This window comes from Muscardinus avellanarius, assembly GCF_963383645.1.
Source record: "Muscardinus avellanarius genome assembly, chromosome: 1".
Classification (NCBI taxonomy): domain Eukaryota; kingdom Metazoa; phylum Chordata; class Mammalia; order Rodentia; family Gliridae; genus Muscardinus; species Muscardinus avellanarius.
The window spans coordinates 135,611,889-135,683,977 of record NC_137786.1 but is presented as its reverse complement, the minus strand read 5'-3'; positions in this window follow the sequence as shown (position 1 = coordinate 135,683,977).

Sequence of the window (72,089 nt, the reverse complement as noted above, 5' to 3'; positions counted from 1 at the left end):
TAAAGTTGTGCCTTTAACTCAAATGTGTACTAAATTAGTTTAAAATGAATGGCAAACCTTAATGTAAGAGCTGGAACAATAAAACTCTTAGCAAATCGATTGGTCTTAATCTTCATGGTCTTAGAGCAGGTAGAGGGATTTTAGATATGACTCCTGAACCACAGGCAAGGCAAGGAAAATATAGATAAGCTGAACTTTATTAAAATTCAAACATTTTATGCTTCAAAGACATTATCAAGAAAGCAAAAACTCAGTGCTGGCAGTGTAGTCAGTGGTAGAGCTCTTGTCTAGTATTCATGAGGAGAGAGAGGAAGAGAGAGAGAGAGGGGAGGGAGGGAGAGAGAGAAAAAGAAGAAGAAGAAGAAGAAGAAGAAGAAGAAGAAGAAGAAGAAGAAGAAGAAGAAGAAGAAGAAGAAGGAGGAGGAGGAGGAGGAGGAGGAGGAGGAGGAGGAGGAGGAGGAGGAGGAGAAGGAGGGGGAGGAGGAAGAAGAGGAGAAGGAGGAGGGGAGGAGGAGGAGGAGAATAAAAAGGAGGAGGAGGAAGAAATAAAAGAAAGAGAAAGAAAGAAAGAAAAGAAGGAAGGAAAGAAGAGGAAAAGGGGAGGAGGGAAGGAAGAAAGTAATCATACAATACAGATTTGAAAAACACTTGAAAATCATATATCTGATAAGGAATTCATATCCAGATGATATAAAAAGTTTATAATTTGGTAATAAAAAGCAAAAATGACAAATAATTTTAAAAGGCATTTATCCATAGAAAATAAACAAATGGTCAATAAGCAGATGCTTGACATTGTTAGAGAAATGCAAACAAAAACTACAATAAATTACCACTTCATATCCACTAGGTATAATAAAATATATGGACCATTTAAATGCTGACAAAAAGAAATTAGAAAAATTAAACCTCTTCTATATTGCCAGTAGGAATATAAAATGATCCCATACTCTGGGAAATGTTTTGACAGTGTTTCAAGATGTTAAACATACAGCTACCATGTGATCTAGCAATGTTACTCTTAGGTATATGCATATATGTAAAAGAAAAATGAAAACATACTCCCCTTCAAAAATGTGTCCTGTAGTGTTTATAAAATCACATCCTAATAGCTGGGCGTGGTGGCACATGCTTGTAATCCCAGCATTTGGGAGGATGAGACCGGAGGATCACAGTTTGTAGACAGCCTCAGCTACTTAGTGAGGCCCTTTGCAACACAGTGAGACCCTGTTTTAAAATAAATTAAAAAAAAATAGGACAGGGGGTGTAGCTTGGAGGTCAAATGCCCCTGGATTGCATCCCCAGATATGTAAAAAAAAAAAAAATCACATCATGATAGCTAAGAAGAACCAGGTGTGATGGTAGAAATTTGTAATCCCAGTACTTAGAAGGCTGAGACAGTAGGATCACAGGTTCTAGAACAACTTCAGTAAGTAGTGAGACTCTCAACAACTTAGGAAGACTTTGTTTCAAAATAAAAATAAAATTTGGCTTGAGGTGTGGCTCAAAGGTAGAATACCCCTTGGCTCAATCCCTAGTACCACAAAATAATAATAATAATAATAATAATAATAATAATAATAATAGCAAAGAAGTAGAAATAATGTAAATACCCACCAACTGAGGAATGAACAAAATATGGTTTATTCATACACTAAAATATTATTCAGCAATATAACTAAGAGAGGTACAGACACAATACTACAAAATATATATGCCATGAAAGCATAATGCAAAGAGAAAGAAGTCAGTCACAAAGAATACACATTGTGTGACCTATTTATATAAAGTCTTTGAATTAGGTAACTCAATACCGATGGGAAGCAATTTAATGGTCCCCAGAGGTTGGCAGAGAGAAGCTGCCGGAGGGTGGGGAGGAGACAAATGCTCATGGACAGGACTTTCTTTGAGAGATGATAAAAATATTCTAGAATTAGTTATGGATATTTGCATAACCGTAAATGTACTAAGAAAAATTGATTTGTTTATTTTCAATGTGTGAATTTGGTGATGAGGGTGTAGCTCAGCAGTAGAGCTTGTACTTAGTGTATATGAGGCCCGGGTTCAATCTCTAACATTAAAAAAGTGCAAATTTTATGGTAGTGAATAATATCTATAATACTGTTAAAATTTTATATGGAAATGCAAAGCAATCTTGCAAAATAAAAACAAAGATGAAGATCTTTTATTCCCTTATTTTTAGACATAATAAACTTATAGTAATCAAGACAGTATGGTAATGATCAATAAGACAGAATAGTCAAGGATAGACATACTGTCAGTTGATTTTCACAAAGGTGATTGCATAATCTAATGGGTATAGATAAGTCATGTCTACAAATGGCTCTATAAAATTAGATATTTATTTTCAAAAATAAGCAGGAAGCCAAACATTTACCTTAATCTCACAACACTCACAAAAAATAAGTCTTAAATTATGAGGCATAGACTTAACTGTAAATGCTAATCTTATAAAACTTCTAAGTGAGAAGTAGAGAAGACTATTTTTATGTTTGGTTAGGCCAAGATTTCTCAAATATAACATAAAAATTTGAACCAAAAGTAAAAATGCTTATGAAGTAGACTTTATAAGAATGAAAACTGTAATTCTTCAAAATATATTTTTAAGCTGGGCATGGTGGCGCATACTTGTAACCCCAGCATTTGGGAGGCTGAGACTGGAGGATCACAGTTTACAGACAGCCTCGGCTACTTAGCAAGGTCCTTTGCAACTTGGTGAGAGCCTGTTTCAAAAAATAAAAAGGCTAAAAAATAGGGCTGGGGGTGTAGCTCAGAAGTACAATGGGTATCATCCCAGTACCACACACACACACACACACACACACACACACACACACACACACACACATAGATAGTGTTAAGGAAAAAAACAGTAAATAATTGATTGGGAGAAAATATTTGCAAAACACATGCTTGATTTCAGAATATCCAAAACATTCTTACAGCACAAAAATAAGAATACAAATAACATAATAAAATGGAAAAATATCTTATCTGTATCAATGAAAATATACTAGTGACAATGATGTTCAACATCATTAGTCTTTAGGCAAACATAAATTAAGACCATAATAAGAAACCTTAAAATGAACTAAAATGGTCAAAGACAATGCCAGGTTTTGTACTGGATGTAGAGTGATTAGAACTTTCATACATTACTCATGGGACTACAGAATGGTACAAGCACTTGAAAAACCTTTGGCCTTACAGAAAAGTTTCTGTAAGGTTGTGTTTATATTTACCATATGATCCAGCAACCCTACTCCCATATATTTATCAAAAAAATTACAACATATGTCCACTCAAATATTTATATCAGAAGTAGAAGTAAATACTTCTACTAGAAGTATTCACAGCAGTTCTATTTATAATAGCCCAATTTTTCAAAAAAACAATATAAATAAATAAATTGTTGTACATCCAAATAATGAAATACTACCCAGTAAAAGAATGAATAGTTGATGCCTGCTACATGGATGGATGAATCCCCAAAACATCATGTTCAACTAGACACACAAAGGGTTGGACACCACACTTGCATTGTGCAGTCCTTTGTGTGCCTTTAGTCCATGTACTTGTGCACCTTGTTCTTCTTTGGAAGAAAAGAAGCTTTTTGATAATAAGGGAGTAAGAGCAGTAGAATAGTGGAAGGAGATTGGGACAGGGAAGAAGGAAGGGGGAAAGAAGGCTTGGGAAGGAAACAGACCAAATACCATTATGCCCAGGGACAGGGAAAAGAACTGCTGAGGTAGGTAACTAGGGAGATAACCTGTATTTTTATTGTGGTGATAATATGCTAGTATGCTCGTCTATATGTCAGAAATCATCTAATTACACACTTAAAATTGGTAACTTGCCGGGCGTGGTGGTGCACGCTTGTAATCCCCGCGCTTGGGAGGTGGAGACAGGAGAATCACGCAGGTTCGAAGCCAGCTGCACTGGCTATTTCCAAATAAAAATATAAAAATAGGTCTGGGAGTGTAACCCGGAGGTAGAAGGGTTTCCAGGAACCCCAGTACCACCAAAAAAAAATTGGTAACTCATACTGAACACTTATGCCTTGATAAAGCTAATTTACATCAGCAGCATCTAAACAGTCAACATCATGGGCAAGGAGAGCATTGGGAGGGAGGTTTGACCATACACTAAAACAGAACAAAACAATATGCCCTTCATTCACAGAGATCAGAACTAAGCAATGCCACTGCAAACAGTCACAGAAAGAATTGCAATTATATTTAAGAAATCACTCAGCCATTCTCTTCCTGACCCTGGAATTAGAAATGGAGTATGAGCTTTCTAGTTCGGGGTAACAGACATTCTGTGTCTGTGGGCCTGAGGCAGAACTTGGTATAATGTCTTCTTACTTACAGCACCAACCTTAACCAATGGAAAATGGTCTCTCCAGTGTGACTCTGTATCCCATAAGCAGCACAGGACATAAAACATGAGGCTGTGACCTTCAAGAGCTGCACCATCAGGTCTAGAATGTGGCCATTCATGTCTCTGACACAACATCAGGGGTTGGGCTTGACCACAAGATTCAGACACTGGATTCTCCTTTATTTTAAATTATGATTCAGTTTCTAAGCCTGACATAGATAGAAAAAGCATAGATTTTTGGAGGTATTAATAATTTTTTATAATTATTGTAAGCCATCTGCAGAACACCATGATGTACAAGGCAAAAATTTTGACTCCCACTTCTGGCTTTAAAACTCTTTCCTGCTCTCAGCTCTATTCTATCCTCAAGGATACTAAATTATAGCTTCTAACCTCTGGAGTAGCAGGACAGATAACACGCACATACACCTGAGTGTTATGTTGGGTTGTTTCATCAATTTATTCTAGAGAAAATGAAATAACCCATCTATTTTCGCTTCTCTTGTGAAGTGCATGTTAGCTTTGGAGTAAATACCACTTTCTGGCTTATTTCAGCTGGTGAAGGGCTTTCCCTGCTTCTCATATTGGAAGGCCGTTACTGCTCTCTGCAGTGGCTGGCTAATGAGAAATCCTTTTAGTAGTTGAAAGAAATCTGAAATGAAGAGAGAACACTCCTAGAAGGCGTAAAGAGAGGTAAGAAGTGCTTCCTCACCTCAGGGGTACATTTTAAGGTTTCGAGCTTCTAGCTTTCAATTAACAGATCCACAACTCAATTCCCCAGCCATGTTTTGCTCTGGCCAGGTCAAGCAGAATTATTAAAAGTGTTGAGATAAATTGTTCTACAGTCTTGAGACAGGGGAATTATTCCTCCTGATGAAGCAATGAGCTCCTGGTGGCGGGGAGGCACCAGAAATGGGTGCTCCATTTTCAATGCAAGGCTTATTAAAGGGGGCCCACCTTGCTCTGGACAGGTGTGTTTATTTACTAACAATTCTCTGTCTAGAGATGAAATGAGAAGCCATCAAGGCCAGCTGTATTTGGGGAATGAACTCTAGCTAGGCTTCTGCAAATCCAGGAACGATAGGTCCAAAAGCAGAAAAAAAAAAAACTATTTAGAATAGCTTTAGAAATTAAATATAACTATTTCTCCTAAATGAAGGAGCACATATGCATAATCAAGTTCACTCAGAAACACAATAGGGTCATCAAAAACATGAACTTCTCACCAATTACTCTGCACCAAACAGTAGGCAAGATGTGTCACCCCGCTTGGTTTCTGTATCTACACAATCTGTGTCTCCACACTAGGACACGCTGTGCGTGCACTCCCAGCAAATGAGTGTGCCTCATGTAAGCAAGTTCCTACATGCTCACTCTGCACTTCAGTCGTGTGTGTGCACTCACACATATGTACAGTGAGCAAACTTTGACACCTCCATACACATTTATGTACATGGCTTCAGCCCTATGGGTGTGTGCTCAAACACACAGTGACTAGCAGATGGGTGGATATGGGTGCACACAGGATCAGCCACAGCCCTAAAGGCTCACAGAGCCCCTATCTTGTCATTCTCTGGAAAGCAGATGCACAGCTGGCTGCACCCCAGCTTTTCTAGCACCTGAGTCCCACTCCCTGACCAACTCCTAGCACCTCCCTTCAGTGCAGAACCCCTGCTTGCTGGGGGAGCCTGAGCATCCTCTTCACTCTGCACAGCTGTCTTCCCACCACAGACATGCCCTCTCTAACCTTTCCCCATGGCAAAGAGGCCTGGCCAGAGCTCCAGGAAACAACTGTCAATCATCTCTATTACTTTAGTTCACCGCTGCTGCCTCAGCCTGCCCTCAGCCCTTCCCACACTGCTGGTTCAGTGAGCCACCTTGTACCCCAAAACCACAGCATGCCCTGGAGGCTACAGAGCCTCTTCATCTTCCCAGAAGATCATGCTCACTCAATTAGCCTGCCTCCACCTGACTAGCTCCTTCTTGGTCTTCAGAATCCAGCTCCAACTTCAAACCTTTTGTAAGCAGATCAGCAGAGCACTGCTGCCTTCTCTGTACCCCCACCCTCACACCCAGGTTCTTTGCTACCTGGAAGCCCTGCTTGTGTTGCATTGAGAGGATTCCCCCAGGAGAACCCCATAGCCTGCTGTATGCTAACCCATATGGCCCTGAGGGTCTCCCACCTCATTTTCCACAATTCTCCACTCACATCAGCCCCTACTCTGCATTTCAGAAGCCAAACATTTTCCTGCCTTGGTGTCTTTGCACCTCCTTTCCCCTCTGTCACCTCCCCTATTTGCATTACTACTTTCTTCTCATCCTTGAAGTCTTAGTTCAAATTCTCCCCCTTCAAAAAGGTCTTCCCCCATGCCTATCTAATAGATGTCTACAGCTTTCTTTTCTCAGCATTTAACTAGACAGAAGTGATAAGACCCCTAGATATCATCCTTTTAAAAGGTAAATCTCTGTGCCTCTTCTGCAAGATAATAAAGCTTGGAAGCATTGAAACATGTTTGTACACATGCAAGCACACATAAATGCATGTGTATACACATATGCATACATATATGAACACACCTACAAGTGTTCATACACTTAAACACCTGCAACATATGCACACATCCAAATACACAGATACATGTACACACCTGTATGTGTTCTCTCTCTTGGGCCCCTTCCTGGCACCACCACAGCCCTGAGCTGCACTGATGAGCTCTCTGAGGCACGTGCCCTCTGTCTAACTCTTGGCTTCCTTGGATGAAGGAGAAGGAGCATTCAGCTATGTTTGCCTGGAAGGAAGATCAACCACCTGGAAAGAATAAGCCCTGAGACCTGGTATGCCTGTGCTGAGGCTGGGCAGATGGGAGGCAGGGAGCAGGAAGGTGTCATGAAGACTGGGAGCCTCGTAGAAGGAAAAGGTATAGAGCACTCCCAGAGGAATCCTTCATCTGCCTGAGTCAGATGGTGTCACTTGGAGGACCAAAGGCCACCCCAGGATAAGCAACACAAATTCAGTGAGAACTAAGGAGTAACTTAAAGTATGAACCACCAAGTTGACTTCTCAAAGTTGCAGAGCTCAGAGATTTCAAAGACTCCAGGAAGGCAGAGAAGCAGTTCTATGGGCCCGCCACATGCCACAATCACTGGGGCACTGTTGAGGCTGGAGCGTTAGAGTCGAGGCTGAACAGAAATAGCTCTTGCCAGGTGTGGACCAGGAGCTGCAAAAGGAAACATGCTGATATACAAGGAATGGTAGAAAAATATGAGAGGGGGGGGAGGGAGGGAGGGAGGGAGGGAGAGAGAAATGACAATGCAAAAGAAATTCTGCAGACTTTAATGAGAAATTTGTTATATGTAGTGGGTAAACTCAGCAAGATGCAAAGAGCTAATATTTATGGACACACCTGATTTACCTTGGGATCCACTAAGGAACCAATGGAGCCAGGCATGATGGCATAAACCTCTAATAAGAGTACTTGGGAGGCTGAGACAGGAGGATCATAGTTTTGAGGCCAGTCTAGAAACTTTATGAATGTACTCCGCTACTTGGCAAGATGCTGTTTCAAAATTTAAAAGAAATTAAGTTGAACTAGGGTGTAGCTCTGAATTCAAATGCCCCTGGAGTCAATCTCCAGTACCACAAAGGAATTAAAAAAAAAAAAAAAAAGAAAAAAATGTGGGAAATGAGGAAGGAGGGCCTCCAGGTCCAGGAACATTCTAGCTTTATATCGCTTTCCTCTGAGGACTGTAGCTGTGCCAGGGAGGAGGGACACTGTCATTCTCAGTCCTCCTGATCCAGCTCACTGGGTGTCACTGAAATTTCCTCTCCTAAAGACTCTCTACCAAATGAGCCGCAAAGCAAAGAAAGAAGGGATGAGCAGATTCAGAGGCCTGATCCTCTTTGCTTTACTCTGTGACCTGGAATTAAGATTGTTTTATATGTAAATTTCACAATTAAAAAAAGCATATTTCCAGTCATTGATTGTCAAGAACAAATTTCTAGTCATTTTTCGCTCTGGTTCTTAATTATATCAGAGAAGCAAGGACACAAGTTATAAAGGGCAGCTGATTCTCTAAAGAGCGTGTGTGTATGTGTGTTCGTGTGCTTGCTTACTCAATTAGGTAATTAATTTCTCTCCATTTCTTAAGCAGATAATAGGAATGAGTTCATGTCTCCTGAGCCTTCTGGAGAGGCCAGCTTGGGCGGGCAGAAGCAGATGCCGCGGGCTTCTTTTCTCGTGCAAGGGGACAGAGGTGAGGGTCTGAGGCCAGGCAGCTCTTACTCAGTCTCACACACTAGACACAGAAACTGCATTCAGATCTGCCATGAGAAACAGAGCATCATGGTCTCCTCAGAGACCTTCAAAGAGGAAGAACCTGGGCCACATCAAACCCCATGAGGTTGAGTGACGACGTCTACATCCAGCATGAACTGTGGCACAGAAAACTCAACAGCTGGCCCTACTGGCCAGTCTTCCCACGGCTATGCTGCTAGTAACCAAAAATCCAGTGCTACTGACATAACTATAAGCATGGTCACCATCCCAGATGCCATCCAGGAGAGGAGGCAGGGAGTGTCCAGGTTGATGGAGCAGTGGATGGTGGCACCAGAGACCTCCCCTCACTACACACACACACACACACACACACACACACACACACACCACTCCATCGGTACTCCGCTGACATTGGGGATTAAAGGCAGTTCTGTCTGTGTTTCCTGAAGTCATCCCTACTTCAAAACATAGACATGGCCATGACCAGAAACACAGAAGAGGGCATCTTCTTCCCTACAGTGGTCCCCCTAAGGAGAAAACTTTCTTGTCTGACTTTTCCTATGGTTCTCCTTGAAGTTGGGTCATGACCCCATGACCTGGTCAAAAAAGAAAGTAGAAATGTGAATATTTGACAGTCTTGCTGTGGGTGATAGAGGGTGATTTTGAGAAAGCGGGCAGGTGTCTAGTGCTACGCACCAACACTAGAGCGTCTCAGTTTCTGTGGCTTGGCACATGCTGTTTTGTCTGCCCTTGCTCCATCCCCACCCCACCTTTTCTTTACTCGAAAAACTCCTGCTCAAGCTAGAAAACTCACTCCCACATTTGTGAATTTTGTAGACTCAACATAGAAATTTGCTTTCATCAGATTCAACTCTGTATAACATACTTCGTTAACTTTCCATTCTGCGGATGAAATAAGAACCCTAATTTCTGTGTCAGTGCTTTTATTCTCATATGTTCCCACCTTGGCCCACACTGAATAAAACTATGGAGCGCAGGCTGTGCCTTTGAGGAATGAATGAGTGTGGCTCAAATACAACTGACATTGTACTTACATCACCACAGTTTAGGAGAGGAGCAGAAAAAGTCCACAGGACAGTGACTGTCATTGTTCTGTTCCTTGTTTGGGGAAGAGATGGCAAAGACAGGGGGCTTCCTCAGTGGGTCCAGCCTGACCTTCATGTTAATACATGTAGAAAAGGTGGTTCTCAACATCCATTAAGAAACTATCATGGCACATATGTGTCGCTATCCATTTGTCCAACCCATAGACTGTGTGACACCAAGAGTAAGCCTTTAATGTAACTGTCCACTCTGGGTGATAATGTGTCAGTGCAGCTTTATTACTTGTAACACATACAGCACTCCAGGACAAGGGGCAGGGCACATAGCCGGGTTTCTGCGCCTTCTTCTCAGTTTTGCTGGGAACCTAAGCCTGCTCTAAGAAATACAGTTTATTAAAATTAATAAATACAGAAATAAACTCTTGGACAAACCTAGCGTATCAGCCTCCAGTTGCTACTATGCTTGAATGGAAGGATAGGAGAGGAAGAAAGCTGAGGTTGTTCAATGGAGGAGCTACATACGAATATGTGTAATAGCATAAATACAACATGATTAACCTGGTCACTCTCTATTGGTGGGGAGGGAAAGGAAGGGGGAAGGGCATGAAGCACAATCTAAATATAAACCACTTTCAATATGTTTCACTTATAAAAAATAAAAATTAAAAAAAAGAAATTATCACCTAGGGAGTAGCTTAAAACTAAGAATGTATGCTGGGCATGGTGGCGCACCCTTGTAATTTCAGTACTTAAGAGACTGAGACAGGAGGATTGCAGGTTTGTAGCCATCCTCCGCTACTTAGTGAGGCCCTCCACAACTTAGTGAGACCCTGTTTCAAAAATAAAGAATAAAGAGTAGGGATGGGAGTGTAGCTTGGAGGTAGAATGCCCCTGAAAAGAAAAGAAAGAAAAGAAAAAAAAAAAAAAAGAAAAACTAAGAATGTAATACTGTTTCACAGCTGACTAGAACAAGAGTCTTACACAGGTCTGGGGGCTCCAGGGCTTTAGACTGCATTCCTTTCTGGAGGTGTGGGGACAAGCCTGTTCCTTGCCTTCTGGAGGCTGCCTGCTTGCTCTTCTCCATCTTCAGAGTCAGCCAGCACTGTGTTGGCAGGTGAAGCTGTCACCTCTCACGGCCAGAGGCAAGGCTCTCCCCCTCCTCATCCTTCACAAATACTCAGAGCCCGATTAGCAAGAAAATAGATTTTATTCAAATCCATCTTTGAACAAAGACAGAATACTTTAATGCTTCAAATCGCCATCTTCAGGAGAACTCAAGGGCAAAGGAAGCTTTTTACAAGAGGCTACAAAATGGACAAAGGAAAAGAAATATACATATGCAGATGTAGAGAGCCAGGTCTCTGTCAGGTCTCCGCTTCCTTGACATCCATCAGCAGTCACTCTCAGCATGAAGAAAAGCAGAAAAAGAAGTTCAGAAGCTAAAATAATTTAGAGCTTGCAATCTCAGTGTGAGGAAGTTGTCCTGAATTTCAGCAGAGGTCTGTTTCAATGGCAGATCATTTAGAACATTCTCATGTCACATCTTGGACCCTCCTTCCATTGTCCAATGGAACCTTCTAGCCACAGCTGGAAACGTTTCTCTTATTTCAAAGAGTTATGTGATCAGATGGTTCTAGTGAGATAATCCAGAGTCATCTCCCCACACACCCACCACCTTACTGCCGTCTGTCATGCCCCTTTGCTCTATGTAAGACGCACAATCGCAGGTTTCTGAGATTAGGATTTAAGATGTGAACATCATTGGGGGCCCTTATTCTGCCCACCCACCCCACCATATGTGTGAAAGACTCACTGAGGGACTTGGGTGGGGGATCTACTCCTGCAGAAATTGAAAACCAGGGTATGTGGTTCAGAGGTGGCCTGAGGAGTATGGTGGGGTGCACTTGTAATCCCAGCATTCGGGAGGCTGGGACAGAAGGATTGGGATTCGCAGACAGCCTCAGCTACTTAGTGAGGCCATTTGCAATCAGGGAGACCCTGTTTCAAAATAAAGAATAAAAAATAGGGCTGGGAGTGTAGCTCAGAGGTAGAATGTTCCATCTCCAGTACCACACACACACACACACAAAGATGTTGCCACTTGATGCTCACAGTATCTTTTGGAAACAGAAGAGGGGATGCTTATGCCCCCCTTACAAATAGACAGTGATATTTAGATTGGAACAGGGTCCAGGGTCAGGACTCAAATCCTCAAGCACCAAGTTGAGAGCTCCTGGGACCCTCCCTGCGGTGAAGTGTTAACAAACAAAATGACAACAGGGCCCATGTCCTACCCCAGGGACCAACAGCAAGTAACATTGAGGAGGAAGGTCATGGCTGCCCTGGAGGCCTCTCTGCATTTGTGCAGGAGAAAGTGACCCCCTCCCTCAAGGCCCCATGGCCTGCATCTGTCACACTAGGCTGGCACAAAGGCCGCCTTCAGAGCCAGCTCCCACCCTGAATGCCCTTTCCCAAGTCAGCTTCAGGAGCTTGCTCTGCAGGGAGGAGCTGGTGCTGGGGCTCTGCAAACCCACTCCCCTTGCAGGCATGCACATCTGCGTGTGCCGTCCTGCTTTCTGATCTGCTTGCAATGTTAAAGTAGTGGGATATGAAATACTAATGGAAAATTGGGAGGCTTAGCCTCTGAAGCCTGGGGAGAATGAGTGTGCCTATCTGGATAATAGGAAAGGGATTGTATTTTCTAGATCATTAATTTATCATCATGAAGGCTCCAGATACAGCACCCTCTGAGTCAGCACCAGGAATCTGCTTCACTGGTTCCCTTTACCTCTGCCTGACATCTCCAGCTCTTGAATGAACAAGATTTGATTTGGTGCAATCCCACCCCTACCCTGTCAAGGATTATCCATCTCTTTTACTTTCAGAATGGGTGATTTTAGTGAGACCTTCACAATTATCTCTGTGGAGTATGGAATATTACACCCAGGGGTAGGCACACGGGCATGAACTATTCTGTGGGGGACAGGGGTGCAGCAACCTCACTGTCCCACTTCCTCTCACCAGGTGCAGCACCCAACCAGATCCCAGATAGCTGAGACTGGACTGACCCCAGGCAAGGATGGAACTGGCATTGGGAAACAGGTAGCCTCCTTGAGATGTGGGTGACGGATGAGAACAGATTCCTCACTAAGAGGAACACCATCAGACAGAATGAGGAGTCCATATTTCCCTTCCTTCCCTCTTTCCCTTCCTCCTTCCTTCCCTTGATCCAGGCCTTTCCCTGAGGCAAACCCCACTCCATCAGTGCCCAGGTCAGACTTTACCTCTGGCTCACCAGCAGCAGGTGGTAGCAGCATCCTAAAGGACAGTCACACTGTCACGCACAGAGACATGCACTTTCAGGCCCAGCACCCGGACACACAGAAAGGCATGTTAGATCCTCCAGACTCAATTCCTCTTTCTGCCATCTCTGCAGACAAGATCTCCACAAACACGTGTTCTAGAATTTACATACACAAGGAATGGATATTTTTGTGTGTATGGTACAAGGGATGGAACCCAGGGACATTCTACCTCCGAGCTACGCCCCTAGCCCTATTTTTTATTCTTTATTTTGAAGTAACTGAGGTGGACTATGAAGCACGATCCTCCTGTCTCAGCCAACCAAATGCTGGGATTACAAGCTTGTGCCACCATGCTCAGATCATAAAGAATGAATTTGTATGGCATTGGGCCATTAAGACTTTGGAGTGCAGCTGTTCCAAAACCTAGCATTACCTGAACATACACTCCTCCAACCAGAGAGAAAGCTCTGCAAGGCATAGCCAGCGCCCCCTCCTTCCTTCCACGGCCAGCACCTGGGGCACAAGTTAGAGTGGGTAAATGAGTGAATGAACAAACAAATAAATGGATGATGTCCATGGATACTTCCACTGACTCATCTTTGCCTACCTCCCCAGAAAAGACACCATTTCTCTCTAGCAGAGATGTCACTACCCCTAGGCTGCCCCAGCCCCACCCCCAGGCCTGTGTAAGGTGGGTTCATTCTCTCTCTCAGGAGTAATGCCATGCTCCATCCTGGCACCGCGTCTAACAGCACTTTGAATCCACAGGGTATTTTCATGCACAGGGCGCATAGGGCTCTGGCTCACCCTGACCCGCGGCTTCACACTTACTTACTCTAGAAGATGGACAGCATCTTCAGAGTTGGTTGGTTCTTGAATTTCAGATAGCAAGTACTGGAAGTGCACATATTTTTTTTTTGGGGGGGGGGTGGTACTAGGGGTGGAACCCAGAGGCTTTCTACCTCCGGGCTATACTCCCAGACCTGTTTTATATTTTATTTGTAAACAGGGTCTCACTAAATTGCTGAGAGCCTCACTAAGTAGCTGAGGCTGGCTTCAAACCTGTGCAATCCTCCTGTCTCCACCTCCCAAGTGCAGGGATTATAAGCATGTGCCATCATGCCCGGCTTGTGCAGATATTTTAAATAAAAAGATATAAAAATTATATTTTCAGTTAATCTCTTCAGTCCCTCTGCTCAGATGCTGAGATGGTTGGCCAGGAGCATTGATTACCAAGGATTATCAGCCCCTTAATCCAATCGATCCTCATAATAGTCTCCAAAGCATTAACATCCTTATATTAAATGATGATGTAAGCAAGTCCAGAGAGGTTCAGTGATTTGCCAAATGATACACAGCTTATGAATAGCAAACCCAAGCCTGGAACTCAGCCATCGCATTCTCTCCCTTTGTGTTCCCTTCAGAAAGCCAGGAGACTGCCTTAGAATAGCAACAGCTCAGCCTGGATTTTATGAGATGGCCCAATTTTAAATAGGCCTTCCATTTTATCTATAGTACATTAGCACTTGCCCAATTCCTTCTTGGAGATGGCGGTCTCCATTTGTCCAAGGCACAGCCCATGCAGAGAGGGTCCCTCAGACTCTGAGCTGTGAATCTCTCTGCACCCACCCATAGCACTGCCACAGCCATCCCCGTCACCACCTGCCTAGCCAGCCACCCTGCTCCCTGGATCTTTTCTACCTCCATCCCCCAAGGAGAAAGATCAACCTGACCAGGCCCTCCCTCTTTCCTTGGCCTCCCAGCAAAGGAGGCTCAGGGCTGGGAGAAACACCAAGCCAGAAGAGTCAGGACACCCAGACACTGCCAAGCATGGTCGCAGTAAGCACCACTCGAAATAATTGACTTCTACGCCTGTGAAAATGTAGGTCAGTGCTTCAGTGCAACAACGAGAAAGCAGGACCATCCAAGTGAAAGACAGAAGGGAAGTAATTACAAAATATAGATTAAATAACCACCAGATAACAAGGCAAATAATAAGCATCAGCACATGGAGACGAAGGAAACAATTAAGTCAGTGAATGTAACAGGCTCCCTGACTTGTCAAGAGCCCCCCGCCCCCTATTGATGGCAAACATCATCATGCAGCTTCAGTGTTGGGAGCTGCTCTCCTCACTTTGCTCCAAGCTGGAAGATGCCCCAGCAGGTGAACAAAGATCAAGGGAACGGGGGCCTTGTTCCTGCTGCAAGTCATTTAGGCTTAAAAGCAGTCTGTCCATCCTAGAAGGGGCTCGTGGAATGCTTTGAGAGCATCCACAGCCCCATGCCTTGCATGACATTGGCCTTGGAGGACATAATCCATGAAATCTTCCAGAGACTGAGTCAGAGATCATTTTTTTTTAGTTGAGCTGTTCTAATACTTTTACAGTTTCACTGTTTCTATTGGCAATTTAACCACCAGTAAAAGGGACAGCCAGAGAGAGATGTCCAGAAGTTTGGGCAATAGAAACATCTCTTGAGCCGGTGTCAGAATACCTGGGACTGGACTTAATTCTGTTACTCTGGTATTAATCTACTGTGAATTCTGGCCAAGTTAACTTACTTCTCTGAGCCTCAGTTTTTCATCAGATAAAAGTTTCACAAGAAGATCTGTGAAACCCTTACTCTTTAACAGCAAGGCTCAGGCAGCCCCAGGAAGCTCAGTGAATAAAGCTCAACTTGATGAAATCCTGCAAAGATTGCCCTTCTTGGACTGTGTCAGCAAGTCCAAAGGACTCAACAAATCAGATGAGATCCAAACATCACCCACGTTTCCCCCAAAGCCTGGTCCTCCCTCCCACTCTCCTGGATGCTATCCCTCCACCTGCAGCAGAGTTAGCCAGCCCTTGGAATCACCTCCAGGAATAAAGTGGCCAAGAGCACAAAAAAGTCAAAGATCCTGTCATCTCCCCCCACATTCTACCACCACCACCGGGCCCCTCGTATGATCAGTGTTGGTCCAGAGAGGTGACATGGTATGTCCCAACCATCATACTTGCTAGCTTGGGTCTTTGAGCAAATTCCCTCCCAGTAAGAGACTTGATTTCCCTACCTGTAAATGGGTTTCCCAGCAACTTCTCCACTGAGAATAAAATGATGACACATCTATAATACTCAGCTATTGGCAGGTATTCAAAAGTGTTGGATATTTTTAATGCCTTAGGACTCGTAATGAATCATGGCAGGCTTGAAACTAAGACTTCCGGTTCCCTGATTCTGAGACTCATATTCTTCGAACTGTAGTATGTGGCTTTTGGAAAGAAATGACAACCTCTCCCCAACTCTTAGGTGCTGGAAGTATAGGGCTTGAACAGGAGTTCATGCTTGCTAAAAGGCAGTGACTTAGAACTGGAACCAAGCAGAAGGGTGCACTGTATCAGGGACTGAATGAAGACCTGGCTCAAGTCTCAACTCAGTCAGGTGACTCTGGTAGACAACTTGGGACCAACCCAAAGCCATTTTCTGCATCTTGTTCTCATCTGTCAAACAAGGACAAGAACATCTACCTCACTAACTTCACAGATATGCTGTGAGGTTCCATCAGGAGTGTGGATATGAAAAGGCTTTACAGATACACAAATACTGGTCCAGTGGAAAGACTTGTTACTATGAGGGGCTTGGCAAACTTTCTATTGTTATGAGAGTCAGAAAAGATTATGGAGGTGAGGATATTTTGTTAATGTTAAAACTCAAATGTAAGGAACCTTCTTATCAGAACAGTTGGGAGCTGATGCAGAGACAAGGAAGGACATGCTCAGGGCCACACGATCTGGAGTCATGGATACAGGACACAGAATTCTGGCTGCCTCCTGGGGGCTCTCCCCCAGTCTTCTGGTGTCATATCATGCAGAGAGAGGAGAGCCTTGGGCAGGCACCCAGCTGGGTTTGTTTGCCTGCTGAAACCCCGTCTGTTACAATCCCACTTATTGAAGCAGCTTCCATTTGATAGAAAGGGCAACTTTGCATAATAAATTGCATTGGTGTAATCAAATATTTCCATAGATTGAATTAGGTTTAATTGGTTGTCCTCAAGACTGGTCCCCTCCTTCCCAGCAGTGCTGGCTTCCCCTCTTAGCTTTCATGCCAGAAATAGCCCCCAAGATGCCCCTAGGTCAGGTGCATGGGGGCAGCCTTGCCTGAGCCCTCACACCCTGGGTGGACATGGGGGGCATTTGGTGGAGCATGGCTGGGCCACTCTGGATGCTGCTGTGTCCTCACACTCTTGAACATTGTTACACATCAGCATGGGCAGTTTTTATGGAGTTCCTTTCTAATAGCTGCAAAGAATGTTATTCTGTGGCTATAACACAATTGAGTTATTTCTATTAACGGAACACATTCAGGTCGAATCTCAGCCACTTATTAATTTGGACAAGTCTCTTTATTTTTGAGTCTCAATTAAATATTCTTCAAAAAGAAGATGATACCTGTTTCACCTAAACGTGCCAGGCCCTGTCTCAGTCTATTTGGGCTGCTATCACAAAATACTGTAAATGGGGTGGCTTTTCAACAACAAAAAATGTATTTCTCACTGTTCTATAAGCTGAATCCAGGATTAAGGCTCCAGTAGATGTGGATATGGGTGAGGAAACACTTTCTGGTTCATAGATGACTATATTCTAGGTACATCCTTATGTGGGGGAAGGAGAAAGATCATTCATGATGGCTCCACTCTCCTGACTCCATTACCTCCTAAAGGCTCAAGGAAACCCAAGGCACAGAGAGTGTGAGTGGCTGGGCCAAGGTCCCATAGCTGGAAATGGAGGCAGCCAGGTCCATGAAAGGCTCAAGAGGCAAGTGTGAAAGCAACTGGAAGTGGGAAATCATCAACAAACTTGGTCAACTCAAGGACAGCACAGGTGGACACACAGAGACCCACCACAGACACCTCACTGCTCTCAAAATGGAGCAGAGGACCAGGTGGGATGGAGGCTCTACAAGACAGGGCTTAGGCCCCTGCCCCGGATGTTGCATGGTGCTGGCTCATCAGTCTCCATCACCACATCCCTCACCTCCATCACTGTCACTCCCAAAGCACAACTCCCCAGATAACCCAAGTCACATGGTCAATAAGTACATGTTATACTGAATTCAATGTTCTCTAAACACTAACCAACAAACAAAATCTGTAATCTCAGTATTTGGGAGATTGAGATAGGAGGATCACAGGTTTAAGACCAGTGTCAGCAACTTAGGAAAACCCTGTTTTAAAGTAATTTTAAAAAGTGCTAGGGGTTTAACTTAGAGGTAAAAACCCCTAGGCTCAATCCCCAAAACAAAAAAAAAAAAAAAAGAAAGAAAAGAAAAGAAAGGAAGAAGAAAGGAAGGAAAGCAGGCAGGCAGGCAATTAAAGAACCTGATCTATAGGTGTGAATAGGGAAAGGGGTTCATGGAGAAAAAGCAGATGGGGAGCAGGAGAAGAGTTAGTGAAGTTCTTTCCTACCATGGGTCCTTTCATGTCCTGAGCCATTCATGCTCCAGAGGAAGAATAAGCCAGGACTCAGAAAGGCAGGTCCCCACGCTCCCAAAGAACACCAGCAGCTGTCAGCATGCCCCCATAATGTGTCCCGTGCAATGCTCAATGGTCACTGCCCCATTCTGCTTACAATCTGCACATCAGGGGTCTGGTGAGGACAGGGGCCAGCACACTGTGGCCTTGGCCTAAATCCAGACTACCACTGTGTTTGCAAATAAAATCAAGGAATGCAGCCAAGCCGATTTTTTTAAATTTCATTTTACCTTTTGTGGTACTGAAATTGATGGGTCCCAGGGGAACCTAACGCTGAGCTATAACCCCAGCTGGTCTTTATTTTAAAACAGGGATGCTAAGTTACTGTGTGCAGGCCTCAAACCTGCAATCCTTTGCCTCAGCCTCCCAAGTACTGGGATTACAGGTATTTACCACCATGCCTGGCAAGCCCCAAGTTTTAGACACTGTTCGTGGCTGATACAAGGGCTTTAAATCAATGTTTAGCTGATTACCAGTGCGGTCAGCCTTCGCTTCCCCGAGTTCCACATCCACAGATTCAACCAACTGCAGGTTGAAAATACTGTGTGTGTACCAAACATGTACAACCTCTTTTCCATACCATTACTCACCAAATAATACAGTACAACTACTTATGTAGCATTAACATCAGACCAGATATTATAAGTAACTAGAAATGATTGACATGTATATATTACATGTATTGATTGATTGATTGATAATAAAGATTGAACCCAAGGGTATTCTATCTTCAAGCTACATCCTTAGCATTTTTTTATTTTGAAATTTTGCATAAATAACTTGATCATCCTCAGATTTTGCTATCCTCTACCTTTGAGAATTCTAAAACTAATTCCCCACAGTCACCGAGAGACAAACTATAGTTGCAAGTAAGATGGTATGACCCCCAATTCTGTAATATTTAGGCCCTGTTCATCAGGCCCTTTTCAGAAGTCCTCCAGTGCTCTCAGAGAAAAACTCAGGGGATGAGGGGCTTTATCCCTTCTGCAAGCCCCCATGCCTGTCCTATTCCTATTGCAGCCTGAGATCAAGGTCAGCAGGATGACACCACACCAGCACCTTTCACAGCCATGGCCTCAGGGGTTTGAGGGAGGCCCAGGCAGCCTAGGTTTGAGGCAGCTAGTTAATGAGGGACTCAGATCAGAGACTGTTTAGTAGCCAGAATGGGTAGCTTGACTGAATAGCCCAGTGAGCAGGTACCATGGCATGATGTGGGAGAGGAACCAGGCTGGCACAGCTGCCATGTCTCTTCCTGCCTTGACTTTAGACATTGAAGAAGGAAATGGTGGTGCTTTGGCTCCATCCCTACCAGCAATTTTTGGGTCAGACTCCCAATGGAGTTGGGTAGGGAGGTGTCTGGCAGTGTCTACCCAGCTGGTGAGGCGACTCAGTCTCCCATCTGCTGCCCTCTGCTGCCATGTCCAGCCACACCTCATCCTGCTGGGAAGGATGGATAAGCACTGGCCAGAGGGAAAACTGCCCTGGATGTCTTTCAGAACTCTCCAGCCAAGATTTGCAGAATAATCTTTTTAAAAATAAATCCAGCTGGAGACTCAGCCGAAAACAACTTCCTAAAAACAGCAGGAAAAATTGGCCATGTTATTTCAGTGACAAAATAGCTAGGTTGCTGAATCACTGGAGAACAGGCTCCTTTAAGCAATTTCAGTTGCCCTGGGGACCTCTCCCACCTCCCCCTCTGCAGGAGCCTGACAATCACCAATCACGGACAAGCCAGTGGTCAGATCAGTCCTCTCATGAGCCTGGCTTCTAGGATTTCCTCCATTGGTCCCAGTTCCCCATAGCCCTGCCCCTCAGTTCGCATGGAACTTCAGCTCTTGTCTGTTTTCTGGAAGACTGTTATATTTCAAAGGCCTGGCCTCTGAAGGCAGTTTTTATCCAAGAGTGTATTCATTCAAATAAATGAATGGTGAAATGGATTACTGATTTTGAATAAAAAAGAGTGATGTAGTCTTTTTCCTAGGGAGCCTCTGTGCTTACAAGCCTAAGAAATGAGAGAATACATGCTTTAAAGATGAGCAGAAGCCCCATCCACTCCAGGCTGCAGAGTTCACAAACCTGCTAAGGCTATTTTGCTTAATCCTCACTGGGACTCCAAGAGATACAGAATTCTCTCTTCTCCATTCAACAACTAAGGACTGAGGACACTGAGATGTATACATCTGTTCTCAAGCCACACTGTGGCGAATAAAATGGTTGAGCTGCAAATGGAACCCAAGTCCTCTAATTCATAATCCCACGTGGACTGTCTTCTACAGGTCAAAAGAGCCTCTTCTTTCAAAGTAGCGTGAGTCACCAGTCGTGGTGGCGCACGTTTGTAATCCCCACTCTTGGGAGGCGGAGACAGGATGATGGCACAGGTTCGAAGCCAGCCTTGCTGGCTTAAGAGACACTGTTACCAAATAAAAATATAAAAAGTAGGTGTCTGGGAGCGTAGCCCAGAGGTAGAAGGGTTTCCAGGAACCCCAGTACCACCGAAAAAAAAAAAAATAAAAGTAGTGTGAGTCCTTTCTAGGAGCTGATCCAGCATGCAGAGAGCCTCTGTGGGTACATCAGTAAGTACAGAAATTGGAATCTCTGTTATCCACTTATCTCATGCCCTGGAAGGTTCTGGAAGGAAAGATCCCATAGGCTTGTGCTAAGATATTCACCTACCCTGTACTCCTAGGTGAAGATCCTGAGCCCCTATCCTCACCCAGCCCCTCCTCGCTCCCTGTGGACACTGTGGTACACACCAGAGGGGCCATGTATCAGAAGCATCCACACTGGCTCCTCTCAGCCAGCGGTCACTGTATTTCCACCAAAAGGCAAGGGGAAAACTTCCCATCTGGCAGGTGCACAACAGAAGATGTCACAGACTTCTGCCTCTGAGTAGGTGGTAGTAGGTCATAACAGAGAAACGCTTTTTCCACAAGATTAGAATTACTTTGCAAGATAAATGACAGAAACCATATTTTTATTTTTTCGTTTATTTTTTTCACTACTAGAGTTTGAACCTAGGGGCACTCTACCACTGAGCTTTACCCCCACTCATTCATGTTTGTTTACTTCTAGAAGGGGTCTTGCTAAATTGCCCAGGTTGGCCTCAAACTTGCAATCCTCCTGCCTTAACCTCTCTGGGTCACTGGGATGGATAGCAGGCATGCACCACCATGTCCAGTCAAAAATCACATTTTTTGGTTCTTTACTCTTTTTAAATTTTGTGATTTTATTGGTATATTATAGTTTCACATCATATTGTAAATCATGTTGACAATGCCATACATGCACATGCTCTTGGTGCCCCCTCTCCCCATTTGCCTCCCTCTTAATACAGAGTACACAGATTGGCATCAATCTGTGGTACATACTCACATGTATACACATAGCCTATGGTAGTATTTCTATTAATGAACCTAAGTCTTCCTCCATCCCTACCCTTATATCTCCTCCCTGGGTCCTCTGAGGTTTCTACTCATCCTCTGGAGTCTCTCTCGTATCCCAATTACTCACAAATGAGTGTATTACATAATTATGGGAAATATACACAATGGAGTTCTACTCAGCAATAAAGAAAAATAAAATTACACTATTTGCAAGAAAATGAAAGGACCTGGATAATATTATGTTAAGTGAGATTAGCCGATCACAGAGAATGAAGGGCCATTCTTTAATATGTGCAAAAATCACATTTTTAAAGGTACTTGAATTCCAAAGAGAAAAGAGCTCTGCTTTTCTCCCCCATGAGCACATTTGCTGAGTCTGTGCTTGGAACCATGACAGTGCTTGGCCCAGCCCTGCTGGAGGGAAGATCCCCTAGCAAAGCTTGTAGCTGATGGATGGGGCAGGAGCAAAATCCATACATATGAGGTGGTGCACAGGTGACTTCTGTCAGGAGCCCAGAGAAGAAGGAGTGGAGATACACGCAGAGATAGGTCTAAGCTTCTAAAAGTCAGGGTGAACTCTCCTGAAGGACTCTTCTTGTGTTCAGCAAACGAAGGCTGGAGATTTTGAGCCTCCTTGGCAATAGGTTGGAGTCTCTGGCTTTGGACCCCTGAAGGGTGGGGCTGAACATCCCAGTTTACCTAGGAGGTGAATAGGGCAGACAGAAGCAGGCTATGCTTATATTTTTTCTTCCTTTGGCATTATGCCTCTTTGTACTTAAAATTCATGTTGTCTTGATATAGATTTTTTTTCTTTTCATTTGGACTGTCCTCCCTCCACTTACACTGGCCATCATCACACAGTCAGGTCTAAACCCACCATTCTGCCTGTGCCCTTTTGCTCCTTTGGTGTTAGCTCTTCTTTTGCTCCTTTTTTGCCTTATTTTGGGTCAACTGAGTATTTTTAAGCATTCCATTTTATTTCTCCTTATGGCTCTTTAAGGTAGGCTTCACTAATTATTATATGATAAGCATCCCTAATCTAAGAATCCAACATCAGAAATACAAAAAAAAAAAATCTAAAATGTTTTCAGTACCAGGATTTCATTCCTGGCCTCACATGATAGATCACAGTCAAAACCCACACACACTAAAAATAGTGTGCAAAATTACCTTAGGGGTACTAGTATAAGGTACACACACAATGTAAATGTATTTTGTGTTCAGACAGAGAGACAGATACATACACTTATGCATACCTAACATATATATTCCAAAATAAAAAAGTATATAAAATCTGAAACACTTCTAGTACGAAGCCTATTTGCCTCATCTTCCTTTGGTTTTCAGGAGTTTCACAATTATTGGCCTGCACATGATTTTCTTCATATGAATCCGTCTAAGGATGCTAATCTCATAGATTGGCATGCTACTGTTTTTCTTCAAACTTAGAAAATATGTTACTATTGCTTTTTCTAATAATTTTTCTGCCACATTATTATCTACTCCTTCTAGTACTAAATTATATTTTTATATCATCTCACAGGTTAGTAGCACCTTGCCTCTTAATTTCCATTTATTTTCCTCTGTGTTCTTCATATTGCAAAATTTTTATTGAACTCTTTTTATATATTGATTTTTAAATTTTAATCTGCTATTTAACCCATATAATCATTTTTTATTTTAAAAATTTTTATGGGTGCATCGCAATCATACATTTTAATGGGGTACAAGATGGAAGAAGCATGTATGCACATATCACTAAGCCCTTCCCCAATTTCTACCCCATTCCCATTCCTTCCCTCCTCAAGTTTAGCTTAGTGATTGACTTTGACATGTTTGTGAATATACATTAGGGAAGTACATTAGGGCATTGCCCTCTTCTCCTCTCCCATCCTCCTCAGTTTGGTCACATATATGTTCATCTTTCATATAGAGTTCTTCCTATGACCCTTTTTCTCCCTGACTTCTGCATATTAGGGAAAGCATCTGATTTTTTACTTTTTGTGACTAATCTCACTTAGCATAATGTTCTACTTTTAGATCTGAATTTCTATTTGATTCTTGTTTATAAGTTCCACTTATTTGGTGACAACAGGTATAATAGTTCCTGTTTATTCATTAAAATCAATTTTAAGACCTTTAACTTATTTGGAATAAACTACTTTAATTTTTTTTTTTTGCTAAATCTAACATCTGGACCTTCTCAAAGTAAGTTTTTATTCATTGAATTTTGTGGGTTTTTTTTAAATGACAATGGATCAGATTTTTCCATTTCTGTGCTTTCCTAATAATATTTTTACTGTGTGTTGGACATTATAATTACACATTGTAGAAATTATGAATTCTATTATGCTCTTTTTAAGATTGAATATTTTGTTCCAGCAACTAACTTAATTACAAACAGACTGCTTTAAATAGGGTCTTGGTTTTAAAGTGTTTAATTAATTTCAGGCTTTGTTAAGATTGCTATAGAGTAGTAGTCTTTACTCTAGAGAAAGATTCTTACTCCAAAGACATTGTCTTTCCAGTGTTTCTACCAGATGTCCAAAGTACAGTCATTCTTCTGTGTAAACAAGACCTTTAATGTCTCTAGTTACCTTCATTCTATTCTGAAAGCCACAGCAACAGTCCACAGAAGACATAATTTCACCCTACCTATGAGCACCTCAGCCTCTGGAAAACAACTCAGAAAGTCCTTACTCAAATTTCTGCTAGACCTTCATGCAAAAATCTCCACTCCAGTCCTCTACCAACTAGGCGTCAGTAAAACTACAGGCTAGCCCAAATCCAACTCATGTCACTACTGAAGTGATAAAAGCCCATAATTTAAGAAATAAGACATCACCAACAGTCTTTTTAAACCTATTTTATAAGCAGTATATGGGACACAATAAAACAAAAAATCACTAGGCTGGAAGAGAAGCAAAAAAAAAAAAAGACTCTTAATTAAGAAAAAATGAAACCAATTGTTCTCATATGGAATTACCAGAAAAAAACTTATAAAACTTTGATTAAAAATGTTATGAATAGAGGAAAAGATTGACACTACACATTAAAATATATAATTGCAATCTATAGTGAGTAACAATGCAATATCTGAGTATCAATCATTTTTAAGGGTACTTTGGTTGTAGCCAAACATAAGATTGTGAACAAACATAGTGAGCTGTAAAAGAAGTTGAAGAAAAGTGCTCAGGGAAAAGAACAGAGAATCTGAGACCAAGAGACAGGCAGGACATGCAGTAGGTCTGATGGAGTACAAGTGGGCTACCAGAATGATAGGAGCAACACAACCTGACACAAGCAGCAATTGAAGAGATGATAACATAAAACCGATGGAAGACATTAGAGATTTAGGAAACTCAGTAAGCCTGAGGCAGGATGAATATTCCAAAATTCTACTGGTGGGCATATTATAGTAAAATTGCTTTTAAAACATCTTTTAATTTAAAAAAAATCTACGATAAAAAAATGGTAAAGGGGGATGACTTCTCAAGTAAAAGGAAAAATCTAGACATTGTTTCGTAAGTGCTAGGAGACTCTTTGGTGTACATCTTGTAAAATAAAGGTGAAATTTGTAAAGTAAGTCTCTGAATTACAAAATGTAAGTAAATTACTGCCCGGCAAATATAAACTACAATAAATATAGAGGGAAGTTAATCATTCTGGAAGAAAATATCCTAGATGAAAACAGAAATTTGTGAAAAATTACAATTTTGAGAAAGTGAACTTATATGAGAAAAAGAAATGAATGTCAAGTATAGAGAAGAAGAATGATAGAAATGACTTGTAGAGTTTCAAATATATGTAGTATTAAATGGATAATAATAACAAAGCAAAAGGCAACATGGTTGATGGAGCTGAAATGGTTCAACGTTGTAGTAACATCAGAGAAATGGTAAAAGCATCATTTGTATTCAATGGCATGAAGCCAAAGAGTTATTGCGTTGCATCTAACGTAACTATGAAAAATAGTAAAAGAAGCTATACACAACAAGAAAACCACAAAATCCCTAATACATCAGATTAATTCAAACGAATTTAAGAAAGGAGGGAAAATGAATATAATTTGTTTATATAAATAGGAAATTAAGGTAAGTAATAACATTAAATTTAAATGGACTGCAGGTGATGTTCTCGTTCTTGTTTGGAATGCTCATTACTAGGTATGTTCATCCCATTTAAACGTAAAGTTAAGATTTCTCTGTTCACATCATTTTGTATTTTATAGGTCATTTAAAAGGTATTTTAAGTATTTTAGAGATACTTACATTCTGGACAGCTATATAGTCATTTCTTACTACCCATTGATACCAAAATCCACAGATGCTCAAATCACTTATATAAAATAAATAGAATTTACAGGTAATCTTCAAATCCCCTTCTGCATAATTTAATCATATTTCAATTAATCATAATACCTTCATGATATAAATGTCATATAAATGGTAGTAATTCTGTACTGTTTGGGGGAAAATAACAATATAAAGGTCTGTACAAGTCTAATACAAACAGAAATTTAAAAATGTTTTAGAGTGTGGTGGTGCTGGGAGGCTAAGACAGGAAGATTCCAGGTTTGAGGCCAGCCTTGGCAATTTAGCAAGACTCTCAGCAACTTAGTGAGATCTTATTTCAAAACAATATAAATGGCTGGGGGTGGTGTATGGCTGGAAGGTGGAATACCCCTGGGTTCAATTCCTAGCTCTAAAGATAAAATAAAACAAAAAAATATTTTAGATCCACAAGTGGTTGAATCTGCATATGTAGAGCCCATAGATATGGATAGTCAACTATAAACCAAAATGCCAAAATAATGGAAAATGAGCTTATGAAAGATATTTTCATCTTTACTTAGACATATTTTCAATATTTTAACAATATACCTATGTATTTTTCATAGTTACTGAAAAGTCACTTATACATTATATATTTTATTTATTTGTAATAAATATGCATAAAATCTTTATTAAAAGCCAATGTATACAAAGATGGTAGTGCCAACTGGTCCCCATCTTCAATTTACCATTCTTGACATCTCATGCTGGATGTATATGGAATATTCACTCTTTCTCTCCACCTATTATCTTACCTGGGCTCCAAGTTTCAGAGCATAAACTGAAACAAAGTAAACTGGAAAGGTAGGCTTGTTAGGTACTGGGGAGCCACAGAAGGCTGTGTGATTTTTTTTTTTTACTTCCCTCTATCCTATCCCTAATATTTGGCAGGACTCCTATGCAGCACTAGTATTCAGAAAGACAACCTCAAGTCAAGGACAGGGATGCTGAAGCTGGGATCCTTGGTCAGCAGAAAGGTCCAAAGTGGACTATAGAGTAGGGACTGTGTGGAAACCAGGGAAGGAAAAAGAGGTATCTCCATTCCGTCTTCTTACTGGGAATATTAGAAATTTCAAAATGTCTCGTGGGAAAATGACTTGATCATAGTTTCAGGGGCTGGGGAATCTGGAGTTTTCCTCAGTGCAGGGAAGGGATTCAACCTTAGGGAGCTATATGTCTTGGTTCAGTTCCAAAGGGCAATTTGATATCAACAAACTCCAGGGAGAAAAGTGCAGCTACAGGGACAAATGTGGGGATCTCAAGGCCAGCAAGGGTTATGGGAGACGTGGTGGGAGGAGGTGAGGATTCTGTTGAGGATTCTGTCTCCCTCACTCCTTGCTTCCTTTCCCTATGCACAGCCATGCAGAATGTTCCGAACATGTATGTGTGTGTGTATATATATATATATATATATATATATATACATATATATATGTGTATATATATATATATATATGTGTGTGTGTGTGTGTGTGTGTGTGTGTGTGTGTGTGTGTGTGTGTGTGTTGTCTGGCTCCTTTAAGGCTCTCTCTCTCTCTCTCTCTCTCTCTCTCTCTCTCTCTCAGTCTCTCTCTCTCTCTCAGTCTCTCTCTCTCTCTCTCTCTCTCTCTCTCTCTCTCTCTCTCTCAGTCTCTCTCTCTCTCTCTCTTAACCTGGTAACTGCATTCTGCTCCCTCCCCTGCAGGTCCTGGGATGGATGCCCCCAAAACCTAGGAGCTTTCCCTTAGGACCTTGCTCTATCATCCTTTACACAGATCACTACTTTTTTTCTTTTATTCTTTTCTTTTTCTTTTTCCTTTTTTTCTTCTCTTTAATTTTTTTACTGTCAGTATTTAAGCATTTACTACATATGAACTATCATAGTAAATGCCTTAAATAGCTCATCTACTTAATACCCACAACAAGCCTATCACTCTCCCCATTCTGCAGGAGAAGACAAGGAGTCTTCACCTACCTAAATGATTCAAAAACCCTCATATCCAAACTCTTCAGGCATCACTTAAATTCTAAAGGTCTGGGTCACTCTGGTTCTGGGATTTCTCACCTAGGGGGCAGCTCACAGGTGTCAGGCTATCTTTATCTACCAGCTGTGAGCTTACCAAAAGCACGTAAGAGAGGTTCAGAGAAGTTCAAAAATTCTTTGTGAAGCTCAATGCTGCTCTTGGATGCCGGACAACAGTAACATAAGCCCCAGATGTATGAGCACCACACAATTCAACTCCAAGGAGGAGACACAGCATCACTCACCTTTACATGGCTAACAAAACAAAGGTCTATGATTTGAGTGCCAGCTGCTACATTAGCCTAGCAACCCTGATTCCCAGCTCAGACTCAGTCTGGAGTGCAGCTGGAGAATAGCCAGGTAGGGGGTGTTTTCTGCAGGCTATGTCAAGGTCCCATCATGCAAAAGAACCTCTGTAACCTCCCTTCCCTTGTATCTCTATCTATCCACAGAACCCAACAGGCTAACACTGGCAGAGGGGTCACAGCCCCAGCAAACAGAGAATGCAGAGACTCGTAGGTGCCTTTGCCATTCTGGGAATGGAATATGGTTCAGCTTGAGCCAGAGGCCAGACAAAGCTCAGGCTGGACGCTCCTCTTAGGGAGGAGAAACCCAGAGTTCCAAGGAGGTGGGAAGGAAGATCCACACGGGAGAGCAGGGCAGTAGCTTCCAGGCAGGAGGGTACTCCCTCCTGTAAGATTCCTCTGAAGCTGACCTGCCTGACCCACCTTCAAGGACAAGGCCACCCCCTGGGCACAGCCTGGACCCCCTAGATCTTCTCGCCCACAGTAAAAGGCTTTTCCAGAAGGTTTTCATCCCACTACCAAGTGAATATTCCTAAAATTCCCTATCTGGGTCACAGAAAGATGGCCTGAGAGCTGCGGCTGGGAACAGCTCAAGGGAATGTGGGATGTTCCAGAGACTCACCTGGCCCCTGGGGACCCCGGCCCAGCAGGCGGGCAGTGCAGGTGGCCAGTAGGTGGAAGCGCACTCAGAGATCGAAAGCTCTCCCTGGGCATCCAGGGAATACAGGGCCACAGTCACCCAAGCCTTCCTAACCTAGGAAGTCACTGCAGCTCAGCCAGACCTGGCTGGGGTCTGAGTATTGAGGCTGCCCAGTACAGAGAGGAAACAGCCCTTCACAGGCCTCCCCTGGGTCCAGCCTCGCCAGCACTTGCAGGCTGCTGCACTGCGGAGAAATGAAACCTCAGAATTTTTTTTTTTTTTTTTTTTGAGCAAGAGGAGGAGGGGGTAAAAAATAGCAGCACACAATTAGGGAGCTGCTGAACTTCTGTGCAAACTAATGAATAAACCAGCCCTTGACAACTTCCCCCACTGCTGCCGACAGGATAATTGTGTCTAATTTCTTAATTTTAATGCCGTTGTTGCATTTGGCTTCTGCTAATGAGATGTAAATATGTGTTGCGGGTTTGTGGATTTGTTTAATTGCAGGGTAGCTAAACTGCGATTGGCCGGAAGGTTAGTCTTTTCTTTATTTTTATTGTTATATGCCTCTGGCCACAGAGAGAGTGGGGGGTAGTGGTTGTGGCTATTGTTCGTCTCTATCTCCCTCTTCTTCAGGAGATAGGAAGGAAGATGCAGGGCTTCCTATGAGGGCAGTGGTTTGGGGCACTGGAGGAAGGATGAAGAGGGCTTCCTGCACCTCCAACTTCCCCGGGTCAAGGTACCACCATGTCTTTCTTTGCAGGTTCCTTTGCTGAGGGAAGAGGAGGCTTGGGCTGGAGCAGGGTGTGCTCAGGTCCAGGTGCAATTCAGACCAAAGTCACATTAGATATTGCAGCAACAATGGCAATGGGGTAAGAGAGAGGAGTGAGGGTGGGGGTCAGGGAACAAGACACCTGGCCCTGTCCCCTTTCTCTTGGGAAGCCAGAGGAGAATATCATTGCAATACCAGACTGGGGAAGTGGAGGAGCCAGAGGAGAGAGAAGTGCAGTGTGTGTACATTGAGATGTCTGCACCTCAGAGAAGTGATGCTGCTCTGCCCAGTACCTGGAGTCTCTAGGCATGGCTGCTCCCCTCCTAGTGGGGCTATCCCACAGCCCCAGGAGGAAGGGGCTATCCTTAACACCACTGACAGATGGCAAGGATTTATACCAGCTCACAGTCACTGAGCCACATGGGGTGATGATTTTTGAAGCGGGCCCTCTTTGACTGCAAAGCTGATGCCCTCTGCTGAGTCACCTTCCCTCATCTTCCCTTGACCCCAAAACTGACTCCCATGAAAATGTGATCTCCGTTCCAGGGCAATTTACTGCAGAAACTGGAATATAATGGGACAGCAAGGGTGATGGATGCCAAGCTCCGTGCTGGGAGGCCGTCCACTCCACACTTCACCGCAAGGCTGCACCTGCTGTCTGGAGGGGCTGGGCCCTCTCCCTGCACTAACATGCCCCAGGAGGAGGGCCCACCCCAGTCTCCATAGCAGTATTCACTTCCCTTAGGAGAAAGGAAGTTCTCCATTATATCTGACTGAAGTCCTTGACCCATGGTTTTAAGTGGAATCTCTGTCATTTTCTCTCTGAAACAGTCCTTCATATACTTAAAGGGAGTCACCTGGACCATCTTGAGTACCTTCAGCCTTTCGCTCTAACCTGGGTTCCTCTGAGTGCTTCTGATGACTGCCCCTTGAGACTTGTGAGAGCTATGGACCCCAAGTGAACTAACTGTAGGATACACTGTTATCAGGGTCAGAATAACAGAAAATAGTTCTTCCTGGGCTCACTAGGAGCAATGATTAGAAATTGGCAGCATGCCAAATGTCTCAGCATTTTGGAGGCTGAGACAGGAGGATCGTGGTTTGCAGACAGCTCAGCTACTACTTAGTGAGGCCCTTTGCAACTTAGTGAAACCCTGTTTCAAAATAAAGAATAAAAAATAGGGATGGGAGTGTAGCTCAGAGGTAGAATGCCCCTGGGTTCCATCCCCAGTACTGCAAAAAAAAGGAAAAGAATTGGTAGCATACCTCAGTGGAGCCCTTCCCCTCCCTGCCTGTCACTACACCTGTGGTTTTTCTGCTCCCTCTCCCTCTCCCCACCACACAAAACACCTCTAGTTTGAATTTTATTGTCAGACCTTTTGCCCTCTTTCTGATAAAGAAGCTAATAATATAATTCTTTCATATTACATCTTGTGTATTATTTCTTCTAGAAGTATTTACACTTTAACTGGGGTAGTCCAATAGATTGAAAAAAATTGCTGTTCAAAAATGAATCTCCAAATGTGGCATTTTCCAGTCAATGAAGCATTAAAAAATTAATGTTAAGAAATTCAAGATATCTTGATACCAAAGAGGAGAACTAACATCACTCCTGCTGCCACAGATGGCGTGATGGTCCCACCTGTGTGCCAAGCTTGCTTGTTATGGTTCCTCTTTGGCAACTTTCTCTACTGTGTTTTCTTTCATGCCATCCTCTCAGCACTGCTTTTCTTTTTTGCCTTCACAAAATATCCTGGGTGATGTAGAATGTACTATCCCTGGAGGCCAGAAGATGTATCCTCTAGTCCTAGCTTAGAGGCCTTTCTGAAGCCTAGACAATTGTGCACACTCCTCCAAAGCTCAGGGTTCAACACTAGAAGCAGTCATCTGATTTGACAATTGTCTGCAATCTGACCTCTGACTACATCCTACAGGAAAGTACTCACCTCACCTGTGTTTATGTCCTTCCAAGGACCAGCTGTCACTCCTTCTCAGTGTCAATTTTTTATGTTTCTTGACACCATGTTCAAAATAGCTGATGAGAAAGACTTAGAAAAAAGTGTATTTGGACTCACTGTTTCAGAGGTTCAGTCCATAATTGGCTGCCTCTAAGGCTAAAAAAACATTAGATATTTTTTCTTCTAGTTTTCTTGTAACTTTTTCTTCTTTTGTTTCTCTTAAAATTTTGTTTCCCATTCTATCTTTTTTTTCATTCTTCAGATATCCATTGCTATGGTTTAGATATAGCTTGTCCTCCCCACCCCTAAAGACTTATGGGCTAGAGGCTTGGTTACCAGTATGGCAGAGTTGAGGAAGTAGAACCTTTAAGAGGTGGGGCTTGGTGGAAGGTAATTAGATCATGAAGGCACTACTTCATCAATGAGTTAATGCTGTTCTCTTAGCATAGGTTGGGTCTTGCAGGAGTGAATTATTTCTTAGGAGAATGAGTTGCTAACAGGTAGTATACCCCATGTGCTGGTCTGTCCCTTCTACCCCACCTGTTTCTCTTTCCATTTTTCTACCATGTTACAGTGCAGACAAGAGGGTCCTCACCTCGATGATGGTGCCATGCTGTTCAGAACTTGCAAACACCAGAACTGTGAGTCAGATAGATTTATTCATAAGTTTCCCAGCTTTAGTTACTTTATTATAGCAATACAAGAGAGATAAAAACACCCATTGTCCTCTACCAGTTTTTCTTCCCTCTTCCCACTTGATCTCCCTCTATATCAGATCCACAGAACTCACTATATACCTGCTGAAGCAGGAGCAGGAGCAAGAGACAGATTTGGGAGTTCTTCCACCAGCCTCTGATAGAATTGATAGCTACTCATTTCCAAGCACATTTGGCAGAAAAACTATATATTCATTGGTTTAATCATGACAATAATAATAATGATAATTAGTCATTATATCATTATAATTAGTATGGATTCTAATAAGGAAGTTAGATAAGCACTTTGCAAACAAGATGATCTCTTTAACCAGCCTGGCAGCTGATGAGACAGCTCCAATGTAATTAGTGATTTTCTTCACTTCACCAATGTCTAATTGTCTCCTTTGGTTGGATATCTGAATACCCTAGATCTAGATCAACCACCCCAACACCTAGCAAAGGAACTTGGCTAGAAATGTGTTGCGTCTCTCTATATAAGGCCTCTTGACAAGCACAGGAGAAAATGTGAGGATATATGTAATAAATTTGGAAGTATACTCCATTTTTCCTACATTAAGAACAATTATTTTTAACCTTAAATGCTCATTAAAATTACAGGGAAATCTACTAGTATCTATGCTCACTTTAGACCAACTGTGTCTATCTTTGAGATATTAAGAGAATAAGTTCCCACCCCCTGGCATGGCTGTCTAAGAAGAAGGCTGTGACTCTGGGTCAGTGAAGCAATAGATACCTGCCTTCCTAGAGACAGTCAGTACTCTGGGATTCTGTGGGTGAATCTGTTAGAACAGATCCAGGTGGACAGCTCCTAGCTGAGTTTGGCCAGGACGTTGGGATTTTCTCTTGAAAAAGAAAAGATACAAACATCTATACCATACTGTCTCCTGGCAGGGACTCTACCGGTAATGTCCAGGCTAAGAACAACACAGAACCAGAATTCCATAGCAATACATGTGGCAGGGAGGCACAAGAACATGGAGATCATCCACAGTTCTTATGGCCTACACATGGAAGCAAACCTGATTTCCTTTCAAGCATCTGAAGCCTCATTGAATTTTCAGGCAATTCATAAAGAAAGCCAAAAAATCATAGATAATATATGGACTTTCATACCCATAATATTTACTTTCAATATTTGATTGAAACAATGAATTAGTTGGAGTGATGTTTGTACCTTGAGTTTTTAGAGCATCATCTACAAATTATACAAGAGCTAACCAATCCTAGTTTTATGCAACTTGTAGAATTAACCTTGTCCATGGCCTCAGCAAGATCAACTAATTTTCTAGGCAGTAAATCCCAAAGTTCTTTGACTATAGTTTGTGTTCTAAAGCCATGGTTTCTGCCCTCCATTTCCACTTGGTTAGTTCTATGTCAAGAGAGGCCATCAGCACATCTCTCTTTTCTTTTAATTTTTATTGGTGCTTTGTAGTCATACATCTTGATGGGGTACAAGGTGGTTGAGGCATACATGCACACATCACTCATTTAGCCCTTCCCCAATTGCCACCTCAACCCCTCCCCCTCCCTCTTTCTCGTATTTGGCTTAGTAATTGAAATCAAGCACATATCTCTTTATAATATCACATTTCCTGGGCTTGGGGACTGTTAACTACACTGGCTCCTAGCCCTCCATACGTTACATTCTGTTCCACCCTCTCCATACACTGATGCTTGGGAAAGAGCAACACACTGGGAGGAACAAGTCAGAGTTTTAGATTCCAACTCTGGTGTCTCCTCTTGTCCTGTGTCAACTCAAAGAGACTCTCCAACTCCCTGACTATAGTTTTTTCATCTATAAAAGGAAATGGTGAAGTGAGATGTTCTCTGAGGCCTCATCCATTTGAATTATCTGTGGTCCATACTGGGAAGTGCTGGTAACAATGTTGGGAAGAACCACATTAGGGGTCCCAAACTCATGTGTGCATCAAACAATTCCAAATATTTGATAACCTTACTTGGCCTTTAAAAAGACTTCTAAAAATATGTATCCTCCCAAATATCAACCTCTGTAGGATTTCAATCTCAGGATATTGAAAATAAACAAAATCAACCATTGACTTAATCTCTTTCCAGCACAGTAGCTTAAAGAATAGTTAAAATATTTTATGTCAGTCAAACTTAGTGGCATACACCTGTAATTTCAGTTCTTGGGAGACTGAGACAGGAAGACTACAGATTCAAGACCAGCATACAGTAACTTAGTGAGACTCTGTTTCAAAATTAAAAAAAAGATTTTAAAGGGACTAGAGATATAGCTCAGAGGTAGAATGTTCCTGGGTTCAGTGCACAGTATCAAAAATAAAATAAAAAATAAAATCTCTGTGTGTAGTCCCCAAATATGAAGCTTCCTTGTGCTGAGCTCTCCTAGGGCCTACATCACTCCTCCATTCTCCAGAGAGTAGGGGAGCTAGCTAAGAACCAAAGTGAGGTGTCCCTGTGATGTGGAAGATATCATGATTCTTGTTCTCAGGTAAACAGAGAGCTCTTCTCCCCGGGTGACTCTGTGTTTACTTAACCAAGTACCCACAACCTCAAGCTAGTGTGGATACATAAATACCATTATTCAGTCTTTGATCTAAGTGCTGGGGTTTTGGTGCACTAAAAGGATGCCTGAGCTAGGTGTAGTGGTGCACACCTGTAATCAGTGACTTAAGAGGCGGAGACAACTGGATCACAGTCTTGAGGCCAGCCTGGGAAACCCAGTGAGACTCTGTCTCAAAAGAAAAAAGAAAAAAAGGCTAGTGGTAGAGCACCATTGAATTCAATAACAGTACCTCAGAGAGAGACAGAGACAGACAGACAGACAGACAGACAGACAGACAGACAGACAGACGACAGACATGAATCTAGCATGTCCATCCCTACAACCATTCTGAGTCCTCTCCTGTTCCCTCTCACCCCTGAGGCTGGGGAGTATTCACTCAGGGAGCTGGGGAAAGTCTGGGACATGGTGGCAGGAGGAAGGGAGAGGCACATGGGGGGTTTCTGCTGTTCTATTTTTAATCAATATATTTGTTTTGTTTATTTTAACTAATATACTTTTATCAGTTTTAGCTTTATAGAACAATTAAACAGAAAATGCAGAGATATCATATATCCTCCTACCCTCCCCCTAAGAGCCTTCTCTATTATTAAAATCTTGCCTTAATCCAGTACATGCATTATAATTGCTGAGCCAATGTTAACACATTAGTATTAACTAGAAGTCCATAGTTTATATTAAGGGTAACTCTCAGTGTTGCATGTTTCATGGGTTGTGACAACTGTTACTGACATGCACCCACCATTACATTATCATCCATAATAATTTCACTGCCTAACAATCCTCTGTGCCCCACTTATTCAACTCTTTTCTATGTCCATGGTAGCCAATGAACAGTCTCTATAACTTTCTTTTCTAGAATGCCATATAGTTGGAATTATATATTATACAGCCTTTCATGATGACTTCTCTACTTCCCTATACACACTTAAGTTCCCTCCATGTCTTTTTGTGATTTGATAGCTCATTTTTTAAATCACTGAATAATATCACACTGTCTGGATGTGCCACAGTTTGTTTGCTCTTTTACCTATTAGAAAACAAATTATTTTCTTTCAAGTTTTGGCAATTATGAATAAAGCTTCTATAAACATTTATGTGCAAGTTTTTGTGGATATAAATTCTAAACTTCTTTTGGTGAATACTAATGAGTCTGATTACTGGATCTCATGGTTTAATTCTGTGAGAAACTGTCAAACTGTCTTCCAAAGTAGCTGTACAGTTTATATTCCCAACAGAAATGGGAATTTCTCGTGCTCTACTTTGTCAGGATGCATCTGCTATTGTCAGTATTCTAAATTTTCTCCTCCCTCCTCCTCTTCTTTCTCTTGCTCGTCTCCTTCATCGTACTGAGGGTTGAACCCATGGCTTTACACATGATAGGAAAGTGCTCTGCCTCTGAGGTTTACCCCTAGCCCCTAGATCTTATCATTCTAATACACCTATAATAGTATCCCCTTGCCTCAATTTATAATCTGCAAATGACATGTGGTTATGAGCAACTTTTCATAGTCTTATGTGCCATATGTATGAGGCATTTGGTAAGGTATCAGTTTTGATCTCTTGCCCATTTTGTGATGGGGTTGTTTATTTTTTTATCATTGGTTTTTAAGTGTTCTTTCTATGTTTTGGATACCAGTAGTGTTTGGCAAAGATTTTTTTTTCTCCATTCTATGTCTCACGTTTTCATTCTACTAACAGTGTCTTTCAAAGAAGTTGTTTTTTTGTTTTGTTTTGTTTTGTTTTAATTCAGTGTGACTGTTCTTTCATGAATTGTGCTTTTAACATTGAAGGTAAAAAGCCATTGCCAAACCAATGATAACTTAGATCATCTCCTATGTTATAGTCTAGGAGTTTTGTAGCTTTGCATTTTATGTACAAAGGATCCATTTTCAGTTCTAGGATGATCCATTTTGAATTCACTCTAGTGAACAGTGTGAGGCCTTTAATTTTTTGTATGTGGATGTCCAGTTGTTCTGGTCCTATTTGTTGTCTTTTACCATTTTACTTTTGATATTTTTGTGTGGATCTATATATTCTGTCCTATAAACCTATTCATAGACACTTTGGGCAGTATAACATATCTGGTTTAACTGTAGATTTATTTTAAACATTCAAGTCATGTAGTGTTAGCTCTCCAATTTTGTTTCTTCTTTGAATCATTTGTGGGACTTTTGCTTTTCCAAATAAACTTTAGAATAAGTTTGTTCATATCTATAAGATAACCTGCTGGGATTGAAATTTAATTAAATCTATACATCAAGTTAAAAAAAGCTTACATCTTGATAAAATTGAGAACTTCTATCCATATACATGAAATATCTGTTTATTTAAATCTTCTTTCATGAGATTTTTATAGTTTTCCTCATATAGATCTTGCATATATTTTGTTAGATTTATACCTAAGTATTCATTTTTTGGTGCTAATGTAAGTAGCATTGCATTTTTTAATTTAAAATTTCAATTGATCACTACTGTGTGTGTTAGTTTTTTGTCTCTGTGATCAAAATACCTGACAAGAACAACTTAGAAAAGAAAAAGGTTATTTGACTGGTAATTTCTGAGGTTTCAGTCCATGGTTGGGCAGCTTCCTTGCTGTGGGCCTTAGGTGAGGCAGAATATAATGGTGGAATGGTATGGCAGAGAAAAGCTGCTCAACTCATGACAGCTGGGAAGGAGAGAGAGAGAGAGAGAGAGAGAGAGAGAGAGAGAGAGAGAGAGAGAGAGAGAGAGAGAGAGAGAGAACATTCCCAAAGAAATACCCCCGGTGACCTACTTCCTCCAACTGTATCCCATCTGCCTATAATTTCCACCTCCTCTCAGGAATTCAAATTATTAATCAATCAAATTTATTAACCCACTAATAAGGTTAAATCCCTCATGATCCTCATGACTTCTCATATGATATTGAAAAGCAGTGGTGAGAGAAAGGAGACATCTTTGCCTTTTCCCCATGTTAAGGGAAAAGCTTCATGTTTCTCACCATTAGGTATAATGTTAAGTGGTAGTTTTTTTTCACAAATATTTTTTATTAAGTTAAAGAAGTTACCCTCTCTATTCCCTGCTTGCCGGAGTTTTTATTGTGAAAAAATTAGATGTTGTCCAATGAATCTTCTGCATTTATTGATGTAATCATGTGATTTTTCTTCTTTAGCATTGATGTGATGGATTACATTATTTACCATGAAATGTCAAACCAGTTTGCATGCCTGAAACATATTCATCATGGTCATGGCATATAATTATTCCTATATAATGCTGGATTAAATTTCATAACATTTTGTTGAGAATTGTTACACATATGTTTGTGTGAGATATGGTTTGGTAGTTTCACTGTCTTCTAATATCTTTATCTAGTTTAGGTACTAGCAGAATATTGGCTTTGGGGTTGGGTACAGCTCAATAATAGAGTGTTTGCCTAGCATATGCAAGGCCTTGGGTTTGATTCCCCAAATCATCAACTGATAATTAATTTAAGCCTTCCTTTTTTTATATGTATGCATTCAATGCTAAAAATATTCCTCTAAGAATTTATTTCACTGCATCCCGCAGATTTTCATAAGTTGTATTTTAATTTTTATCATATTTTGATATCACTTGAGACATTTATTTCATTCACATTTTATTTATCTGTATGTTATTTACTCTTCAAGTATTTGTGGATTTCCCACCTATCTTTGTTTATTAATTTCTAGTTCAATTATTTTCTGAGGTCATACTTTGATTTCTGTTCTTTTAAATTTGTTAAGGTACGTCTTAAAGCCTACAGTGTTTTTTTTTTTTAAATCTTGGTAAGTGAGCCACATGATCTTGAGAAGAATGTGTGTTGTGCTGATGTTGGATGAAGTATTCTACTGATATCAATTAGATCTAGTTAACTGATGATGCTATTCAATTAAACTATGTTTTCACGATTTCCTGCCTCCTGGATTTGTCAGTTACTGATACAGAGGTGTTGAAATCTCCAACCATATTAGAGGACTCAACTATTTGTCCTTGCAGTTCTATTAGGTTTTGCCTTACTTATTTTGATACTGTTGTTAGGTAAGTACCCATTAAGGATTGCTACGTCTTCTTGGACATTGATCCTTTCTTTATTATGCAATGCCCAGTTTATCCCTGACAACTTTTCTCACTCTGAAGCCTGCTTTGCCTGAAAATAATACAACTATCCTAGCTTTCTTTTGATTCATGTTAGCAATATAGTTTGTTTTTTTTATTTTTGTTTTTTTTTGTTGGTGGTACTGGGGCTGGAAACCAGGGGCATTCTACCTCTGGACTATACTCCCAGACCTATTTTATACTCTCTTTGGAAACAGGGTCTCTCTAAGTTGCTGAGAGCCTCACTCAGTAGCTGAGGCTGGCTTCGAACCTGTGCGATCTTCCTGTCTTAGCCTCCCAAGCGTGGGGATTACAAGAGTGCACCCCACGCCCGGCCAAATATAGTTTTAACTCACAGATTTTTCCACACTGAGCCTCCAGTGATTTGTCAACTACACTTTGGGTTTTCTACTCCAGTGTCAGTTCTGAAGCAGAAACCTCAGGAACACCCTATTTATTTCTCCTATTCTGGGGACAAAAGTTTGCCTGTGGCCTCAATTCTTTGATGGCTCTAAGACGAGTTGTTGGCTTTCAGCTTGCTCAGCTACATCTTGTTACAATGGAGTGATGACTTCAAGCTCTTTATATGTCACAAGACACTGACACTCTTTTAATAAACTTTTTGTTTCATAATAGTTTTATATATGCATAAAAATGGAGAAGTTAGAGCCGGGAGTGGTGGCAGACACTTGTAATCCCTGAGCTTGGGAGGCGGAGACAGGAAGATTGCGCAGTTTTGAAGCCAGACTCGCTGGCTTAGGAGACCCTGTTTCCAAATAAAAATATTAAACAATAGGTCTGGAAGTGTATCCCAGAGGTAGAAGGGTTTCCAGGAACCCCAGTACCACCAAAAGAAAAAAAAAAAAAAAAGGAGAAGATAGTATAAAGTTCCCCAACACTCCACATCCAGTTTTGCCAATTGATAGCATCTTACATTACCATAGTTTATTTTTCCCAACTAATGATTCAATATTTTTGCATTATTATTAAAGTCTATAGTTTACTCATATTCTCTCCCTTTATTTTATTTTTATTAATATTTATTTATTTATACTGGGGATTGAACCCAGGGATGTTCTACCCCTGAACTATACCCCTACCCCTTTTTTATTTTTTTGTTTTGAAACAGGATGTCAGGATGCTAGGAGTCTCACTATGATACTGAGGCTGTCCTTGAACCTGTGATCCACCTGAATTAGCCTCTCAAGTACTAGGATTACAGTTATATACCACCACACTCGACATACTCCTATTATCTTCATTTTTCCCTAATGTTCTTTTTCTGCCCCAGAATTTCATCCAGAATATTGTATTTTATCACCACATCTCTTTAGAATCCTTTTGGCTGTGATAATTTCTCAGACTTTCCTTGTTTTTGATGACCTTGACAATTTTGAAGAGTATAATTTTGTAGAATGACCTTCTAGTGGCATTTGTCTGATGTTCCTATTGCAATTTATCCAAGGTTATGGTTCTTTGGGATGAGAGAGGTAAAATGCCATCCTCAACCCATCCTGTTGAGGGGACATAGGATCTATAGGACTTATCACTGTTGATGTTGACCTTGATCCCCTGCCAGAGGTCACATTGGTCAAGTTTCTTTATTATAAAAATTACTTTTTATTCTTCCTTTTCTCTTTGGAAGGCAGTCAGTATTTGGTAGAGCTTTTCAGCATGAAACTTTCAGAAAGGGCTTCCCTTTCATTCCCCACAGGGAGAGGCAGAGCAGTGTTCTACACATTTTCACCCACTCAGCCATTTATTTAGTGAGCACTTAAAATGCCCACCATGTTCCTGACCCCATAGAGGCCCCGAGGCCTCAGGAAACTTACAGTTGCAGGAGACAGGCTAAACAAGCATCACAGCATGAACTCAATCGTGGCTGTCACAAGAGCAGTAAAGCTGAGCACAGAAAGCATGGCAGACAGTAATGAAGAACCTAACTCAGATACAGATAGGAAATCCCATCTGAGACCCAATATATTCCAGAGACACAAGAAGCAGGGGAAGAGAAGGGGACAGAGAAGCCAAGAGCTGGCTCCTGCAGAGGCCCAGCATGAGTAAAAGCTGGAGGTTGGATAATAAAGAGAAGCTAGTCTGGCCTTGTTTTCATCTCTCCTTTCCACCTTTGCTGGTTGTTTCTCATAAGGCTTTGTTCTACTCAAGGTCAGACCCTATGCCTTGTTCTTCGCATCTCTACTTAATGCAGGTTGATTGATAGAATCAGGACAGTCATGGAGATTTGTGCAGTGTGTTTAGGGCCATCAAACAATCTCATGGGCCTCTGTTCCTGCATCTCTAAAAAGGTCATATTTAGGGATATGGAGGGGTGAAGGGCTTGGCAGCTGGAGAAATAAGGTAGTTAGAGGTCAGAAAAGATACCGGCACCTGCCCATGGGCAGGTGAAACTGTGCCTGGATGCTGGGAAGGCAGGAACAGATAGGAAGATCCTTTGATAGAAGTAGGTCAGTTTTCAGATTTCTGAGCTCACAGTTTGGCCTCCAGAGAACTTGATAAAGCTGCAGTTTTCCAGAGTGGAGGGAAGGCTGATATTCTCCAGATATTCTTAAGCTTCCAGGCACAAAGTCCCTATATCTGCAGTCCCCGTAGCTGGCTGTTTCTGTACCTGTAGACCTGGCCATGTGGTGGACATGGGATCCAGATACCCCGGTGTGAGGAAGGAGAGATAAGAGAAAGAAGGGAAGGAGGACCAACTTCCCAGAGGCTGGACCTCATTAATAAAAGCAACCTTCCTCCAGCTGAGACCAAAAGAGGTGTGCAGGCTGCTGGCTTCAGTTCACAGTGCAGAGTAAGGGAGGCAGAAAGGGGCTCTTAGAACCTGGGTCCTCTGTAGCTCCTTTCCCACCTGTTCCCTGGGGCTCTGTGCCTAGAGTCCTTTGTGTACTCCTTACTCTCATGCCCCAGGCTCACTTAGCTTGGCTTCTCTTAGTGCTGGCTCTTGCACACACACACACACACACACACACACACACACACACACACGCATGTACACACATACACACATTCCTACACAGACATGTGTGCCAACACACACCTACAAACCTATACCAGTTCCTCCTTTCAGCACATATGCATACTTCATTCATGAACCCAGGTCATGTTCTTCCCCCTCCCCCAATTCATATAGATCCTACTTTCTGCAAATCCCTGACCAGCAGCTGTCATAGGTGGTGCAGCACCCATTCCACAGGCCTAGCAACCTTGTGTGGGAAAAACTGATTTTAGTCACAGATGAGGACATACATGCTCTAGGCTAGAGAATGGAAGGATGGTGATACAGACCAAGTCTACTTGGGTCCTTAGCCCACACCCTTCCACTGCAGTCATGCATGTGTAATTTTCAGTCTGTAAGAGGAAAACTAAGACAAGGCATGTTTCTTTTAGAAGGGAGGAGGCTAGGTAGGGAGTAGCTCCCTGAGGAGTTGACCACTTTGAACCATGTGATCACAAGGTAAAAGCACCTTGATGTCTGGCCAAGAGCCAAGACAGGCATCTGTGGGTTATGGTATTAGAGTTTAATCCATGCTTGGTAAACCTGCAGGCTGAGTCTGCCTGTATTTGAATCCAAGTTATACCACATATCTATGGTGTAGTTTGGCAAGATGCTTGTGTCTGCTTTGTGTCACTATAAAAACCAGCTGAGGGTGGGTAACTTATGAAGAGGTTGATTTGGTTCACAGTTGTGGAGGCTGAAGAGCTGGGCACCAGCGCCTGCTTAGATCAGGGGAGAGGCTCCAAGCAGATGGCATCACAGCAGCAGGGGCAAGGTGGGAAAGGGACTCAGAGGTGATGCCAGGTTCCCTAACAACCTGCTCAGGAGAACTGGCCAGTCCCACCAGATCCTTCCAAGGGTAATGCCCCCATGAGGCAATCACCTCCACTGGGCAACAACCCCTGAAGGTGGTAGTGGCCACACCACTTCAACATGGCCACCTTAGGGACCCAGATGCCAGCACAGGAGCCTTAGACTCCATATCTAAGCAGCAGCACTACGTAACATCTCCGTGTTCACACTCCCAACCCACACAACAGGGTGTCCTTATCACTGGACCCTGTACTCATAAGAATTGGAATTTCTACTCCTACAGCACTTAATACAGTGCCTGCCCCCAGGGAAATCCTGGAAACACATTGGCTACTGCAGCTGTTACTGTGTATTTCCCGGCAACTTGCCTGGGCCACTCTCCAGGCCCAGATGGCACCAACCCCAGGGCCGTCCCAGCAGAGGGGTTGCCAGTTTTGACTCACCATTCTCTGAACCCACAGCCCCTTACTTTCACCCTGCTGAAACTCACTTCTGGGCACAGGGCAAAGGAAAGAAGTGCAAAGTGCATGGCCTGCTCAGATTTGAGGGCCTTGCAGACCCTATAATTAGTTCTTGTTACAGAGCAAAGAGCGAGGGCTAGGAAAGCTGGCATGCAGCAGAAAGTGGGATTGCAGTCTACAGCCTCCAAGGCTGAGAAGTGAGGGGTAAAGCCTTCCCCGAAAAATGCCTGACTTGCTATGTCCATTCACCTCAATGTCTTCATCTATAAAGAGGGATAACGATGCCACAAGGCTATTCTAAAGTTTAAGTATCATATGACTGTCCTAGAAGGGGCACGGTAAGTGACAGTGACTAGGACCCACCTGGAGGCTGTCAGTAAGGGTCTATTTGAACCACAGAGAGGATCATTTTAGTCTCCCCCCCTGGCTTGGGCCTTCTTACAGATGGCAGTCACTTTACTCCTCCTGTTTCCCTCCTCCTTCAGCAAATGTTAATTATACATGAAGGCTCCCTCCAGCAGAAGGGTTATAATTAATTTATGTTGGGACCATAATAGATTCCAACACAAACTCCATTTCATTGCATCCAACTGTACACTGAGTGCTGCTTGCTGCGAGGCATAATTCTATAATTCACTGTGAAATGTGGTCCCCTGCAGTATGCTCTTTCCTAGGAAAAGAGGCCAACAGAAAGGGAGACATGACACCAGGCTCTCTATCGGCAGAGCTGTCAGCAGGCTGAGCTCCTCACTGCTCAACCCTCTCTGTCACAATGGCTACAAAGACAGCAGACACTCTGGCAATGCAAACTTCTTCGTGAATGTGTGACCTGCAGCATTCACCAACCCTCTCTGAACCTTAGCCTTCTTGTGGATTAAAATGGAGTCGTATCTGCAATGTTTGTGAAAATTAAATCAAACAATTTAACCAAGTACAATGGTACACATCTATAATCCTGGTACTGATGAAGCTGAGACTTTTGTAAAACACCATAATACCAGGCACTTACCACACTCTTAGTTCATTCTGTCCCATTGTCTCAGATATGGAACATCTCTAAAGTTTAGATTGAGTGACAAATATTCTACTCATGGTAACTTTGAAACAGTACTTAAAGCCAGGTATGTTGGACCATGTCTGTAAACCCAGTATTTAGGAGGCTGAGAGAGGAGGATCACAGGTTCATGGCCAGTCTTAGCAACATAGTCAGGCCCTCAAAAACTTAGTGAGGCCCTATTTCAAAATAAAAAGATGAAATAGAGCCGAAGGTATAACTCAGAGGTAGAATACCCCTGGGTTCAGTCCCCAGTACATGGAAGGAAGGAAGGAAGGAGGGAAGGAAGGATGGAAGGAAGAAAGGGAGGAAGGCAGGGAGGGAGAGAGGGAACTCAAATATCTAGTATGTTTGCAGAATTGAAAACTTAGTAAGTACTGTGTTCATAATAACAAAGAGCAATAGCACTCATATGAAATGGACATTTACTGATTTACTGTGTACCCTGCTCTGCGCTGGTTCATTCAATCCTCGGACCTCCTATGGAGGCTAGTCCCAGTGTGTGCTTTCCTGGGTGTTATAAGAGGAGTATCTCAATAGGATGGTCCTCCTTTGGGAGGCCTCTGACAAATGGGCAGGGCTAGAAAAACAGATTAGCTCACAGAGCAATGTGGTGCCTGGCTGTTCTACCCAAGGTCTTTTCAGGGAGTAAGAACAAATGAGGAAAGGTCATCCTAGTCCCCATTTCTCAGGCACATACCCCCTTCCTGTCCCTCCCAGGTGGCAAGTTGCTAAGGTAAATGACTCAGTGGTGGAGGTGGCAACGGAGGTGGAGAAAGAGAGTCATCACTGCTTACAGAGAGGGGTCAGGCAGAAAAAGGGCAGTTGGCATGAGAAATCCAGTGGGCTCACTGGCTAGGTGCCGAGGGACAGACAGATCAGAGGAACAAGTTCCCTGAGAGCTGAGTGGGCCATGGGTCCCACCATCACTGCTGGGCACCAGGCAGGATCTCCTCCCAGCTCCTAGGAGGCTCCCACAAGTCTTAGAAAGCTCATGAGCCAGACTATTGATGCTGTTAACCACTGCTCACACAGCACCTCCACTGCCCAGACACTTGATCTTCTTGTCACTTGGTGAGCCCCATGCTTCCCAAGTACCTGGGTAGGGAGCCCTGGCCCTGGCCCCAGGGGCTATACGTTTTAGTCTGCCTCATGTCTCTTTATCAGCACTCACTATACAACTCCCCGTGTGGCAAGGGACCCACTGACCACACCTTCCACATGTATTATGTTCAGAACAGCTTTCTTGACTTCTGCCCCAAAGCTGCCCTGTGCCGCCAATCACCAATTTGCCCCAGGTATCTCCTCGGGGCTTGTCTTCCATTCACATCACAGCTGATCCATGAAGACATTCTTGACTCCTCCTCACAAAGATGTCACCAGTAAGTCACTTTCCTCTCTTCCACATTGCCCTGCAGTCTAGGGTACCACCCTCATTGCCATTTCTCCTCTAAACATTCTTGTTGCCATCTCTCCTCCACACATCCACCCCATCAGACTGGAGTCCTCAGCATCATGCTTAGAACCCACCAACTCAAGGCTTCCTGGGCCTCGCCTCTCACCACTTGATCCCTCAGGAAAGGTGCGTGTGTGTGTGTGTGTGTGTGTGTGTGTGTGTGTGTTACTGGGGATTGAATACAGAGTCGTTCTACCTCTAAGCTACATCCACAGCTCTATTTTATTTCATTTTTTATTTTGAAACAGGTTTTCCCTAAGTTACCATGCATTGGTCTTGAACTTGAGATCCTCCTGTTTCAGCCTCCCAGATACTAGAATTATAGGCCTTCTCCACAGCTCTCAGCTTCCAGTTGATTGTTGACTCGGTGCCTCAGCACCGTCCCCAGGAGTGCTCTCCCCTAGAGAGCTACATGGTCACTTCCTCACCATGGTAAGGGTTCTGCCCAAGTGTCAGTTCCAGAGGACTTCTGAGTACCCAGGCCTTGTCTCTGTGTCCCTTAACCCTGTCTTGGTTGTCGTCATAGTACCTGCAACTACCTGATGGTTTAAAACATACTGTTTTGTTACTTCACAAAGGACATATGTTCTGAGAAATGTGTGGTTAGTCAATTTTGTCATTGTGCAAACACCATAGGGTGTACCTAACACAAACTTGGGTGTCATAATCTGCTACACCCAGGCTGTGTGGTGTAGCTTACTGCTGCTTGGTTATAAACTTATACAGCATGTTACTATACTAAACCCTGAAAGAAATCATACCACCATAGTACCTGTGCATGTACAATTATCTAAACATAAAAAGTATGGTAAAAATACAGTGCCAATGATTTTTTAAAATAGCACACTTTTGTAGGCCACTTATCGTGAGTAGAGCCTGCAGGGCTGGAAGTCACCCTGGGAAAGTCGGCGAAGAGTGAATGTGAAGGCCCAGGACAAAACTGCACACAACCATGGACTGTAAACACTATACAGTCCGGCTATGCTACATCTATTTTTTTTTTAATGTTTTTCTTTCTTCAGTAATAAGTTAATCTTAGCTTATTATAAAATTGTGTGTGTGTGTGTGTGTGTGTGTGTGTGTGTGTGTGTGTGTGTCCATCTGTCTGTCTTAGGACTGATCCCAGAAGTGTTCTACTTCTGAGCTACACCCTGCCCCCAGACCTTTTGTATATTTGTTTTTTATTTTTTCAAACAAGGTCTAAGTTACTGCACATTGGCCTCGAATCTGATATTCTCCTGTCTCAGCCTCCCCAGGTATTGGTATTATAGGCATGCACCATTGTGCTTACTGTAACGTTTTACTTTATAAACTTTTGATTATTTAACTTTTTGACTTTCATGATCACACTTAAAACATAAACACACAGTGCAGCTTTATAAAACTGTTCTTTGTTTCTATCCTTATTCTATAAGATTTTATTTATTTATTTATTTATTTTTTGCAGGTCTGGGGATGAAACCCAGGGTCATCCGACGGCCGAGCTACAACCCCTGTCCTATTTTTTATTCTAAAACCGAGTCTCAGCCGGGCATGGTGGTGCATGCTTATAATCCCTGTTCTTGGAAGGTGGAGACAGGAGGATCGCACAGGTTCGAAGCCAGCCATGCTGGCTTAAGAGATTCTGTTTCCAAATATAATAATAATAATTAATAATAATAAAAATAATAATAATAATAAAAATGCCAGGCATGATGGCACATGCTTGTAATCCCCACGCTTGGGAGGCAGAGACAGGAGGATAGCGCAGGTTCGAAGCCAGCCGCGCTGGCTTCAGAGACCCTGTTTCCAAATAAAAATTATAAAATAGTTCTGGGAGTGTAGCCTGGAGGTAGAAGGGTTTCCAGGAACCCCAGTACCACCATAAATAAATAAATAAATAAATAAATAAATAAATAAATACAAATAAAACCGAGTCTCACTAAGTTGCGGAGAACCTCACTAAATAGCTGAGTCTGTCTGCGAACCGCCACCCTCCGGTCTCAGCCTCTCAAATGCTGGGATTACAAGCATGCACCATCATGCCTGGCAAGATTTTAATTTTTTCAAAAAGAAATTTTACTTTTTAAAAGTTTTTGTTAAAAACTAAAACCCAAACACATACATTAGCTTAGCCTAGACCTATGCAAATTCAAATAATCAGTATTGCTATCCTCACCTCCTCATTCTTGTTCCACCAGAAGGTTCTCAGAGACAACAACACACATGAAATCATCCTCTCCTATGCCAAGAAGCTTTCTTGAAGGACCCGCATAAGACTGTTTGACAGCTAACTTATAAACTCTAAAATGATGATACAAGTATAGAAAATGCATTATCATTGAGGATTATGGGCCCTATCATTTATTATCAAGTATTTTGTGGCATATGTACTTGTATGGGCTGCTGCTTATATAACTGGCAGAATAATGGGCTTGTTTATACCAGCATCACCAGAAACAAGTATGTAAAGCACCTCCAAACTTTAAGAGGGCTACAGCATCACTAGGTAATAGGAATTTGTCAGCTCCATTATAATCGTATGGGACCACTGTCACATATGTAGTCCATGCAGACTAAAATGTCACTGTGCGGTGCATAACTGTACTTAATCATTGCTATGACCTATAATAAAATGTCAGATTTGAATTGTGGGCCTTGAAAATCTTTTTTTCTAACTATCTTTAAAACCTATAAGAGTGCCAGAAACATAGTAGGTTTTCAATAGATTTTGAATGAAGGAATAAGTATAATAAAATTCCACCATATACCTCCCTTCTAATTTGTCTACAGTAAAAATGGTTAGAATATGCCAAGCGTGGTGGTGCACACTTGTAATCCCAGCATTCGGGAGGCTGAGACAGAAGATCACAGTTCAAGGACAGCCTCAGCTACTACTTAGCAAGGCCCTTTGCAACACAGTGAGGTCCTATTTCAAAATAAAGAATAAAAAATAGGGCTGAAGATATAGCTTGGAGGTAGAATGCCCCTGGGTTCCACCCCCAGTACCGCAAAAAAAAAAAAAAAAGGATAGAATAAACACACCCAGACACATACAAACATACACATACAGTGTACACGTATATACCTAAATGTATATACACTTATCTATGGTACATGGAGAGAGGGGAGCCCCAGGCAGGAAAAAAACTTATCCTTTCTGTTCAGGAAGTTATACTTCAGGAGAAAAAAAGATGCTGTGTACTGAAAAAAGAGACTTGAGACATACAAATTGACCTTCAAAAAACATACACATGAACATTCAGCAGAGCTGAACATCTGAATGCAGAGATTGAACTATGTGGAGCTGAGATTTGTTAAGAGCCTCCTGGACAGCTGGCAAGTCTGGCTTCTGAATCCAAAGCATAGAAGGACTGTAGTCTGTCCACCTGAGTCAGGTTTGATCCAGAAAGTGAGCAAGACTAGGCATGTAGGCACTGACCTCAGGTATCTTGTCCCCTCGACCCACGCTGCCCAGCTGGATGTCTCTGCCTGCCATAGTCTCTTTCACAGTAGAGTGGAGAATAAGGATAAGGTTTCTCCAGCCTGCCGATCAGGGCTGTGAAACCTGATGTTTAAGGACAAAAGGTCACTAAAATCTTAGCATTGAATATTGAGATTTGCCACTGAACTTGGAACTGAACTGCAGGCCAATTTAATGAACAACTTTGTGCCCATTTCCCATGGATGAATTCAGGACTAAGTATCCCCTGAGACTATCATGGTGGACATCTGGTGTCCCAACATAATTATTAGTAACTTTTCCTTCACTTTAAAGGGTCTCTGGACAATAATAATATCATCACTCTAATAATAATAATAAATCCCTTATAGAGCTTTTGTGAGGTTTGAGTGAGCTGATCTATGTGATTGCAGTCAGTACAGCATCTGGCATATGGATCCCAATGAGTGCTCCTAAAGACAATTAAGTACAAAACCCTGCCTGTGTTCTGCCTGGCCCAGCCCCAGGGCTCCATTGCCATCTCTGAGCAGGTGCAGGCCCATCCCTAGGGCCTTTTCCCACTCTTTCCATTACCCTGGGCTATGCAGCTTCTCCCTCCACCCCTCTCCCCTGTCTGCCTGTGCCCTAGCTGAGGGCTGTGTGGGTCACAGGGAGCTGCAAGGAGCGTCACCTGCCCAGGGGGCTGTGGCTCCCATGACGGATGCTCTCTTGTCCTGGACACGCAGGTAACGGACGACCAAAACCAGTTAGGGAAGCACTTCCTTATCTCGCTCTGGCAAAGGCCCCTCTTCTTCTTCTTGAAAAATGGACTGCTGGCCCATCTGGGAACCATGACCACTCTTCACTGAGCCTTCACCAGGATTGATGGATCACAATTCTCCTCTTTTCAAAGAGAAATTTTGCAGCACAAGCCTCTCCCCTGGGCTTTGCCTGCCTCCCTATGAGGAAGAATGGACTGCAGAGGCTGAAAAGAAGCTTTTATAAAAATCCTTGCTTCTGTAAGTGAGAGAAGCGCCATTCTGAGAGGGAAGTGCTGTCAAGAGGTCTTAGAGCTCCAGGTCTAGAACCCAGACCAGCAACCCCGTGGTTTTCTGTGTCCTGGGCTTACTAGGTAACAACATGAACAACTTTGAAGGCAGTCAAAGGAGCACTGAGGCAGGAGTTAGACCCAGAGACTGGGTAGCAGGTGGGGAGACAATCAATAAGGCTGTGCTCTAGCAGGCTCCCCAGCACCCTGCACCTCCTGCTCTGGGTCAGTGGGGCCTCTGCTTCAGCCTCCAGCACTGGGAGCACCAGCCAGCTTCTATCCAAACCCAATGTGTCATGCAGGGTTTGGTATATATTTACACTAAGGGAAAAATGTACTTAATTTGAAATGTATTTTTAACCGGGAGTCCTGTATTTTTCCTGGCAGCCCTTTATGCACAAGTTTCGCTCTGCTCGGTGCTTGAAATACAAGCAGGTGTTGGCAAGAAGGTCTGCCCATGTATTGTGGGGTCTTGGGTTAGGGCCTTGAAGCCTTCAAATAAATCCTAACAGACAAGAAGAGCAGGTAAGATCCCACAGAGCATGGACAAGGGGACCTCAGAGCTCTGGGCTCTCAAGGACTCAGGCCAGTTTCTAGCCCAGAGCAGAACATCTGCTAGAAACAGAAAGAAGCCACAGGAGAAGGAAGGGGTTGTGTCCTGGGAACAAGTTACGGGAGGCACACAGAGCCCTTCTCCCTGCAGCCTGGCCCTGAGAGCAAGGCCACATGGAACAGATAGACCTGGCCTCAAGCTCATCTTGCCACTCACCACCATGGGACCATTGGCAAGTCACTGAGCCTTTCTCAGAGCTACACCTGAGCCCAATACCCATGCGCAAATTACCTAGCATCAGGGCAGGAGCCCCTCTTATTCGTGGTGCTAAGAACCTCAGTGGATACCTGAAGCCACAAAGCTTATAGTTCAGCATATAGCGCTGAACCCTATATGTTACTTTTCCTATGATAAAAATTTAATTTATAAATTGAGTACAGTAAGAGATAAATAGCAATAGCTAATAATAAAATAGAATAATTTTCTACATTACCCTTTAATAAAAGTTATTTAAAGCCCATGAATTATTTATTACTAGAATTTTCCACTTTATATTTTTTAGAACACAGTAGATCATGGGTAACTGAAACCACAGAAAGTGAAACTGCAGGTAAAGGTGACTGCTGCATTCACAAAATGCTTAGTGCCTGAGATATACTCTGAAAATATTTGCTACATGAATAAATGGACTCGACCTCAAAAATAACATTTCTCTGGTTGCCCTGCTTTTATTTCCTCCCTGTGAGAAGTTCTGTGACCCACTGATGCTGTTAATTTCCGTGAGCTGTCAACTCATTGAGGACCTGGTCGCCCCCATTCCCTTTCCTGGCTCTCGTGCGCTGGCTATGACTTTCTAAGTCTTCCTCCACATCTTCTAACTTCTCCTTTGCATGTGTGGATGCTCATCTCCTTGCACTGCTCTCTGGGTAACAGAACTTTCTTCGCTGCATTTAATCCTCTTTTGAACTTGCCCATTAAGATTCTAATTTTACCATTATCTGTGCTAATTTTAGAAGCACCTTCTTTCAAACCTTCCTGTTCTTGTATCCTAGTGTCATGTTCCTTCTTTGGTTTGTATTCTTCTACCTTCTTAATAATTGTCATTAATTAGCCCCATTTGTGCATTATCCTCAGTGCCTAGAGTTCCGCTGCTCCTGTTTCTCTTGCTGCCAAGTGTAGTTCACAAGAGAATGTGTGGAATATATGTGACATTGTTATAAAGAGCTCCTAAACAGCCAGAACTTTTTCTCAATGGAAATACTACATATCCCAAATGTCTCGCTTGCTTCTCCCTGCTACCTGGAAGCATCTCACACCTTGAATCAGTTTTACATTCATTGCATAGCTTAGGGCTCCCAGGCTCTTCATTGTGAGACAAACCTATCCTCCTCCTAGGCGGCTGGGGAAGCATTAGTGTCCCAGAAGGAAGCAACTTTCAAGGTCAACACCTTACCTCTTGGTCCTTGATTAACCCAGTTTAGACACAGAGACAGACTCACCATACCTAAAGGAAGGTCATCTCCTCTCTGGATACAAAGGAACTAGCAGATATCTCTGGCTGTGTTTGTTTGTTTGTTTGTTTGTTTGTTTGTTTGTTTGTTGTTCTAGGGATTGAACCCAGGGGCATTCCATCTCCAAGCTACACCCTATCCGTATTTATTTTTTCCTTTGAAATAGTCTCTTGCTAAGTTGTTGATACTGACCTCAAACCTGTGATCTTCCCATTGTAGCCTCCCAAGTACTGAGATTACAGGTATGTGCTACCATGCCCAGTTCTAGCTGTTCTTGGCCCCACAGTAGAGTGTAACCAGGAAAACATGGGCTTCTTCCTACACTCAAGTATTTGAGGTAGGGCTAGAAAGAATTGAGAGGTAGAAGAGGGGTTCCATTTACTGGCCTGGAGCCATCCCTGGGACTGCCTGGGGCTAACCCTCTGAATTCTCCCTGTACACCAGGCACAACACTACCCCCTTCATCTGCTACACATCAGCTCCACAGGAACCTCTCATCAGCATGTGGCATCAACCATATCTGTCGCTTGTTCAAAAGGAGGGGAGAGAGGCCTGCCTGCTTGTTCCTTCCTCCTCTCCCTCTTTATCTTCTCCATCTCCCTTCTTTCTAACCATATGCTCATTCACAAAGGGTATGATGCCAAGACAGGCTATGGGCAGAGCTGGCTCTTCCACAGTCCCCGGGAAGGGAGGAGGGATGCAGGAGAAGAGGCTCATCCATTATTAATTCCCCCTGGAGACTAAAGTGCTTCCAAAGCCAGTTGCATTATTTAAAAATGGCTTAAATTTGGCTCAAAATAGAGAGCTGCATCTCTTGTTGATGGTTGCTCCCCTTCTCCTGTGGCAGTTTCCTTAAAAGAGATACAGTGCAACAAGCAAAGAATCGGACCTGCACAGTCACTAACAAATGGCACCACTTCACCTTTGCCAGCTGCCAAGGCAGGCAGCCATCTGATTCGTCCCTCTCCTGACTCCTCGGTTCACAAGGAGCATGGAGTACATTCATTCCAATGGCAAAGATAGGGAGGGAGTCCAAGTCGTCTGAGTTTCTTTGGCTGATCCACCCAGAGTCACACAATCCTGCAGCTCTCACTGGTGTTGCTGAGCAGAGGGGCCTGTCCCTGGAAGCAGCAGCTGGCTCTGCATTGAGATTGAGGGGGCTGAAGTCCTAGCCTGAGGGAAGAAGAAAAGATGGAGTTAGAGAACTGGTTGCTATGGAGATGTTTTTCCCAGCAAGTGGAGTCCATGGGATTGCTAGTTGAAGGATTTCACCAAGAGAGAAAGGAAGGACAGACACAGGTGCATATGTGTGATGAGAACTCTCACAATCGCCTGAATGGATGTGCCAGAAGAGATACCATAAGGAAGAGAGGAAGAAGAAGGGAGGACAGGCAGGTAGCATTGTGCTAAGTTTCTGGCAATTGCCACCCACTGGGATCAGTGCTCTGCATATTTATCACACTTGGCCCTCAACAGAGCCCTGAGAAGAAGGTGTCATTGTCTCACTTCACAAAGGAGGAACTGGGACCGTAAGAGACTTATCAGAAACTTTATATTAATAAATTCTAGGGCTGGGGTTCAAATCTAGCGTGGCTGACTACAGGACCCATTGTCAGCCTACTCCTGCATGATCCCACTGAGTCACTCCATGACCCAGCTGTCTGGGAGATGGAAGCTTCAAGGACCCAGAGCAGCCCAGAGGAACATACCTTCCTTTCCAAGTCTGGCTTATATCCAAATACACTCAACCTCTCTCACATTATGGTTCCTGACTTCTAAATCCTGTGCTCTTAAGATACCCTCTCTGACTCTCACACGTCACTCACCACCCACCCAGGTATCTTTAGCCCCATAGCCTTGGCCCCACTGCTGATCTGAATCCTCTTCATCAATGGGACTATCCCAAGTGCACCTCCAAAGGCTTTCCCTGAACTCCACAGATTGTAGTACCCTGGCTCTTGGAAGGAGGTTCCATGTGGTCAACTCTTTAAAGGGAGTTCTTGTCAAGGACATTCAGAGTGAGGAGGCCAAGGGCTTATACCCAAAAAGCCAAGAGGGTTAGTGGAAGGATGGGGCTCAGCATGAAGTTGTGCAGCCCGGGATGGATCCTGGACAAAGGATGCTGGAGGCCCCCCAACCTCAGCAGTCACTGTTGTATGCTGGGGCTTCCTCCTCCTACCTAAGAGCAGCTGGGGTTGGGGGTACTCTGCCTGCTTCCACTTGGGGCCACAGGCTCTGGTTGTTTGGGCCTGCCTAGCCTTGCTTCAGTACCACAACTAAAAGATATAAAGCAATCAAAGCCCATGGAATATCAGAAAAACATTAAGTAATTCGTATTTTAAGAATAAAGATAGACTAGCCTGCGGTCTTCAAGGCATTGCATCTTAGGAGGCACCAGAGGTGTTCCAGAAACAAATTTTCTGACTCATTGCCACTACCAGCAAAGCGCTTTGTGTCACCCATGGAGTTATTGAGGATCTGGGCTCATAATTTGAGATTTAGAAACGTGCCCTTCAAGGAACAGAAACTTAAGCTCTAGAGGGGCCATAAATTCTGGTAGCACGGGGGACGACAGATAACAAGTGCCTTTCTGATACACCAACACGAGATTGAGTCCACAGCTTACATGACATGTTCTGTGCATTATCTCTCATTCCTAATCCATAGTGCAGTGTGCAATATAGAGATCCCAATGAACATGGTGCACAGAGGCTACCTCCCACTAATCAGAGCCTCTTGAAACTTGTGTCTCTGCTGTTCAGAATAAGTCTGTGCCTGTACCAGATCTCAGAAGAAATCAGGGTTCAGATCTGAGGAGCATCAGTCTCCCTCTCCCAGCTACCTCATGAAATCCAATGTGGGGGATTATCATCTCCTGTCCTTCAGAAGCTCTGGCCACTGTGCCATGATGGGTGGCCCTCCCTCATGTCAAAGATGCTCTGAATGACCTCCAAGTAGCCCATTGTGTGCAAGATGGTGATTGGTCACAGAGAACTTTGTTTCAGCAATTAATTACATAATTATAATTATACTAACTATACATTATAGCCCAGTCATAGGGAGAATTTAGTTAATTTAGTGTCAGTTTGCAGATTTGGCTCAGGGTGGCTGGTTGTAGGTCTTGCTTCATGATTTCTCTGCCTCTCTATTTGTCTCTTTTTCTATTTGTCTCTCTCTTTCTCAAAAAGAATTTAAAGCAAGAACTCAAACATTTGCTTGTCCACCCATGTTCACAGCAGCATTACTCACAAAAGCCAAAAGATGGAAGCAATCTCCATGCCCATGGATGAATGGTGGACGAATAAGCAAAGTGTGGTATATATGTGAGGTGAAATGCCCTTCAGTATTAGAAAGGAATGCAATTCTGACACACACTACCACACAGATGAACTTTGAAGGTGTTATGCTAAGTGAAAGAAGTCAGACACAAAGAAAACATTGGATGATTTGCTCATGAGGTATCTGAAGTGATCAGACATAAGTTTATGAGCCAGGCGTGGAGGCTCACGCTTGTAATCCCAGCATTCGGGAGGCTGAGACCTGGAGGATCGCGGTTCGCAGACAGCCTCAGCTACTTAGTGAGGCCCTCTGCAACTCAGTGAGACCCAGTTTAAAAATAAAGAATAAAAAATAGGGCAAGGTGTGTAGCTCGGAGGTCAAATGCCCCTGGATTCCATCCCCAGATCAGCAAAAAAAAAAAAAAAAAAAAGATAAAGTTTATGAAGAGACAGGAAGTAGTAGAACAGTGGCTTATCATGGGTGGAAAGAGAAGAATGAGAAATTTTTATTTAATGGTTACAGAGTTTCAGTTAATAAGATGAGAGAGTTCTAGAATGGATATTGGTGTTGGTTAGACAAAAATGTGAATGTACTTTGTATACTGTACTCTTAAAATGGTTAAAATGATATATTTTATGTTATTTATACTTTTTATGTTTTATATACTTAACCACAATAAAAAATTGAGGAGAAATATTTCTGTTATTCCTGTGCCTTTGAGTGATATTGATGCAAATATTTTACATCCTCCAGAGAGCTGGCCACATTATATTACCTTTTTTACTCCATCATAGTTCCTCTACCCGGGCCTTCATTTGTGCACTCAATTTGTGAACTATATTCAGGTTTGTACATTCATACATTGTTTTATGCATGTTCAAGTCATTGCTCAATAAAATAAATAAAGATGCTGTCTCTTTCAGCTGAATTCCCAGAACATAGTACCATAGGTACCATAGGACATGGTTGTGCATGTCTAAGGTAGAACATTTTTAAGCATCCATTATTATGGAGGGACTATGAGTGAAGTTCTTTATACATAATCTCATTCATTCCTCATATATTCCTGTGAAATAGGTGTTAAGATCCATTTTATAGTCAAGAAACTGAAGTTTAATGAGATGTACAATTCTTGAATGGCCACATTGCTAGCAAGTGGGCTAGCTCGTATTTTAGCCCATTATACAGCTGGCCTCCCCTGGGTTGGGGGCAAATAAAAGCCATCAGGACAGAAGAAAGGTATGGAAAAGAGTGGGGCACAAGGTTCAGAAGGGAAAGTGGTCCACACCTGAGGAACTTTGGGAGAAGGTAGAAGATGACATGTTCCTGAGGGGTGGAGCTTGATCAGGATGTGAGCTGAGCCCTCAAGGATCCTTCCTCCCATGGTCCAGCCTCCCTCGCATCCCAGCATGACTCTCCATGTGAGAGGCAGAGCATCACAGAATGGACAATGGCGGGCAGGTTGTTTCTCTCCTCCCAATAATAAACAAGACAACCCCTTGTCAGTGCTGCTTCAGGAAAAGTCCTAAAACTTTTGACCATGGTTTCCTTGGTCTCACAATTTCAGGATGCACGAGAGACCTTGTCCATCCAGTCCCTGAAGAAACATGTTTTCCCCCAGCTTCATCCAACAATATCCTTGTATCCTAGTGTGCAGTGGGGAGGTAGGGTAGTCCATCCCTACTCTCTCTGCTCTCAGATAGTCTGACTTTCTGTTCTCAAACCATGCCGCTATCAAATGAGGCAAAATGACTAGTCCAGGCCAGGAAGACAAGGAGAGAAAAGTAAACAGACTTTTCCCAAAGCCCTCAGGATGCCTGGGGCCTGCTGACATGGATTTTAATTAAGTTCCCACCATTCCCACCACCACCCTGAGCCTTACCAACAAAGATGAATGACAGTGATGACTGTCTGGGAATACAATCAATGAGGAAGGAATGAGGAGTAGGAATGAAGTGTATAGTAAAAGGTTCAAGAAGAGGCCTTATTTGGGAAACACTTAAAGCAACCCTGGCCTTCTAATAAGCTCTTCAGGACCCAGGCTCCTCACCTCCTTTTATGAAAACAGACCTCCCAGCAGGAGTCCTGGGCACATTCAGCTACAAACTCATTCTGCTTTTTCCTCCAGGGAGCTTCCTCCTGGTGAGCTGACCTAGCTCCCCTCCACCATGATCAGCAAATGTCATACACCTCCTGCTGCAACTTCACACAGCACCAGGCCACAGGGCTACCTTCCTCACTCTTTAGCCACTTAATTCCACAGCAGGCCTCCTCTGGCAGATGAAGACACCATGGACAGGAGGCCAGCCTATGCAATGGATTCAAGGTCTACAGGTGAGTGACAGTGGCTGAAGTTGAGCCCAGGTCCATGTGACTCATCACACATGGAACTTTTTACCAAATGTCCCTCAAAGCAAAGTCTTTGAGCCTAAGCTGTCACAACACCACCTCCTGACATGCTTATGACAGCAACCTAGACACAAGCAAACCTGCTGCACAATTACTGCTCTCCCATCTGCAAAGGTGGCTCTCTGGCCTCAGCCTAGGAAGCACTCATGGAGGGTTTGGCCCTAGGGTGTACCTCTGAAGGATGCATGCAAAGCATGTTTCTTAACCATACACTGAATACACTTACAAGTCAACAGTTACCAGGGGCATCAGGTTACAGGTTGGGATAGGGAGCAGAAAGCCATCATTTACAAGAGCCATCATGCCCAGCCCTGTAAAGGGAAACCACTGTCCTCCTTGAATGTCTCTATTACAGAGGAAAAATGCAAATATTTTTGCACTCATCACTTAGCTGCTAATTCTGTGTGGAGAAATCAGAGTAGTTCTCAAACAGGTACAAAGCTCCTGAATTCCTTCTTGTAATTTGAAAAAGTTCATTCTGTTCAACTTCCTTGAACCCTTGGCTCCTACACTCCATCAGTGTTATTATCAGGTGGGCAACCTGCAGGGTAGTTGAAGTAGGATTGACATCCCATGCTGAGCACCACCCTCCAGAGAGACTCTGCAGGTGCCAGTGCAAGTGGTGTGTGCATGCCCATGGGGACAGGGCACTGCAGGCAGGCTGAAGACATGAGAGGGTAGCAGTGCCAGCAAGCAACATATGCATGTGATGGGGTGGTGCACAGGCCAGGTACATGCACAGACTTGCACAGACATGCAGCTTGCCTGTCTAAGGGATACTCACCCACCAGCACCCTGGACCAAGACCACAGGGCACCTGTGCTCAAAGCACACACCTGAGCACACAACAGAGTCTGAACAAGAAGGCCTGCACTTCTTGATGCATTAACTATCCAGTGATGTCCCTGTGTCCTGTGCCAAGGCCCAGCTCGCCCTCATCACTGTGTGCTCCTTGGGAGGGTACTCACTTCTTTCTTTTTATATAGATATAAATATCAGTAAATGTCATGTCCACATACAAAGACAGACAAAAGGTTCTAGGCTCTGATCTGGTTATGAGTGATAATGCATATATTAGTGTGAATGTATATGGATCTGTGTGTTAGAGTGTCTGTGTCTCGGCATATATTTGTGTTGTTTAGTGCTTTGAACTATGTTTGTGTATGTGTCAGTGTGTGACTGTGCATTGTGATATGCAAGTGTGTATGTAGCAATATGCATGAGTCCATATCTGTGTGGTTGCATATCTGTGTTAGTGTGCATTTCTGAGTGTGTGTCTGTTCATGAGTGTGTATGTGAGCATGTCTGTGTATAAGTACATGTGCTTGTGAGTGTGTCTGTATATATCTGTGCATATATGTATGATTATGTATCTGTGTGTGTATCTACATGTGTGTGTGTATCTGTGGGTGCACGAGGATGTACTTGAGTCCAGATTTATGAGATCATTCTGTCCCTTTCTGCAATGACCTAGGCATCCCCCACTGATGCAGACTGAGTCAGAACCCTGCACTCCAGAAACAACTGAGTATAATCTCCCCATGCCCCGGATTAGAAGACTGAGACACAGAAAAGTAGCCCAGCCAGTGAGCCAGATCAGTGTGGACCAGATGCCAGGTCATCTGGGGAAGAATGCAAGCATCACACCCAATGATAGCCCTCCTGTGGGATGTGGACTCAACCTGTAGCCCTAGCCTCTCCTCACTGCTGCATCCCTTGAAGCTGGTGCCGTGACTTAGGCCGGGGCAAGAAAAGTGGAAGGAAAGAATTATTTTTAAAAAAAGAGAGAAAGAAAAGAAATCTGGGTGTGGACAGGGATGCTTGTAATCCTCTTTCTGGATTGTTCCTTTTACCAGTAGAAAAAACAATTACCTGTTTTGTCTCATCTAATAAGCTTAGGCTTGAAGTCTAACTTGTCTGATATCATAGTTGCTACTCCTGCTTATCTTTGTGTTCCATTGGCATGGATTACCTTTCTCTCGCCCTTTACCTTAAGTTTGTTACTATCTTTACTTGTAAGGTATGTTTCTTGCAGACAGCACATAGATTGATTCTGGTTTTTCATCCATTTTTCCACTTTATGTCTTTTTATTGGGAGTTAAGGCCATTTATATTTAGTATGATTATTGAGAGATGATTTTTTTACTTCCTAAGATGTTGAAATTTAACTTCTGTTTGAAATAATGTTTGTTGTTCTTTGCTTAGTTGTTTGCTTGTCGGGAATCCTGCCCGACAGCTGACGGGGCTTGGCGAGATGGTGAGTACCGGACGACTCGAACACAAACCCACGAGCCGGGAGTCAAGTCAAGCGAGATCTCGCTTATTTCTCTCCAAGCAGTTCTTTATATAGCACCAAGCCATGAGGGGAATTTAGCCTAGCCTATCCGGGATAAAGATCACTAGCATGTAGTTTACAGCCAATCCCAGGCCAGTACATGAGCCATTCATGTGTGCGGGAAGCTCCTTTAAAGGTAGAAAGGGAAAAACCGCTCAGTTTCCCCACCCATAGTGAATGGGGAAACCACGCCTTCCTAGCTTCCTCCAGGCGCCATCTAACCGTTTTTTACTGAATCACTTAAAGTTTTGCCGTAGGCCACTCAGGCCGAATCTTCTTAGGCACTGTATAGACACACCCCATTACTTAAAGTTTTGCCTTAGGCCGTAGGCCGCTGGGCTGAATCTTCTTAGGCGCTGTATAGACACACCCCATCATTTGCTGAATAGAAATTCTTTTTTCTCTGGTTCTGGCATGAATTACTTACTTCTTTTTTGCAGTTAATCTCTGAGTATTTTCTCTAGTGCTGGTTTTGAAGACACAAATTCCTTCAGCTTCTGTTTGATGTGGGAGACTTTTATTTTCCTTTCTAATTTGAGTGATAGTTTTGCTGGATAGGAAACTTTTGGCTGCAAGTTGCTTTCTTTCAGAGTTTGTAATATACTACTCCAGGCCCTTCTGGCTTTCATGACTTGATATGGGAAGTCTGGAGTGGTTCTGATTGGTTTGCCTCTTAATAGTTCTTGGCCTGTTGTTTTTGTTGTCTTTATGATTCTCTCTTTGGCTTCTATATTGGTAAGTTTGACTATTATGTGGCATGAGGAACCTTTTCTCTGATCTTGTCTAAAGGCATTTTCTGTAAGTTTTCTCTACCTGTGTATCAACCTTTTGCTCTATGTTTGGGAAATTTTCTGATATTACTGCTTTGAAAAGATTGTCCCTATGGTTTCACCTTCTTTTCTCTCCTCTATGCCAATTATTTTTAGGTTAGCTCTTTTAAAATTGACCCATATTTCTTCAATGTCCAATTCATGTTGTCTAATTGCTTTTTCTAAGTTATATACTATGCATTCATTTTTAGAGTGATCATCTTCTAGAAGATAAGATTCTAGAACAGCGAGATTCTATTCTCCAGGTGGTCTAATCAGTTGTTTATAGTTTGAATTTATGCCTTCACTTTAATGATTGCATCCTTTATTTCTTTCAGACTCTTTCTAAATTATTTTCAGAAGTTCTGTATTATTTCTATAATTACATTCCTGATTTGACCTTCTGGAGATCTCTGCAATTCTGTGTTGTCAGGTTCTATTATTGTGGTGTTACGGGAGCTCATTGCTTCCTTATTACTCCTCCTCGTGATTTCAGAAGTTTGTTTTCGTTGCTTTTGATAGATTTCTCTCAGCCTCTAGGTGTCAGCTGGTATATCCAAGGGCAAGTTGTATTGTATTCAACAGTGACATTTGAATGAAGAGGGAAGTGAAGTTGCAAATGAAAGAATAGGGTAAAGCCTCAGACAGGAATAAATAGAGTGAGAGTATGAGTTTGGTAAGATAGTATATACTAGAGATTAGAGATAGTGAAAATTTAGTAATATTCTAGTAACCAATGCAGAGTTCATGGTATAGTGATATGAAGTGGATTTAATACAAGACAAGAGAAAAGAAGAGAGAAACAAAAAAAAAGATATAAAAGGGACAGAAGAGAGTAGGTATATACAAGGGAAGAAGTTTGGGAAGGGTTTGGGAAGTGGGTAAAAAAAAAAACAGGTATACACACTCACATACCAAAAAAGAACAAAAAATCAAAACAACCCCAATGACAAATTAATATGACTCTACAAATATATGAATATTCAGCAAACAGGGCCTCTATAGTCTTTCTCTGTGCTGATACCGAGTGCCACCGGCACCTTTCTTGCTGTAAGCCTGATTTTCTGAGTCTTTCTCAGTATCTGCAGATGGTCAGTATCAGTGGGACTGGATCTAGTGTTAAGCGCAGGTCACTCTCTATGCTTTCCACAGATTTGGAGCCTAGATCTCTCCCTGCCTCTGCAGGTGGCATATGCCTCTGAGACCAAACCCAATGTAAGAGTCTGTTCTTCACAGCTAGGGCTGGCCTGATCTGCCTTCTCCTCATTCACCACGATTAAGTGGTCTTTGATGATCCTGGAGTTGGGTCTAGTGTTAAGCTAGGTCTTCCTCCACACTTTGCACTGATAAGACCATGAGTCTGTCTGAGCCTCTACTATGTCCAAAAGCAGACTATACCCACCTTCTCCAGGTTAAACCACAAAGTCTCATACCCAAGAAGTTTATTGCAGTTGCATGAGCCCCTAGAGGTGCTGTGCTGAGTGTTCTCTCATGGGAACCGCGACTTCACCTATGACATAATTGAGCACAACTCTGGATCTCTGGAGGGTGTGGTAAACTCAGCTGCCACTGCTGTAAGTTGTAGGCTCCACCCCCCCTTCACTGGGTTGAACTTTAAAGTCTTAGATTTATGGTGTTTATCGTGGCTGCATGGAGTTGCCACACTGGGCATTCTCCTGCAGGGACTGTGGCTTCACTTACAGTTTTGGTGTGCATTGGTCTGAATCTCTGGAGGGAATGGTGGACTTGGCCACCACTGCTGTAATTTGTAGCCAGTGTTTGCACAGGAGGAACTGATGACTTACAATTCCGATGATCTGCAGCTGCTTACTTCAGGTCCTTGAATGTTTTCCTGATCATCTCAACAAGACCCCAAAGGCACAAGAAACTAGAAGCCAAATAAATATGTGGGACTGCATTAAACTGAAGAGCTTCTTTATAGCAAAGGAAACTATCAAGAAACTCAACTGAAAGCCAACAGAATGGAAGAAGATTTTTGCCAACTACTCCTCTGATAGAGGACTAATATGTAGAGTATACAGAGAACTCAAGAAACTCAACACTAAGAAAACAAATAATCCAATAAAAAAATGGGCAAGTGAATTAGACACTTCACAAAGGAAGAAATTCAAATGGCCAATAAATGCATAAAAAAATGCCGAACATCATTAGCAATCAGAGATGCAAATCAAAACTACCCTGAGATTCCACCTAACTCCAACTAGAATGACAATCATTCAAAACACAAACAACAACAAATGCTGGCAAGGATATGGAGAAGTGAGAACTCTAAAACATTGCTGGTAAGGTTGCAAATTAGTTTAACCACTTTGGAAAACAGAATGGAAGATCCTCAGAAGAATAGGAATGAATTTAACATATGATCCAGCAATACCATTTCTGGGTATCTACCCAAAAGAAAGGAAACCAAACTGCCAAAAGAAGGCATGTGATCCATGTTCATAGCTGCACAATTCACCACTGCCAAACTATGGAACCAGCCAAGATGTCCATCAACAGAAAAATGAATTACAAAACTGTGGGATATATACACAATGGAATTTTACTCAGTCATAAAGAAGAACACAATTACATCATTTACAGGGAAATGGATGGAACTGGAGGACATTATGCTAAGTGAGATTAGTCAGGCACAAAAAATAAAAAATCAGATGCTCTCCCTAATATATAAAAGCTAGGGAGAAATAAGTCATAGGACGAACTCTAGGTGAAGAAAGGAATTCTATAGATGAGCAAATAAGGTGACCTGAGGCGATGGGAGGGGGGAAGAGGGAAATTCTCTAATGCACATGACTTACTTTAACAAACATATCAATGTCAATCAATAATCCAAGCATGAGAAGGAGGGAAGGGGAGAAAATGGGCCTGGAATTGGGTAAGGGCTAATTGGGTGATGTGTGTATATATGTCTCTACCATCTTGAATCCCATTAAGATGTATGACTACAATGCACCAACAAAAAAACTAAAAAAATAGAAATGATGCTTCATCTGCATATAGGCAGGACTGATGGATCTACCTGAAATATGTGTGTTCTACTACAAACGAGCCTGTTTATAGCGTAGGTTGATGGATAAATTGATACACAATACATAGATGCATAAAAAGAGATATGATAGATGATAAATGACAAATAGATAAATGATTAATAGTTAGATAGATGTTAGGATGATCATTGATTCCAGAAGCTAGGCATCTTAAAGAAAATGTAACTAGTCCAAAAGCAATGAGAACACTGGAAACATGAGAAATAAATTAAAATAATTAAAATAAGTAGGATGATAAGTATAAGGAATCAATTCATTCAATTCAGGAGGAGCAGGTCATTGGTGGTGGCCATTTGGCTACAGGTTGCAGTCATGAATAAGAGGTGCATAAATACTGCTTATTTTCACTTTCATGGGTTTGTCCTACAAGGGAGGCCTTGTACTAGTTGGTATATCCATCTCATTCCATCCTCACAATAAGCCTAAGGGGAGATCCTCATAGTATTTCATTTCTCAATCAAAGAAATGGAGAGGTTAAGAATTTTTCTTTAAATCACACAACCTGTGAAACAAGAGTCTGTTTGAATAAAAAGTCAAAGTTCTTAACCATTTTTCTGTGGCCCCTCTCCCTGGGAGGAAATGGAAGTAGACAGATACTGGACAGAAGAAATTATACAGATACCAAGAAGCACAGCTGAATCACTATGACCAAGCCCTTTTAGCCTCCTTCCTATCTGAGTCCTTCTATTTAACCCTAACCTCTACAGAAACCATCCAATTCTTGTTCCTCAAAAGAGAGATTCAAATGCCACCTAAACCCCGTGTTCTGCAAAACCAGAGAGAGGCAGTGGATCACAGAAACTCATCAGGCATCTTTTAACCAAAATGTCTTTCCTCCTCCAAACTCTCAGCTCTGCCTTGGTTCTGGATAGAATCTCTCAGTAGAGCTTATTGTTTTTGCTGTGACAGATGCCGGTGGCAGGCAATGCCAGAGAGACAGGCAGGAAAGTGCAGGCATCAAAAAATTTGGCAATGAAGTGTCCCTGAGGCTGTCCCTCAGCTTGCTTCCTTTCACAGCAGCCTCCTGAAGGAGTCCCTGAGAGGCAGAATGGGAGAGAGGAGTCAGCTTTGGAGCCGCAAAGGTCTGCTGTGTTCTGAGCCATGGCTGTCAGAGAAAGGCCTGGGAAAGCCAGCCTGTCCTGAGGCAGAATCTCAGAAGGCACCCTGCTTCTTTGAGGGGCACACAATTTCTCCTTCATGCCCAAGGATGTTTACTTTACTGTTGAACCTGAGCTGAGATTACAGATAGATCAAAAAATCATGGAAGGTAAGGTAAGAGCTAGAATAAAGCCTAAATCTTTGCATTAAGATTTGACATTTTATGTGTGCAAGTGGAGAAATGGAGGACCAGTAAGCTGAAGCGACTTTCTAAAAGTAACCCTGTCAGGTAGAAAATGTGACTGATGCCTATACAGAATGCCAAGCGACTGTACCCTAGGCAGGGATTCAGTAGCATTCTTTCCCACTGTCTTCCGCATCTTGTGTCCTTTACTACCCAAACCTAGGTTTTTTGTGCAAAAATTCATAACATTATAGTATTGGCTTTGAAATATAACAAGGGAAGTAAAACATCCTTAAATCCAACACATACAGCATTTCCCAATCTTGTCCTGGACTATCCACTCCCTCTGACCTGGGGCAGACAGCTGCAGACTACAGAGCATATGGCCTTCCCACACCCCAAGTCTGTCCTGAGATGCTCCTCATGGAAGGGCCACGGTACTTCTGAATGCTCAGAACTCAGGCATCATGCAAGATGCATACCCCAGGCCCAGGCGATGCCAGATCTGCTACCATGAACTTCTTTGTGACTGTTAGGAAGGTAAAACTAGGTCTGGTTTCCAAATCAGCAAGGTGCTCAGTTCTGGATTTGATCAATTTGTTAGCTGTTAGGCAAGAACTTTGAGGGGCAGGCACCTGTGCTTTCAAGAGAAAAATCTGCTATTCCTTTAAAGTGACTCTTTACAGACCTTCAAGTATGTTTTTTTGTTTGTTTTGTTGTTGTTTGTTTGTTTTACATTAAATCTTCCTGAGAAAACCACAAAGAAACATTTTATATCAGCCAAAATCTGAGTTATTTTTTGGGGTGACCTAGAGTAAACTTTGCTCATTTTAATCTCAGTATAATGCTAAATCCCCTGTCCATGGGTGTTCCTATTTACAGTTTTGCACATTCAATGTATGAAGAAACATGATCTGACCTCTGAGCTTGCTAAGGAATGTGCCCATCTCTACATGTGATGGTATGTCTTTTCACTAAAAATACACATTAAAAATAAAAAACTTCTTGTTTCATTTGTTCTGGTAGACATTTTTTTGGCAGCTATCCCCAGAGCCCTCCTTACTTGATGTAAAAAACTTTCTCCACTTTCTTATCCCTGGTTGTGCTTTTTAGCTTGGCACTCACTAGGGGGCAAACCATTGTATTTGGTTACACTTTGGTCTTTGAAATCAGCATGGATCTTGATGACAATTTAGTACACAACAATTACCAAGTAGGGAACTGGTGATAATTTACCATGCTGCACAGAGTGAGAAGCAGAGAGAAGGGCAGGAAGGAGCATGACTTCTGTTATGTTACCTTCATGACAACCCTTGAAAGTGGGTACCATTGTCCCTATTTGACAGATGAGAAAATTGAAGCTCAAGAAAAACAAGGAGTCACTTGACCAAGGATGCACACATCATGAGATGAGACCGGCACTGGACCATTCTGTCAGTTCCAGGGCCTGCCCATCCGCCCTCAGGGTACCCAGTGGAAGAGCTGTGCATTGTCATGTTGAAGACCACATATTGCAGGGCAAGACTGGCTGGAGTTGAATCCTGCTCTGCCACTTTGGGCTGTGTGTCCACAAGTCATTCTATTAACTTCCCTGTGTCTCAGTTTCCCCATCTCTAAAGTGACAATGATAATGATACCTATTCTGTAGGGTTGTTGTTATAACTATACCTTTGAAGCCTGCTCAGTATATAATAGGCTCTGCACACATGTCAGTCCTTGCTGACATTCTCGGCTCTTCTTACCTAGCAAGCAATGTCACCAAAATCAGATCCTCAGCTATAAGAGCCTCTTTTGTCCCCAGGGAACTAGGTCTAAAACAAATTAGCTTGTCTAGTGAAAGGGGGTAGAGAAGCCTTCTAGGCAAATGGAGGGAGCTGCTCAGAGCAGGATCTGTGCACGATGACAGGCAGGGAGTCCCCCAGAATTAATTGCTTACCACCATGTCACTGCTGGTGACAAATTCACAATTACTGTCTTCCTAGGAAGAAAAACGTCCCATCCTTTCCAAGCTCTAGTCCCACAGTCTCTGTCCTGATTTAAGTCAATCTGGAAAGCAACTCGTACCAGCTACAGAGAAAAAAGTGGTCCTGCCACAGGCAAGGGCCTTTCTCATATCTTCCAATCAGTGATGGGGCCTGGCTGGCTAGCACCCTTCCAGTGGTGTCTCAGATTTGGGCAGAGGCTGGGGAGCTGGGATGAGAATGAGAATTAAAAGGATCATATTTATTGACAAGAACAAGTCTGGGAAATAACCTCATACATTCTGTTTCCTGGCCTCAGACTTAGTTTCAAGATACATAAAAGCAGAGTCTGTAGAAGGATGAGAATAAAACTTGGGTGCCCTGCTGAATTTCCTGCAGCCATGGAACAGTTCTCGACAGGCCTATACATGAGCTTTACTTTAGTTTTTGCACCTGAGATTAGCATTGCATTGCAGGGTATAGGGATTGGAGGGAGAAGGGAAATTGAACTTCCTCAACCATCATGTACCTAAATGGAGCCAGTTTCATTTGCATCCAAATTTTGGGGAGAACTCTTCCATTGCAGCACCCAGTGTCCCAGAATTATTGTGCTTCTGCCCTATCCTTGTGTCAGCAGAAGCCTGAGGCCATGTGAGTTCTGCTTTGGTACTTCCCAGGTGTACAGCATCAGGATAACCAACAATATAGGCAGGGAAAGATGGTCCCTGGTCTTGAAGCCACAACCTCAAGTTTATAAACGTAGTTTTGCCAATGGTCCAATATGATCTTAAATAGTTCCTACTTTTCTCTGGTCCCAGTTTCCTTATCTGCCCAATTGGAACTGGAGATGCAGCAATATCCTCCCTGAGCCCTCTTGAGCATCTCTCCCTCTCAGTCTGACTCACCATGTTCCCCAAAACTAACGTACCCCAGCCCAGCCAGCCTGAGCTGAAGCAGCACTTTTTTCTCTAGGTTCCTTAGGAATTGAAGCTACTCCCTCTTATTGAAGCTGCTGCCCTCTCTTTCCACTCTGAGATCCTATAGACTTGAAGCCCCCAACTTTTCCACTCAGTCACTCCATGCTCCAGGAGCACTGTTCTTGTATATCCAGGTGGCAGCTTATGCTCCACCTCTTCTAGGAAGCCTGCCATGACCACACAGAAGACATCTTTCTCTGATGCCTGGTACTGTCTGGCCACCACTGCAATCATTCTTTCATTCCTAAAAATGAAGAAAGTGTTTGAAAACAAAAGCCATATTATTTGGATTTCTTTTTCCTCTCCAAAGGTAGTGGAAACTAGTAGAAGAATTAAAAAGACATAACTAGGAACCAGTTATGGAACTGGGGAGCTAGACCTAGAAACTAACATCTTTCTTCCTCCCTTTTATCATGCACAGTTTTTATTGATGGTGTACATGGTAAAGGAGGATAAATTAAAAGTGAGATCAAGGGGATGGGGTGGGGCTTCAAAATGGCAAACTCAGCACAAAAGAAAGAGAAACTTGCTGCCTGTGGATGGAGGCTTCAGATGGAGGATGTGCTGCCCAGCTGGGGCCTGGGCACCTCCCCATGACCCTGGCCAAAACCCACATGCTGAGTCAGGGATCTGCATCTGCTGCTCAGCGTCTGCTGACGCTGGAAGTGCTACGCGATAATTACCCACCAAGTGCCAGGTTATTTCTGTCTCTAGCAGGAGGACAGATCAGGAGGGGCAGAGTCCAGAAATAGCAAAAGCAATTAACAGGCTGGCTTTGGAGGGCATAATTACAGTGCACGAATTAGGAAATGGCCAGGTAAACCTTGGCCTACTTACTAGGCAGGTGAGAGGTGAGGGCATCAGCCTGTCCTTCTCAGCCCAAAGCCCAAGTGCAGGCAGGACTACATCCTTCCAGCATGTTTCCTCCTCTCAGAGTCCTCTGAGAGCTAAAAAACCCTGTCTGGTACATACTCTGTGCCCCTCAAGATGGGATTTCTCTCTCTTAAAGAGAGAACTTGGAAAAACATGTCAAATATTCACACATTGTTATACTAGGAATTTATAGGACTCTGGATAGAATGGCTCATATTGTGACTAGAATATGTATATTCCGAATTTGCAGTTCCTAATAGCATCAGATTCCTGGTACAGGGTTAAGATACCATTGAAGTGGGAAGTCAACTGTCAACATTGAAGCAGAAGCTCCCACTGGGTAGAGGTAGGGTGAGGAAATAAAGCCCAAAGCTTTCTCAGCCCTGCCATTAAGGCTAACTTTTCAGCTGAGGAGAAAGAATCATTATTAAAGGTTCAAGTCAGTGTTATGCAGTGGACATGAGCAATGTGGGTGAAGCGAATCAGGGGAGACTTCCTGGAGACAAGGGCCTACAGAGCATGCCTGGGTTTCCCAGCCTCCAATGGCTCCTTGGTCCATGCCCAGCTTCCCCTTTGCTTCTGAGCCTTGAAGGCAGGTAGAGTGTCAGCCTGCCCAGCCTTTGGGATCCTTTCACCAGGGGCCTGCAGGAGAGAGATCTGCTCAGGCTGGGAGTCACCTCTCACCCCAGCTCCCTGCTCCCTCTGCTGCTGTGAGGCACAGTGATTAGGAGCAGGCGATGGGAGCAGGAGGGTACAGACTGTGAAGTTCATGTTTCTATTCTGTCATCTGTAGCTGTGTGAACTAGTCTACTCCTAACACACCTGAGCCCAAGCCCTCCTATAGAAAGGGAGGACATGATTGGGGTTGTAAAGGCAGCTTCCCTACTGCTCCATCATTGCAATCTGGGGCCAGCCCCTCCCAGCCCTGCTGACATGGCACCCACTACCCTATTGAGCCTTCCTCAGTGGAAACAGAGCACCAGCTACTAGAGATTCATTCTTGTCTAATCACTGTGCCCACATGCCAAGACTCTCTGCACCTTCTCCAGAGCATAAATCCAACTCCCTGCCTTTTTTATTCCCTGGGAAACCATGTTCTTCTCCACTGTTCCAATATATGACCAAAGGCCATTATAACATGACACAGGGAGCAGAGAGAGGCTGAGTGGGATGCAGATTTAGCTCTGGAGCTAGATCAGAAACTCTGAGGTCCTGGGTTCTGGTCCTTACTCTGCCACTTTTGTGAGGCCCCAAGTATGCCATTTCATATCTCTGAATTTAGCCTTTGCTGGTTTTTTGTTTGTTTGTTTGTTTTATGATTTGTTTTTGTTTTGAAGTACTGGGAATGAAACCGGGGCATTCTATCTCCAAGCTACATCCCAAGCCATATATATATATATATATATATATATATATATATATATATATATATATATACACACACACACACACACACACACACACACACACATACATACACATACATACATACTGGGGACGGAACCCAGGGGCATTTTACCTCTGAGCTACACCCCCAGTCCTATTTTTTATTCTTTATTTTGAAACAGGGTCTCACCGGGTTACAAAGAACCTCACTAATTAGCTGAGGCTATCTGTGGACCATGATCCCCCTGTCTCAGCCTCCCAAACACTGGGATTACAAGTATGTGCTACCACACCCAGCTAGCTTTCTGTATATTATTTGGGGAAGGATTTCCAGGGTGGCTTTGAGAAAGGAGATAGAAAAGAAAATTAACTCTCTTTGATCTCTCTCCAGCCATCATCTCTAAGCCATCAGGGGTAGGTGTGAACTGGAGTTCAGGAACATTATAAGACCTGTCTGGACACACACAGGTGTGTCCCCCCAGATGCTTTCTCCCCTCCACTCATCAGCCAGACTCTGGCAGGCTCTGTCCACTCATCTGCCCCCTAGCATGGCCAGGCTCACCAGCCCCAGGCAGAGCCTCTCAAATCATGCCTGGCCGCTGTAGACACTGTGAATAATGGAGTGCCATGTTTGTCTAATGGATTTATCACTACTTACGCATGCAGCTTCATCAACAAAAGCAGGTGAAAATCGATGTCAAGGCAGCTAAGTGAGCTGCACTCTCCCTCACAGCTTGGCATGTATTGATAGTCTTTTGTCTACTTGGTGTTTTGCACCCAATGTGGAGCTAAAAGCAGGAATAAAAATGCCCTTGGCTCTTCTTATGGACAGTCCTTTGGCTCCTGTTCAGGGCAGAGGTGCTGAGGCTAAGTGCTCCCCATCCAACACTCAACATCCTGCTGTGCTCTAACAAATTGCCTCTAGGGGTTTCTTCTCTCCAGAAGAAAGAAGGCAGCTCTCCTCAAGGCCTCACAAAGTCCTCACTGACACCGGCAAGTGACTCACAGGGCCTAGAGGAAGCCACCCTTCCTTCACTGGACCAGAGCGAGAATAGGCATTTTCTT